General features: G+C 39.9%; 3 protein-coding genes across 6 annotated transcripts in view; 2 read left to right on the forward strand and 1 right to left on the reverse strand.

Moving 5' to 3' along the window:
- Positions 1–14,551: 14,551 nt before the first annotated feature.
- Positions 14,552–24,029, reverse strand: agr1 (anterior gradient 1). The gene is made up of 8 exons (XM_037789152.1): positions 23,900–24,029; positions 23,289–23,413; positions 23,061–23,124; positions 21,570–21,622; positions 20,184–20,260; positions 19,057–19,123; positions 17,290–17,370; positions 14,552–14,722 (listed from the first exon to the last, which is right to left on the reverse strand). Exons 2-8 carry the CDS (start codon positions 23,389–23,391, stop codon positions 14,673–14,675), a joined length of 495 nt encoding a protein of 164 aa, XP_037645080.1. The 5' UTR covers positions 23,392–23,413; positions 23,900–24,029; the 3' UTR covers positions 14,552–14,672.
- A 2,409-nt stretch (positions 24,030–26,438) lies between these two features.
- Positions 26,439–58,625, forward strand: traf3ip1 (TNF receptor-associated factor 3 interacting protein 1). 3 transcript variants are annotated; one of them, XM_037789138.1, is made up of 16 exons: positions 26,439–26,682; positions 29,737–29,805; positions 32,381–32,542; positions 34,727–34,855; positions 35,043–35,450; positions 36,322–36,393; positions 37,503–37,526; positions 37,773–37,848; positions 38,293–38,313; positions 40,248–40,335; positions 42,617–42,709; positions 43,796–43,931; positions 44,010–44,055; positions 44,150–44,226; positions 52,249–52,466; positions 54,377–58,625. In XM_037789138.1, the coding sequence occupies exons 1-16, from the start codon at positions 26,560–26,562 to the stop codon at positions 54,540–54,542; spliced, it is 1,908 nt and encodes a 635-aa protein (XP_037645066.1). In that variant the 5' UTR covers positions 26,439–26,559; the 3' UTR covers positions 54,543–58,625. The 3 variants fall into 3 exon arrangements, with proteins under 3 accessions (XP_037645066.1, XP_037645067.1, XP_037645068.1); XM_037789139.1 differs by having other exon boundaries at positions 26,441–26,682; positions 44,010–44,046; XM_037789140.1 differs by lacking the exon at positions 37,503–37,526 and having other exon boundaries at positions 26,442–26,682.
- Positions 58,626–62,161: 3,536 nt separating this feature from the next.
- The window catches only part of asb1 (ankyrin repeat and SOCS box containing 1), a 12,918-nt gene continuing 2,990 nt past the window's right edge, over positions 62,162–72,089 (forward strand). Inside the window, exons 1-5 of one of the 2 annotated variants that reach the window (XM_037790492.1) lie at positions 62,162–62,448; positions 63,896–64,034; positions 65,664–65,966; positions 68,404–68,786; positions 69,831–70,428. In XM_037790492.1, coding sequence (XP_037646420.1) covers positions 62,343–62,448; positions 63,896–64,034; positions 65,664–65,966; positions 68,404–68,786; positions 69,831–69,961 — 1,062 coding nt within the window. In that variant the 5' untranslated portion in view covers positions 62,162–62,342 and the 3' untranslated portion in view covers positions 69,962–70,428. Of the gene's footprint in view, positions 62,449–63,895; positions 64,035–65,663; positions 65,967–68,403; positions 68,787–69,830; positions 70,429–72,089 lie in introns of those variants that run through there. The other variant, XM_037790493.1, reaches the window with a different exon arrangement.

Raw genomic sequence — 72,089 nt, forward strand, 5'->3', positions numbered from 1 at the left:
AATCATGACGTCTCACCCCCTTTTTATAGCATCAAATAACTCATTAAAACCAAACTTATCAGAAAAATAAACACTTGAACATACATCAGCGTGATGAGAACTACCTAAAATGACAGAAACCATATTTGGGAAAACTTTAATTTGACGTGTACTTTGACTTTTTAGTTTGGCCTATGTCCCATCCGCTAACATGGAGGAGGCGGGATTTATGAGCTATACTGCAGCCAGCCACCAGGGGGCGATTGAGATGTTTTGGCTTCACTTTTGGGGAGCTATGTCGTCCATCTTTATGTACAGTCTATGGGAAAACACCGAGAGGAACATGAACAGACTCACTCGTTGTATGCTAATAACGTGTAGCCGTCGGTAGGTTACAACCAACTGTATCACAGTGTGATGTCATTTCCGTCGTCCTCTCTTCCACATCTTACAGGAACACATTATAGCTGCGTAGTTCAAGAAGACCTTTGTGATCTGACCTTCATGCCCTGAGTGCATACATGTCCAGATGTGTAAATGAGGACATTTTTTACCAAGTAACTGCGGTCAATTCCTATTCCCAGCTGTAGGAGACGTACGTATGTGTGTGCTATCTGCAGTGTGTGTGTGTGTGTGTGTGCTCACACGTCTTTAAGCAGTGGAGTCTTCACCAAAGATGATGTCCATGTGTGTTTCTGCCCCAATATTTTTTTTTATTTTTTTTTTAAATCAACCCTTTACTGTTTGGTTTTTGTATATCCACTGAATAATGTACTTTTGATTGCTACAAAAAAAACTGTGTATTCCATTCAATATGGGGGAAATTCAAATTGTCAGGCTTCTTTAGTGCATCTGTAGCTGTCAGTGGCCACGTGTATATTGTGACCTGCGATCATTATTGCTGCAGTATAGTACTTCTCTGTATATAAGGAACAACGAAAATGACAAAATTCTGTTCCCCGTACAATCATCCCATCCTTAAAAAAACAAAAAAAACTGTTTGGACTCTCTCCTCCCCGTCGCTGGGATTGTGAAGATGTTAATGTTCCTGAGTATTAGTGGTTCTGTGTGACTCACTGGACACTGTAAAGCATGGCACTAACACTGCCGGGGTTAACAGGCTTCATCCCCATTGTAGCCACCACCAATGTTAAAAAGGAAAAAAAAAATATGCACTGTAAGGTGCCTCAGCTGAAAGTGGCATCCACAAGCTGGCACGTGTGATGTCATATATGTACCTTTTTTATTTTGACTTCTATTTGGTTGTTTTATGTGTCAGTACTAGAAAAGCAGGAAAGGGGGATTCTACCAGAGTTGACTTGAAGGTAGAAACCTTGAAATTTGGATCCAGAGCCCCCGTCCCCGTCCCCACCCCCCCGACAAATAGACCCAGACCAAAGTCACAAGCAATACTCCTGATGTCTCCTTTAATGTCACCCCATCACAAACAGGAGTCTGAAGTTCCTCTGCCCCTCCAGTCTTTGTTCTATTCTCTCTCTGCAAAGTTTTTTTTGTCTTCTTTTTTTGTATATTTCCCCCCTAAAGACTGCCTGCTTCTAGAGTTTTTTCTTTTTTCTTTTGACTGCACTAAAGATGTCAACTGATGATGTCATGATAAAAAACCGTCCCCGTTTATGGATCGGATGGCGACTATCACAGCAAGAACTGAACTGCTTCCGCTTAACCCCCTTTGTGAATCCTCAATGATGGTCAGTGCCCCCCCATCCCCACCCACCCCCACCCCCTCCTCCACGCCCTGCAGCTGCGCCTGTATGGGATTTTCTTCTTTTTTATTTTAATTTCGTGGCGCCTCCAGAGTGATCGGTGCTCGTCCACCGGGGGGGTTTCAGAGCCACTTGTTCTCCCTCCCTCCAGTTGTCCGATGTGTGAAAACCTCCACCGACAAAATCCACAAACCTTGCATGTACTACCAACACTGAAGCTGCACCCAGCATGATGACAAACTTTTAAAAGGACTCGAGTAGAAAAAAAAAGAAGAAAAAAAAAGCGCTAAACATAGATATATAAAAATGAACAAAAAAGAATAAAAGAGTTCTTCGTTTACTTTTGCACATGGTTGGGACTCTTTCTTTTCACGTTCTGAGTGCGGTTGTCTCCGTGTGTCTGGAGTAAAAGATTTTAACAGTTTACACACTGAATGCTTCAAATGAGATGCTTTTGATGTCCACATATATTAACTGTGTTTTGTGTGTACTGATGAAGAAGACTGAAATGAACTGCATCATCATCTTGAGGATTTCGGGCTGCTTTACCACACTGACCTTCAGGTGAGGGATAATGTACAGCGAAAGAAACCTTGACAGGGCGCAGAGCGCTCTCTCACTGCCCTGAAGGGGATTCTTTCACAACAATGACCAGCTAGCTGAACATTATCCCGCTTATTACACAGCTACTTACTTTAGAAATCAATATTTTGACACAAAAACGGTCCGCCAGAGACCGACATCAGAACTGCGTCCATAGCAACGGTTTGTTACACATAGCAACGGTCTGCTATAAAGAAATAACAGACCGCTGTGATTAACCAATGAGAATCGAGTATTCAACAACGCCGTGTAATAATTTAAGGTAATTTATGAGAATCATCAGGACAGTTTAAAGCAGCAGTAGGTAGAATTGGAGCAAATTTGATTTAAAAAAAGTAATTTTTATAAAATGGTCACTATATTCTGACAGTAGTGCATGAGACAGGTAATCTGAAAAAAAAAATCATGTGCTTATTGGTCCTCCGGTGTCCTACGGTGCTCCTAATGGCATCTGCAAGATTTCACCGACGGAGGAAAATGGTGAAACTAGGCAGCCCTGATCAAATATGAATCAATATTCTGTTACTGTAATGACTGTTTCTCTCCTCAAATGTTTTCAGAAACATCTGGTAGTGTACTGTTTAGCTGTAAAATAATTCTAATTTTACAGCTAAACAGTACACTGCCAGATGTTTCTGAAGAGAAATAGGCATCACAGTAAGAGAATATTGATTCATATTTGATCAGCGTTGCCTAGTTTGACCGTTTGATCGGAGTTTGTGAGTGATTGACAGCTGCCTCCGTTGAATGTACAGCCGATAGGAACACTCTCTCTCTGGAATGACCTGTTGTAATTCATCTTTGACCTGTTTGACTGAAGTTATTCATCCAGCAACTACTGAACTATGGTGCAGGCGAGTCGATACAGAAAACTGCAGAATCTGCGTCATTATTTAAATGCAGCCCTGCATATTGTCATCGTCATTAGAATCACTTCAGGATCTCACATCTTTAGTTAAACATTGGTTTGTTAATCAATTACACAAGTGATCACCCTGAAATACTATTATGCATAATATATTTCCTGTGGTTGTCACATTCCATGTTCAGTAGAGGAGCTCGTTTTACTTTTACTGAGAGGAACAGTTTAGCAGACACAAATTGCAAACGTGTTTGGTGTCAATCAGACTCGAGGTGAGGCTGGATCAGTCAGACGGAAGCGTCTTGTGCATTTTACTGCTGGTTTTAATCTTCAACTCACGCAGGGAGTGAAGTCAGGTCATAAATTTTACTGTGTGTGGGTGTGTTTACAGCAGTGGGCAACTTCGGAGTCTAAAAAGTGAAGCTGATGTGCCATCAAGCTTGCATTCTTCCTAACAGCCAGCAGGGGGCGACTCCTCTGGTTGCTAAAAGAAGTCTGATTGTATAGAAGTCTATGAGAAAATGAGCGTACTTCTCTCTTGATTTATTACCTCAGTAAACATTGTAAACATGAGTTTATGGTCTCAATCACTAGTTTCAAGTCTTCTTCAATACAGCATGATGTTCATTTAGTGAATTATGGTCCCATTTAGAGTCAGATACACCATAAAGCAGGGCATGCTTTAGGGCGGGGCTACCTTGTGATTGACAGGTCGCTACCACGGCGTTGTCTGGCCTGGGAGTTGTCCGTGTTTTCATCTTAGAACTTTAACCCTTTCACAGTGTGTTTTCACTTCATGAAAGTTAATTATTATGACCTTTTCGGTTGCGTCGTAATGTCTTATTCAGAATTTGGTTGTGCTTAGCTCCACCCTCTTGTGTCACTTCTGGTTGCAAATAACCAAGATGGCGACGGACAAAAACCAAAACAGCGACAGTCTATGGTTTACAGTACTTTTTAATGTTAGGTTAAGGAGTGACGGTGATAGACGTGATCACCAACACAGCTTTTCAATTGTTTAATCTGAGAGAAAATGTGTACTTTTAAATATGACCTCATTTTTCAATAATGTTGACTCACTATAATGTTACTACTATCGTTGTATAGCATACTGAACACCAGCCTTCAAGCAATCCTCAAACTCAGTCAATAGTCTTGAATATTGAACAGGAAAAGGTAGAAATCATGGAGGGCGTCCAGTCAATAGAGAATATTTTCTGAAGTTTGTGTGTCTGTTGAGTATCCCAGCTGCCATCAGATCGCTTCATAAATCTTCACATCAAGCTTTGCTTTAAACACTAAGCCTGCATGCCCTTAACTGCATTGACATGATGAAAGCGCATGAAAATAGCAGATTCAAACAGACATACCAGGCGAACGCAGCCCGGACCAGAACATGATAGAAACTCTCCAGTCCTCAATAATTCAGCACCCATCTGCTGAGTCTCAACAGCCGCACAGCTATTTACATAAACATTAACATTATCACATCCATCAGTATACAAGTACTACATCTTACGCCACATCCCGTTTACAATAGCCAGCAGCCATGCACATCAAATATGCCTCGGGTAAAGTGTTTTAGTGTCAGATATTTTGTTTACTTATAATAGTGCGCTTAAAGCTAGGGTTGGTAATGTTCTTCAAAAACTCTTTTTTGTTATAAACTCGGAAAAAAAAGTTTGGAAATTTTTGTTTGGTCGATTATTTCTCTGTTGTTACAATGCTATCTGTCATTGTATTTTACGTCGTTGGAAAGCCTGTTTATTTACCCTCACAATGATGTCCAACTTGTTAGGATCATGCATTTGTGGGATGAGCAGCACAGCTGATTATATGGGTAGCGCTCAAGAAAGATTTGCTAAAATGCTCTGCCAATGGTAAACAGTGTATTCTCCTGTTGGTACCGACTCTTGTTTTGAGTTGTTTTGTGGATTGGATGATTGAACTCTTGCGTATGGATCTTCCACCCGCTACTGAGGCTCCTGACGGTGTATTAAATGAATAAAGTGTAAAATAGCCAATATGTCTCGTTTGTTCCTTGTTACTGATAGAGAGTTCAATCATCCAATCTACCAAACAACTCAAAACAAGAGTCAATACCAGCAGGAGAATACACTGTTTACCATTATTTATCAGCTGTGCTGCTCATCCCACAAATGCATGATCCTTACAAGTTGGACATCATTGTGAAGGTAAATAAACAGGCTTTCCAACGATGTAAAATACAATGCCAATTAGCATTGTAACAACAGAGAAATAATCCACCAAACACAAATTTTAAAACTTTTTTTTCATAGTTTATTTGTTGAAATTCTCATTACACCCCGACAGCAATCAATATATCAAATGCTATAGCTTGACAGCTGTGAACAACAGCCATGTTCGTTGTTTACGTTCAAAATAATAATTTTGGGGGAGTGGCTTTGGAGGGAGGTCTGAAGGGACGGACTGTCAGTGTCGCAGACTTGCCGACTTTCTTGCTACATTTAGTGACTTTTGGAGCTAGTGCTGTGAGCTACTTCCATTGGAAAAGAGTTGGCAACTCTGGGCTGGGTGCAGGAGCGTAAACAGAGTGTTTCAGACGGAGGGTGAAAAGAGGCACAGCCAGTATGAGAAAAATAAAGCGTTTTTTGAACATTAAAACATGTTCTAGTAGAAACCCAAAATACAAGTATGCACCTGAAAAAGACCAAAATAGGTCCTCTTTAATCTTATTATTAGTGCATCAATATGAGGTTTAAGGGTGAATTTGTAATCAATCCAGATGCCTAAATATTTATACTTTAGGACTCTTTCAATGATGTTTCAATGTTTTGCGGACACACGTTTTAATTAGCAAAAACTATTAAGTATGTATTCACACATTTTACCGGAAGCTTCAGACAGATTTCTATAATTCAACACCAAAGACACAAGCTTCACAAAATTGCAAAATCCCTTAAAAAACTAAATTGCCATGCTGTAATTTGAGTTAAACAGAAGCCACAAATCTAGAATTGAATCCATACAGTATGTGAATACATAGAGTACAGTAGAGTAGAGGATGGAGAGGCTGGCCAGCCCTCTGGTGAGTGTGAGAGCGAGGGCAGCAGCTCTTGCCCCTGAGAAAAATGACAAATCATTAGCTCTGGTCCAGGGGTAAATGAGAGCCACACTCTTTCAAGGCCCACATTTCCATTTCAATTTTCTGCTCAACAGAGTTGATATATGTGGCGAATCACACGGCAAGACCGCTCTCCACCTCGGCCGGCTCCAGCCTCCTTTACTCAGCTGACTGGAGTATCTCTGTGACCTTGTGTCTCTGGGGGATTATACACTGATAGCATCGAACCCCATTGCCACCGAGTCCACCGCAAAGACACAAGTGAAGAGAGTCTCTGAGTAGAAGCGTGTTAATAAACGTAAAAATAACATCCATGTTGCCATTGAGGGGTAACATGTTACATCACATAAACTGAAAATTAAGAATGAAGCCGTCTATTAGAAGTAAATACAGTAACACTTTCTATGATGTCTATAATGCATTATAAACACATGCTTATAATGTGCTATAATCTGCTTATAGTACTGTATAATTACGGTTATAAGCACAACACATTATAAAACATTTTATAATGACATATAAGGTCAAGTATCATAATACTTCATAATTGCCGGTCATTCACTGACTTTTTGTTTTGTAAGGATCATAGTGTATTTTAATTCCCATAGTTATAATACATTATAACAGTGATAATAATGCATTATGTTAGGATTATATATTACTCTAAGTGGGCATTGTTTGCTTTAAGTAAAGTAAAAAATATATCAATAAATCAATGCAAGAACAGCACACAAAAAGTTGTAAATATGCAAACAATGACAACTTAAAGTCATTTATAATCACATTATAAAAACAATTATAATATATTACAACTATGGGAATTATAATACACTATGATCCTTGCAAAAACAAAATGTGAGTGACCAGCAATTATGAAGTATTATGAGACCTGACCTTATAAGTCATTATAAAATGCTTTATAATGTGTGATTATTGTTATAAAGCATTATGAATATTCTTGAGTACATATAACAATAATTATACAGTGCTATAAGCTGATTATAATGTATTATAAGTATGTTTATAATGCATTATAGACATGAGCTTCATAGAAAGTGTTACCATAAATACATAAAGAGGCAGACAGTATACACAACAACACGATAATGCTGGTTCCCATGTACTGCACCGGCTGACCTGCTTTCAAAAATGTCATGATGGATACAGTGAATAACTTGTCGAAAGTTATAGCCCGGCCTGTTTTCACTTCTGTAAAATTCCAAAATGCTTAATAAAACAGGGAAATGCATGGCAAATGACAAATGACAAATAATGTAGTTTGAACCCAGATGGATGCTGCCTGGCACACAGTGAGACGGGGACATAATGAGCTGCAGTGGGACACTGCAGCAGATTCAGGCCTGAGGTCCCCACAATCACATCAACATAAAACAGCATTTTTTTTTACTTAAGTTCACAGGCAGTTACACTTTAATAAGTTGTGATTTTGAAACCTTTCATAATCACAAGAAATAGAAAAGTTTGACATGTTATAATTAATAACATTTCATGGGGGGAAGGGACACTAGCGAGTACAGTCCCGGTGGCTTCTATGCTTTATGCAGCATGTTTACACGAACATTGTGCCTGCAAAAATAAATGATTTAATTGAATGTCGCATTGCTTTCTTTTTTATTTCTATTTTAGTAAAATTTGTATGGATGTCTTAGAAAATGCTGTTAGTTTTTGATTATTGCCTCACAGAAAAGGGAATCTTAATTAGGAGTCTTAATCCTTATTGTGTTGCCTTTTTGCTCTAAGAAACTGTTTGTGCCATGGATTGACATTAAGTTCCAAAGAAGAAAGAAAAAATGTACATACATTTTTAACGTCTTAATACCTGCAAAACTAATGAGAATCAAATTGATTGAAAATGCCACAAAAGATGCTCTCCCTGTGTTAGCGTGGGTTTACTCCAGGTGCTCCGGTTTCCCCCACAGTCCAAAGACATGAAGGTGAGGTTAATTGTTGACTCTAAATGTCCCGTAGGTGTGAATGTGAGTGTGAATGGTTGTCTGGCTCTATGTGTCAGCCCTGTGATAGTCTCGCGACCTGTCCAGGGTGTACCCCACCTTCACCCAATGTCAGCTGGGATTGGCTCCAGCCCCTTGGCAAGCTGCTTAAAGCTAGTGTTAGAAAGTTAAACAGGTCATAAATCTCTCTCTAATATCTATTTTATATTGATGTGAAAACATCTCCAAACAACTGGATTTATTCAAGTTTCTCACTAAAAACTACATTTTACGAGATTACATTTGAACACATCATGATAACGTTGTAATTTACCTTCAACCAATAGTAATTTTTTCCTGAGCCGACTTTGAACGCACCATAATAATAACTCAATGGCACCTCCGTTAACGTTCGTATCTCCGGTATTTATCCAAACATATAACATTACTAACTCTCCTCCTGCTGATTTCAACACAGATTTGTTGTTCTCAGTGTAGCATTATCAGGTAAAAACAGGGTGCGTCTCCTCAGGTTTAGTAGCGCCATGCTGCTGAGCGCTTTTTTTTTCTCTCCGCCGTCGTTCCGGTCCAAAAAAAACTGAAACATGACACAGCGTGCATATGCTCATTGTGCATGCGCAACTGTGGGAAAGCATCAATAAGAGGAATCGATAGTCAGAGATTCCTCCGCGTACCACTAGAGAGAGCACGCGTACCACCAGTGGTACATGTACCATAGTTTGAGAACCACTGGGATAAGCGATTACAGATAATGGATGGATGGATGGCACAAAATATCTGTCTTGTAACAACAAGTTAATTGGTCTTAGTTTGTAGAATAACACAGGTGATCCTTCCTTTTATAGTTATCTGTGCAGAATAATGGAAAGCAGTTGGTTCTGGCTCTATTCTACATGATCTGAACCAACAATACTTTAATCTTGTATCGACTGAGTTTTCAAAATCAGCTAACAAGACGGCACCCCGGCCCACAGTGTAAATTAATTGACTCAACATCCACAGTCAGCCGGTATAATTGCTAAACCATCTCTTTGGCACGGCATTCACACTGATACATTGTAATTTACTTGGAGGTAATGCTAAGTGTCGCTGTGTGTGTGTGAGAGGAGTGTAGATAGGCTAAGTATAGAGAAGAAAGTGTCAAGAGGAGACGCAGATTGAGCTTATCTGTGAGCTCAGGCCTCCCTTTGTCAGAACAGCTCCTTTCTGATGAAGACTCTTTGAACCTGACAGAATAATTAAAAAGGAAAGGGGGGATGAAAAGCTGACATTTGCATTTTGACCTTTTTGATTTACGTGGCGAAAATTGCTCCCAGTTTCCCTCGGAACACATTATAATATCAATCTGCTCTTGTATATGTGCGTGAGGTGTGTGTGTAAAACCACGCGTTTAAGTTTGTGTTTAGGAGTGCATACGCGTACCTGTAGGTGTACATATGCGTACAGGCGGTGTGTATTTATGAGTGTGTGGGAAAGAATAAAAGAATAGATTCATGGCATATTACCCGGCCCATCTCTTCATTAAGGAGCTGTTTTCCAGTAAGCGGGCTCTATTTGAATAGCTAAATTGTCCAAGCAGTGTGCAAACGAGGACTAATAGCCCAGTGCCCTTGTCACAGACGGACCCAAAGTCAAACTGAAGAACCTTGTACCTGAGTGTGTGTGTGTGTTTGACAGCATGTAACAGTATTTCTGTACATTCAAGGGGTTCCTGCTTTGTTTTGACCTCACTTATTAAAGTAGTCAAAGGACAACTTTTGCAAGTTAGAGCTGTCCACGCTAATCCTAGCCCTGTGATGATGATGGTGATGATGATGATGATGGTGATGATGATGATGATGATGATGATGATGATCATGTGTGAATTATGGGCGCGTCGTCCCTTTTCTTTGAGCTTTTTTGGACATAAGTGATATGGGAACCCCTACCTGTCATATATGCAACGGGATACCACTTTTATGATTTTTGAAGAGTGAATGCTATCGCTAGAAGTAAAAAGCTATATTAGGCTATAGACGAACTACACCACGGTACACAACGAAGCTGTAATGGTGGACGAGTCGGCGCGATGATGTTTAGTAGTGTCATTTAGCCACTTGTTAGCAACGGTCTTTTTCTAAGACTTATAAAAGCTTCAAAACTCACATGTATTAAAAAAACGTATTTCACATCGTAGAACAAAACGTTAAATCTCTTCAGCTTGTGTTAGCCACAGACCTTATTTCAGGTATCTGAACTAAAGACCCACTCAGAACCCATTGACTTCCAGACGAGGGAACCGGAAGTGCTAAAATGCTAACTCATTTATGGTCCATGAGCCAGGGGGTTGGTCGTGCCACTTTGGAGCGACCAGGTATCATAGTGATTTTTTTAAAGGTCTATGACCCTAGTGTTGGAAATGCATGATAGCATGGCAGCAATGGTAGCTTTCTATGTGCTATCGCTCCTTTTTTCATCCCTCCATCATTAAAATGTTTCCATCTTTTTTCGCCATTTTACACATAGATCCAGTATAAAAGATGGTAACCAACACACAATATCATGAAGTCATATATCATTGTAAAGCTTAGATTATAATCTATCCATCGGTCACATTGTCATGACACTGAGGTCAAGATAATTTGACCTTTGACCTCTAATGCTGCAATGGTGCAAATTCTGAATACCACTGCAAATGCCCTTATAACTAACTTTATGTATATCTGATGTGCCCATGGATAGTTCCAACATAAAGAGCACAAATGAGCTTTAAAATGATATATTACATAACAACAATAACAACATTTCTTATCAGAATAAACGTAACTTTGTGCAGTTTGTATCTGATAAAATGTTCAGATGTTTGCATTGAATTCTGTTATAGGGGCAGTTTGTAAATGGCTTTCTAAGCAGCAGAAACATAAAATAATACAAAAACTCAAAACACTTTCCTAAGAAATTAATTCTAATTTAATATGTCCCCTTTAAAGTATTTGAGTTACATTCACAAAATGACGATGGGTACTTACCAATGCTGGGGTACAACAATATAGTTATGGTGTAGGAAGCTCAAATCTTGGAATAATGAGGAACTTGTCAGTCATTTATGACACAAGTCTCAAGTCTTTTCACTGTAGGTGGCTTTTACGATCCATAAGAAGCAACAACCTGGAAGACTGTGACTCAACATCCAGGATTACCATGATGACAGACAAGAGAAGATGACTAGTTTGGCACACCCTCAAACAAAGCTAGTTAGAGCGGAGCTGGAGCAGAGTCCGAAGAGTTTGGTTCGGTTGATCAATCACAACAGAGTGGGCCAGCTGACCAATCAGAGCAGACTGGGCTTTGTGGGTGTGTGTGGTGGAGCTCAAACAAAGCGTTTCAGGGGGTGAAAAGAGGTGCTGCAGCACAGCCAGTATGAGAAAAATAAAGCATTTTTTGAACATTAAAGGTCCCATGTCATGCTCATTTTCAGGTTCATACTAAAATTTTTGTGTTTCTACTAGAACATGTTTACATGCTGTAATGTTAAAAAAAACTTTATTTTCCTCATACTGTCGGCCGGAATATACCTGTATTTATCCTCTCTCTTAAACGCTCCGTTTTAGCGCATTTCGACGGAATTGCAACGGAATTGCAACAGAATTACATTGCTAGGCAACAGCTTGGGTCCATGTGTACTTCCTGTCAGTTGATGACATTCACATACACTGCAACAGGAAATAAACTGGGACACATTTAGAATGTTTATGTTTAAAACTGCGTAAAGGGTCTAAATATTGTAGATCACAAATGGACAGAAATCCTGACAGCTTGTTTCAAAAGCTCAGTTTCTGAATACGGGCTGTGTGTATTTATCTGTTGATTGAGTGTTTCGATACTTTCACAGTATTCATATAGAATTTAAGCCTGCTTTATAATAAAAAAACATGAAAATCTCACTTTCTTTATAATATGTCCCCTTTAAAGCATGTAAACATGTTCTATATAATCCCAAAATGCAGGTATGCACCTGGAAATAAGCATAGTAGGTCCTCTTTAATGATATTTATTACAGGAACCTTCTCGACTGTTCATCCATTGTCATCATATAGCTGCCAAGAACATAGAGGTTGTACATTTGGTGTTATATTAGTGTTTTTCTGTTTCATAGGGAGACTCCTGGAACAGCTGATGAGACCCCCGACACCATCACCATCTTTACCCACCAGCCAATGCGATGAGGAGCACCCCGGCCCGACCAGCACAGAGACCATTGTTTACATTTTCTTCTCCTTCTTCTTCTTCTTCTTCTTCTTCTTCTTCTTCTTCTTCTGTGCTGGTGGGTTTGGGACGCTCCTCACACACGCACACAGGATGCCGTCACCAGCTCAGAAATCACGATGGTCAAGAACAAGACAGAAAAAAACAGCTTGTCACATTGAATACAGTATATCTTAGTGTATACTGTATACAGTATATAGTGTAGCAGTACAATGCAATACATGTAAGATGTATGACATCTTAATTAAAACAAATATTGAGCAAATTATGATTTAGTGTGTTCTGACTTTCATTTGACTCAAAGGCATTGTACTGTTACACATATAACTTTGAACTGTGTGATTTTTGAATGATTTGACAACAAGTTTAATATATAATATCATATAACATGTTGATATTTAAAGAAAATGGATAACGCTTTAGTGGAACAACCTTGTGCTTGAGAGAGAACCTAGAGAAAGTTTGGTCATTGTAAAAATGTTGTTTTGTCCATATGAAATATATAATGTGGTCTCACACATGTGCTTTTTGTGTATTTATGTATTTTATATAGTAAAACATTTCCTATTTAAGAAGGTTGTCTTGGTAATTGGTAATAACTTGTCAATAAGTGAGTTTTTTTTTCTTTTTAAATGATATGTATTTTTGTCAAGTAATGCTAGACTGATTTTATATTCTCAAAGCACAATATGACAGTTTTTTGGAGGCCTGGAGTGTTGGAAAGGATTCTGGAAGCAGAATTTCTTTCACTTTACACTGAAACAGCACTGCAATGAGCCAGACAGGGAATTACCAGGACGGGGATATAGGAAAGTCTGAGTAGAAAACACATTTGTTATGAACCCAGGAGTGTGAGCCCGTGAGACCTATTTCTCGAGAAAAGTAGTGGGGGGGGGGAACAGTTGGAAAATCTCAGGAGTTCCTGACGAATCATCTTGGGTCCAACTGAAAGACAGAAATCTGAAAAACATGAGAGGAAAGCAGGCACACAAGGAGAAAGAGGGGAAAAAAATGCAACGAAAGTGTGAATAATTTAATCATTCCTCAGTGATCAGCTCCTTCAGTAGATGTTAAGGAAAATAATATTAAGGAATGAAACTTACTGACCCATTTTAAACGCTCTGTGTTTTCTTGTTTTTCTGGGTTTTCAGGATGCATCTTATTAGTTGAAATGAGGATTTGAGTCGCTCCTTCTGATGTATGTCTGTACCACTCGGCTTACTTTTCTTTCCAGAGGTGAAGGCACAGGAATGCTCAACACAGTAGCAGCCGTAACAATTAAAAACAGCTCATTAATCCTAGCTGTGACAGCAGAAAAACTGCATCTGGGCTATTTGTGGCGTTGCAGCACGGTCCCATTCTGTCGAGGCCGGGCTTGTTTAGAAATGGTATTTTTGCAGTTGTCAGGGAGGAGCATTTAACAAGAGAAACACAGATTCAGCCCAGATGCACGTCTTCAGAGAATTGTCCAGAAACCAATAACATATGGTATATTACCTGTGCTTATGCTCTAAATGTAAGTCGTATATAATACATATAATCAGACCTAATTAATATGCTAATTAGCATTTACAATAATTAGTACAAATATGATTTCACTGGAAAAAGTCAGAAGACCATGGACATCTATATTATACTGCCACCTAGTGATTAAAACATGACACTGTCTGTGAGATGTTTTCTGGTTAGTATCTACTGAGATTGTGTTCACTATTTCCTTGTTGTTTACTTTGATAAAACATTCACTTCAAGATGTAATTTTTGAAGTGAAGTCCACAGTCCTTCTGAAAACCTACACCCAGACTCTCTGTAGTAACACTCACTTGCACTAAATATATTTATTGTGTTCCTGATGTTTTCATCTTCATAAAATGCAAATACAAAAGGGAAATATTCCCTTAAAAGCTCTAAGCACGATACTACCATGCTTTTGAATTATAAAATTGATTTGAATTTAGTTGAACTTAACAACTATAAGTTATTAAGTCATCCTGCATGCAAGCTTTAATACCCCCAGGATTATATAAGCACAATTATGATGTAAAAAAAAATCAGACACTTTACTTTCTACTCATTTATTTTTGTTTTATGGAGCTCTGAAGAGCTCGGTTCTGACCACTGAGTAGGTTTCCCAGCATGACTGGGGGATGGAGAGAAGTCCGATGTCAGATTGAACCGTGTTAGAGTTCAGAATGCTTCGGGGTTTTGGCCAGCTGCATGTTTACGGACACTGTTGAAAAAGAGAAGGCAAATTAGAATAAAGACTATAACTCGTTTCCTTGCTGATAAAAGATGCATTGCAAAAATGCCCCATCAAATGTAAGTAAAAACATTTTAGATATGAGCTTTCTTTAGCTTGAAACAAGCAAATTTGGCTGCCAATGCACTGAGTGATTTTCACTTGATAAGATTTCTTGTATCAAGTCAGGATGTCCAGAAATCTTAAAATAAGGTAAAAAAAGGTTATTTCAAGGACTGCTTGTTTAGTGTAGTTAATTAAATTACAAGCCGACTAGTACACACTTTTACACACAGATTAAATTACCGGCCCAGTCGCACAGCAGTTTATGAAATAGTCACGAAATTGAATGTATTGATTTGTGTACATAGACACGAATTTCAAATTTTTTACATACGAAATCCATTCGTATGTAATCCATGTAATTGTGAACCGGGAAGTATAAAGAGGGATGTAGGGAGGAGATCGGGGTGGATGTGTGGGTCAAAAAACACAGGACTTTCACCTATAGGAGACTGGTGCTCGTGTCCTGTTTGAAACCAGAAGTCAAAGTTAATTTATTCGTCACGTAACTTCCGTACTTAAGTTCTTAAGCACTTCTGGGGTTATTTTAACCCCAACTGCGATCTTTTCCTATATCTAACTAAGTAGTGTTGTTGCCTAACCCTAACCAAGTCGATATATTCCTAAACCTAACTAAGTAGTTTTTTTCGAAAAGACTGGAGCGGAAATTGACACGTACGTCATGAGTTGCTGGATATTCGTAGGAAAAAGCATGAAAAATCCGTTGTTGAAAGTAAAAAAAAAAAAGGGGACAGATCTGCTAGCATGGCTGGAGAGCAGCACAGCTGCAATCACTGCTGTAGTACAATATGTGCTTTTCTGGTTGATAATATTTCATCATCAGAGAAGGGTTTTAGGTTTAATAATTACTCTTAGACTGTAGTTTTATTATCTACATAACTGAATGAGATGTAAACCATCTCAAGCACTATTGTTATCAGTGGAATATGACAGGTTGAAAGGATGAACTTATGATGAACTTATATGCAACAAAAGACTAAAACTTGAAATAAGATGTTTTTGTCTTGAAACTTCAAAGCTTAGAATAAGTTTCTAAGCACAATGACGGATCTGTAACACAACATGTCCCTTCTACCCAGCTAAACATAACCCCAAATAAGATAGAATTGCCAATTAAGACAAAGAGGTACTTGAATGAAGTTAAATAGCCCTGTATAGTCAGCACTATCATATAAAATGATTTCAGTTACTTAGAAATATAGGTTTTGCATTGCTAAATAAGATGCAGGTGCTGTTTGTTTCCACCTCAGGGTGCTGAGCTACGATTAGTATTTGGCATGCATACATTTACTGTATTTTGTGTGAATACGTGTTTTCTATTATTCAGAATGTTGTTTTTTTTCAAAGCGCCGATCTGTGTTGCCAGGGCATTGTTGAGTTTGTCTCTTTTTCCTCGGTAAAATCACATTTATTGCACCATGTAAAATAGCTCTTAAGTGATTTTGTCACTGTTGTTAAAGCTGCAGTAGGCAGAATGTTTTTGCCATCATTGGGCAAAAATCCCATAATAACCTTTCAGCATATTGTAATTATTCTGAGAGATAACTAGACTTCTGCTCCTCCTCATGGCTCTGTTTTCAGGCTTTAAAAAAATCTAGCCCGTGACGGGAGACTTTGGCCAATCACAGGTCATTTCAGAGAGAGAGCGTTCCTATTGGCTGTTCATTCAACGGAGGCAGCTGTCAATCACCCGCGAACTACGACCAAATGGTCAAACTAGGCAGCGCTGGTCAAATATGAATCAATATTCTGTTACTGTAATGCCTATTTCTCATGTAAAATGTTTTCATAGACATCTTGTTACTGTTTAGCTATAAAATGAGAAAGTTTGCTCCGGCTGGTGGGCAGTGCTTGGTATTTCCTCAACTGATCTCAAGATGGCTGCCGGGTCACAAACTTTCTCATTTTACAGCTAAACAGTACACTACAAGATGTTTCTGAAAACATTTTACGCGAGAAATAACAGAAGAAGATGTAACATAATATTGATTCATATTTGATCAGTGCTGCCTAGTTTGACCGTTTGATTGGCGTTTGTGAGTGATTGACAGCTGCTCAGAGATGGCAAGGCTCTGAGTGCTTGTTTTCCTCCTGTCTGTGAAATCTTGCAGACGCCGTTAGGAGCACCGGAGGACACGTGATTTTTTTGTAGTTGTGAGCGTTTTATAAAAATAACTTTTTTTTAAATCGTATTTGCTCCAATTCTACCTACTGCAGCTTTAATTAATCATTACCTTAAAAGCACCCTGCCTTCTGTTTTTTGTAAAAAAACTTCATTCAGCAAATTGGACACAAAGAGAGAATGACACAGTATCTCTAAAAAGCAGTTCGAACACAGCAGCTGCAAAACTTCTTCCCGCCTCGCTGTCAAAAAATTGAGTGAGGAAGATGAGGGTTAAAAACATTAGGGGCTCAGTCTGTCTTCACGTTGCTGACAGGTGAATCCCCATTAGAGAGAGTGGACAGTTACTCACAGTGTACCATGTCACTAGGGTCGTAGGTGTATTCGCGAGTACTGTACTTTCCTCCGATTTTGAGCAGAGTCTTAGATGGACCTGCAGAATGACACATAGACAGGTGAGGATCAACATGATGCGATTGTAATAACTCTCGGGCTGTTGTTACCACATGTGTAAGAAAGACAGGTGGCAGGTGGCAGTTTCAGTGAGAAGCCGTGTGGTGACAACTCAGCCAAATAAATGCTTATTTGGGACTGAGTGGAAAAGCAGGAGCTCCAGTTTCCCCAACACTTCCCACACCATCATTAAGAATACACAACTACCGAGTATGTTAGCCTGTATTCCTTTCCTTCTCATCTGTGCCATATCTATGCCATCTGTTCTGCCCGAATCCTTATTATGCTAAAGAGACACACTACTGGAAGATTTTTGAGTGGCTCTAAAGAATGCAAAAATCTGTATTTTAACACATTTGTGCCCAAGGACTATTTAGTATGGTAAGGAAAAATGCCACAACATTTGTTTTGATTGGTCAAAAGTCTTGCACACTTTGGGCAAATATCTAACAGTACAACTTTGAGATTTTTAGATCACATGAAAAATCACACTTTGATCTTGAAAAATTAGGAAAAATGCTATAATTGTGTTTATTAAATGTTTTCCATATGAAACATTTTCTTTGCATATCTTTAATATCCAACTTGTTCATAGATACCAAATACTTGATTGTGCTCCTTGTAGTTTCTGAGATACAGTCATTTTCTATATACCGGTAGACTATATCCAGTCTTTGGGAACATGCGATTACTGCTTTTATAATCGAATCAATAGGGTGCTGCAGGAATGAGTCCTAAAACCTGGAAATGAGTTAGCATTTTAGCACTTCCTGTTCACTCATCTCGAAGTCAATGGGTTTTTTGAATGGGTTTGTAGTTAGATGCCTTAAATGAGGTCTGTGGTTAAAACAAGCTGAAGAGATTTTAACGTTTTGTTCTTCGACATAAAATACATAAAATAATACCTCACTCGTGAATTTTGAAGCCTTTGTGTCTTAAAAAAGGCGGTTGTTAACAAGTGGCTAAGTGCAACTACTAAACGTCATCACGCCGACACGTCCTCCTTCACAGCCTCGTTGTGAATACTCACGTTCATGCGACCGTAGTGTAGTTTGTTTATAGCCTAACGTTAGCTTTTTACCACTGCCGATTGCATTTACGCTTCAAAAATCATAAAAGTGGTGTTCATTTGTGAAGATTACCTGGCTGAACAAAATGTGTAAGTATCATCAACATTTGTTTGCCACAGAGCTTATTTTCTGCAATAATCCAAAACTCGATGGAAAAATCCTGTCCTTTTTGTCAAGGGAACCAGGGCGATGCTAATTCCTGGTTGGCCTACAAAAGTATGTCATCCCTGCAGCACTTTATTGTAAAAGCAGTAGTCCCATGTGTCCAAATACTAGATATAGTATGATAAGAAACTCACTTTAAAGCTTCACATTTGTGCTAAGTCAAGCCCATACAACACTTCTACAAAAGGAAATAAAAAATTTCAGTTGCGGGCACAAATGGTTAATACTCTTGTTGAGCTCATTAGATGGGAGAAGGATCCCAGAGAGTTAAGAAAGAGAGAGGATTGTAAATATGTTCTGCTATTTGACCAAGTCTGTTTGAATCTCATAGGACCATGATAGGGGAAATTCACATTTTCAGCTGACTGTCCTATTAGACTTAATACTGATTACATGAATTCTAAATTATGACAAATGGTGTAGGTACTTACCAAAAAAGAGAATTCTGGGAACATAGTCGCCATCAGGGGCCAGATTCTTGTCCGTAGTCTCTATAGTCTGTGTGTATAAAGTATTAAGCAGATGGTCATTTCTTGATGCTATTCTTCTTTGCACATCACTTTTAATCATGCTTGATATTGTTACAGTGTCCACGATTCACCTGAAGACATTTGAGTAATTTATATTGCACATCAATTAACATAGTGATTATGATAATGCATACAAACTGATAAAATCCCATGCTTAACTGTTTGAAAATACTTCTCCTTGTACTACAGGAACTCCACATCCAGTACAATCCTATATCATTAGGGCTGTCAAAGTTAATGCGATAATAACGTGTTAACGCACATTTGTTTTAACGCCACTAATTTTTTTAACACATTAACACAACTTGTGATTTTTAGGTTATAGCAGGCTCAATTTTAAAGCTAGAGTGAAGATACTGGTATCAGATGAAACGATGATGTCACACTAAATGATGTGACTAATTAAATGACTTAATAACACGCCAAAGGAAAAACTGGAATGTCCATTTTCAAAGGGGTCCCCTTGACCTCTGACCTCAAGATATGTGAATGAAAATGGGTTCTATGGGTACCCACGAGTCTCCCCATTACAGACATGCCCACTTTATGATAATCACATGCAGCTTTGGGGCAAGTCATAGTCATGTCAGCACACTGACAGCTGTTGTTGCCTGTTGGGCTGCAGTTTGCCATGTTATGATTTGAGCTTATTTTTATGCTAAATGCAGTACCTGTGAGGGTTTCTGGACAATATTTGTCATTGTTTTGTGTTGTTAATTGATTGCCAATAATAAATATATACATACATTTGCATAAGGCAGCATATTTGCCCCACTTCCATGTTGATAAGAATATTAAATACTTGACAAGTCTCCCTTTAAGGTACATTTTGAACAGATAAAAAATGTGCGATTAATTTGCAATTAATCATGATTAAATATTTTAATCAATTGACAGCCCTAATCATTACATTACTTCTTTATATCAATGCACTCAGTCAGTATTTTTCACTACTTGCTGCAATTTCTACACACTGTTTTACACTGAAAAAAAAAAAAGATTTCTTCATTTATGCTCAATATACCTACCAACAGGTTGACCATGATGAAATCCTCTTTGGCCATTTTCTGGATGGGATGACTCGCAACAAATGCCTTCTTCAAAGCTGTTGAAATAATTCAGTTTAGCATTTAGAGTTAAGATCAGAAGAAAAGAACTGGCTTTAAAATAATCATTATAGTAATACTTTACTCCCAAAAAAAACACGCTGTTGCAAACAATTATAAAAAGTAAAAAAAGAGTACATATGCATGAAAGTGTAAACATAGTCAATCATTTTCAGTTATTACAGAGTGTGCTCATAAACTTCTGGCCCATGTGCTTAACTTTTTGACTTTTTGATAGATGGGCAAGTTAGAAACAAGTTTTGCAGTTTGGACCCACAGTACAGAATATCAATGTCTACTTTTCTTGCCAGAGATTACACAATTTGCCAAATTGAAATTTTATGAAACCCAACTTAGTTAAAGCACCCGATTCGACTGTTATCAGGCAAATAAATAGGTGTTATCAGTCGCCGTATCACCATAGATATGGGTCAATAGGGGCCTTATATAATGTAAAAGTTAAAGGGAAACTTCAAGGGAAGCAACACGTTGTGAAACTGAATGAAACGTAACGTGTTTAACACAAACAAAAAGACTTCTATAGGTTTAGGCAACATAACTACAACTTCTTTAGGTTTAGGCAATAAAACTACAACTTCTTTAGGTTTAGGCAAAAAAAACAGTTAGGTTTAGGCAATAAAACTACAACTGCTTTAGGTTTAGGCAAAAAAAACTACAACTTCTTTAGGTTTAGGCAACAAACTACAACTTCTTTAGGTTTAGGCAAAAAAAACTGTTTGGTTTAGTCAATAAAACTACATATTATTTAGGTTTAGGCAACAAAGCTACAACTTCTTTAGGTTTAGACAAAAAAACAGTTAGATTTAGGCAATAAAACCACGACTTTATTAGGTTTAGACAACAAAACTACAACTTCCTTAGGTTTAGGCAAAAAAACAACAGTTCAGTTTAGGCAATAAAACTACAATTTTATTAGGTTTAGGCAACAAAACTACAACTTCTTTAGGTTTAGGGGAAAAAAAACTACAACTTCGATAGGTTTAAGCAAAAAAAAAAACAGTTCGGTTTAGGCAATAAAACTACATCTTATTTAGGTTTAGGCAACAAAAAATGTTTTTTGCCCAGTACAGTAGGTGGTCTTTGTTGTTTATGTGTTAGTGGATACTTCCATTGAGCTTTAATTCCTGGGAACCATTTGTAATGAATGAATATGATTCTAATGCATTTTCATTTCCTGTTTGGCAGGTATGAAGGAATGCACCCATAGTGTTCCCCATAGTGTTCCCCATGAAGGACAGTGCAGGGTGTGCATATATTTTTATGTTCAATATTTTTCAGCTACAGTACCTTCACAGTCCGTGCAGTTTTCTTTATGAATGATGACCATCAGAGGCTTCTTACTGTAAAAAAACACAGAGAAACAACTCAACACATTCCTCAACACAACAAGCACAATGATGGGTGTGAACACAGTATTACACAACATAATCCCTGAGAAATCAAATGCCAGATTTTAAAAGAATAATGACTTGTTATGCTTTTATTTTGCTATTTTGCCATTAGTAATAGATCAGATGTAGTTCTGCATGATACAATATTTTAACCCAATTTGAACCAGTAAGTCACCTCATAATCCTTATGGACGCATTAAAATGAAAACATATCCTGTTCACATTTAGCATATAAATAGACCTAATGGTATGGTATTCACACGTGAATAAAACAATATGAACATAATGGACATATATATATTAGGGCTGTCAATTGATTAAAATATTTAATCACGATTTATCGCAGGATTGTCCATAGATAATCGAGATTGATCGCACTTTTTTTTCTGTTCAAAATGTACCTTAAAGGGAGATTTGTCAAGTATTTAATACTCTTATCAACATGGGAGTGGGCAAATATGCTGCTTTATGCAAACGTATGTATATATTTATTATTGTAAATGAATTAGAACACAAAATAATGACAAATAATGTCCAGAAACCCTCACAGGTACTGCATTTAGCATAAAACATATGCTCAAATCTTAACATGGCAAACTGCAGCCCAACAGGCAACAACAGCTGTCAGTGTGTCAGTGTACTGACTTGACTATGACTTGCCCAAAACTGCATGTGATTATCATAAAGTGGGCATTTCTGTGAAGGGGAGACTCGTGGGTACCCATAGAACCCATTTTCATTCACATATCTGGAGGTCAGAGGTCAAGGGACCCCTTTGAAAATGTCCATGTCAGTTTTTCCTCGCTAAAATTTAGTGTAAGTTTGTAGCGTTATTTAGCCTCCTTCGTGACAAGTTAGTATGACATGGTTGGTACCAATGGATTCCTTAGGTTTTCTAGTTTCATATGATACCAGTATTTTCTCTCCTCTAGCTTTAAAACCTGAGCCCGCTACAGACTAAAAATCGCAAATTGTGTTAATGCGTTAAAGAAATTAGTGGCGTTAAAAAAATGTGCACGTTATTATCGCGTTAACTTTGACCGCCCTAATATATATATATATATATATATATATATATAAGAAGAATATCACAATGTGTTTTTCTATTCAAACTTTTGAAATATCATCAAAGAACCTTCAAAGGTATCCATAACTACAAATCTGTATTTCTAGGAGCTGTAGCTGATAAGGTTCTGCTTTCTGTGTAATCAGGCAATAGCAATTCATATGCATGCCATCTGTAAGGCTTCAACCTTTAGGATGCAGATCAAGGAAACAAAATGCACACAATGCACTTTCACATTTACATTCTGTTCTCACACCTAAAACTCATATCCAAACAGAATCAACAAATATTCAAGGTTGTTATCGAGGTGTAGAGACTCACCTGTTCTCCAGCATTTCCAGGCCCTTTTCATAACTTTCGACCCAATCAAGAGAATCCCCCCATCCTGCAGGACAAAAACAGCACTGAAGTCAATGAATATTAATTCAATTTCAGGACTTTATCTTTGTGTCTTGTGACACAAATCCAAGCTATATTACATTCAGTGAGTCAGTGATTCTTTAGATGGAAGGTACGCAGTTGTGCATGCTTAAAAAAAAGGATGCTCACCTCTTGACAAGGGCGAAGGCTCCGCTACTTTTATTGCCTCTTTTCTGGCACTGGCACTGGCACAGATACCGAGGCACAAAGCGAACAAGACCCAACGAAGCATCACTTCCTGTCCTTTGAGAGAACTGCGATGACATTTGCCAATTAGATTAGATTGAAATTCAGTGAGGTGTTCATTTGAAAGACATTTTTTTTACCCACTGCAATCACAGGGTTTGCTAACAGCCCAGATATCTGCAGTTCTTGTTTTCCTCGGCAATGACAACTCACCAAACAAGTTTGACAAAGCTGATGTTCACAGCTAAGGAAGAACTATACAATCATTAAAACCTCCACCAAGTTATAATATTCCCTGTGACTGATTCTTTCTTTCTCTAAATAAAAACTGATACAATACATCACTGTACCATTACTATAAGTAAAGAAAATAATCTGTGTCAAAAAGTAGGATTAAAACAATCTCTAATTCTACACAACGTTTTCAGTGACACGCTTTCAGCTCAGTAGGAGGCCTTTAACTATTATACAAACACTTCGGTAATTATTATAGAAAAGGAAATTCATAATTCAAGTATTTCTGCCCTTGAAGTCGCATGTAGTAGATGTCTTACCTTGACAGCGGGAAGCAACAAGCGTCTGTGCTTCAACTTCGATATACTCTCTCTTTTGTCAGATGTGTTCCATTTAACTGCACTCACCAAACAGGTTTATCAAAGTGTGCTATAAATCAAGAGGACAAATCTGTCATTGACTCACATTGTTTTAATTGCTAGAACTGAGATCATAGACTCTGCAACCGTGTCACACATCTATAGGCCTACATGAGACATCTTTTTAACCCTTTACCTGGTCCATTCTGATTGCTGACTTTAACACCTCATAGCAGTCCTCTAAGGTGTTCGAAAATATATAATTTATATATATACTGGTAGGCCTATACCACTCATGCATTCATGAGCTTTTAACCCTCATCCTACCAAGTGGGGTCCGCGGGTAGACTGGGGTAAATGTAAAATCTTATAAAGCAGCATCTTCCCCCATGACCCGGGGGGAGATGCAAGCTAATATTGCTAGCTATAGGGCAGGGGTCTGCAACCTGCGGCTCAGGAGCCACATGCGGCTCTTTAGCTCCTCTCCAGTGGCTCCCTGTGGATTTTTTAAAAGATTAGTGGAAATAAATAACTATTATGAAATTTTCAATTTTATTCCTCATTGTTGTAGGTCTATGGTACGACAGCACGACGTATTATTAGGGCCACATTGAGGGAAAAAAAGAAAAATCTGAGATTTCGAGAATAAAGTCATAATATTTTGAGAATAAAGTCATAATATTATAAAGTAGTAGTTTTACTACCTCATTCAATGCCAAACACACACCCATTATCCACAACACACACACACACACACACACACACACATTCTTCAACCTGCTTTTTTTATTTTTTAAAGTTATTTTTTTGGGGGCATTTTCCATTTTTATGACAGGACAGTGGATAGAGTCTTGAAAGGGGGGAGAGAGAGAGTGGATGCGGACAGGGCCACAGGCCGGATTCGAACCCTGGCCGCCGCGGTCAGGACCAAGCCTTAATACATGGACGCCCGCTCTACCAACTGAGCTAACCCAGGCGCCCTCAACCTGCTTTTATCCCCTTGTGTTGTTTTAGTTTAGTTTTGTTTTGTTTTTGTATTTTGTTATTTGTCTTTCTCTGTATAATATATTTTGGTCTTTTTTATATATGTCCCTGCACATGTCTTCACTTGTTTTGTAATCACTTTATAACACAATAATTTTTTTTTTTAAAAGTAGTAGTTTTATGTGTTACTTTCTTTTTTTCTCGTAAAATTATGACTTTACCCTCGTAATATTATAACTTTTTTTCTGGTAAAGTCATGACTTTATTCTCGTTATATTAAGACTTTTTTCTCGTAAAGTTATGACTTTATACTCGTAACATTAGGACTTTTTTCTCATAATATTACAAGCATTTTATCCTGGAAATCTCAGTTTTTTTCCCCTCAATGTGACCCTAATACTCCGTAGTACATTTACACTTTGTCCCTCACTGCATTAGACTTATATACTATATACTTAGACTATAAACTGTGTTAACTTCATCACAATGCTCAAATGTTTTGTGGCCCAAGACAGATTTTTGTTTGTTTGTTTTGCCTAAAATGGCTCTTTTGATAGTAAAGGTTGCTGACCCCTGCTATAGGCTAACATTATTATCTCAAAAAAAGTCAGCTAATTAGATAATAATATAATAGCATATATTTTTTTTACTGTTGGTTAGCTATGTTATTTTGTTAGATGAAGGTGTTCTCAGAAATCTAACATTAGCAGTGATTCACATGGGGTGCTTCTTACCCCAAATTAGGGGGGTGTCTTGCCTCAAAAATCCTACTCTTACACTTTCACATGTTACAAAAAAAATATTTGTTATTTTTTTCTTCAAACTAATGGACCACCCTTCATGTGATTCTCATATTAACAGTAAAAAACGTTTGTATATGTAAATCCTTGTAAAAAAACAAAACCAAAAAAAACCCACTGAAAGCTTATGTCGTACTGTCAAAATATCAAATGACCTCAAAACCTCTTCTTTTGATTTCCTCCTTCCAGTAAAATGATGTTGCCACTATTCAAAGATTAGCAAGGCCACTGCCAACCAAGTAAAAAGCTGAAATGAAACTTAGCTCTGTCTAGTAGTCAGAAGGGGGGGTGTCATACCTGTCTTATCTCACAGGTGCTTTATTCTATCATTCCAATTTGTCATTACTTTGTCAATCAATTTGTATAATGACTTCATATCATTCTTTTCTATTTCTGTTTTAATGGGTGCTTTTTGAATACAAATGTATTGGGGTCCTGGTTGACCTCCATGCACCTTAGGTGATGGATGTTGTGGAAGGGAAGCCCATCTATCTATCTATCTATCTATCTATCTATCTATCTATCTATCTATCTATCCATCCATCCATCCATCCATCTATCTATCTATCTATCTATCTCTCATTGGATGCTCTACTTCAGCTCAGCTTTGTTGTAGCTTCTTGGCTGTTGCTATCCGGTTGCTATGGTCACAAGCAGCGCTTAGCAACCGTAACCCTCGGCGCAGGCGCAGTCTGCATCAGTGTTGCATTGTGGGATTGCAGAATATTGACATAGCAACCAGGCGACAGATCCACCAGTTTGTTTCACTCCATATTAGTTTTTGCTGTCTCTTCTGCTGCTTGTTGAAGCTTCTTAGCTTTACTTTGGACTGCAGCCATGAACGGAACAGTGGTGAAGAAGACCCAGGACACGCTGGGCAGAGTGATCAAAAAACCACATCTCACGGAGAAGCTGCTCAGCAAGCCGCCGTTCAGATACCTGCACGACATCTTCAGTGAGGTGAGACTGAGATGCTAACGTTACCATAACGTTAGCAAGCTGACGGTGGTTTAAATAGCAACACAAGGCACCTTTGCCAATACATGTGAAAAGGCCAACCGGTCCCACGTCATTTAAAAACAGGAACAAACGAGCCGGGGATCTGGCTCATATAGCAACATTAGCATGAGCTACTTTATGTGAGCTAACCACTAAGTTAGCTAGCTAACATCAACTCCTCAGTCACTAACGTTCCTGCCTCTGCAGCTCTCCTCTAGCCATCAATCTGTCTGCCGCTGTACCAAGCAGTTCAGCCATTAAGGTCTACCACGAACCAAAGAACTAGTTGCTAGCATTCACCAGCCATTAACTGTTAGGTTGCCTGGTGAGTTAATACAGTGGGTTAGCTAGTTAGCTAACGGTAGCTAGCTGTGGCGTGTCTACAGCGTCTTCTAGTTGCTAGGCACGACCTGAGCACACACACACACAGGGATCAAACCACTTCTGTCCACTAGATTCAAGATTCAAGAGTTTTATTTGCAATTGTATTTGCCACCTCGAAGTACGTTGGAATTCTGAGCAGTTTAAACCGAGTCAGCTTTAAGAAAAGAAAAAAGGTAGAAAAGGCACAAGGTAATTACAGTACAAAAGAAGTAGCACATTCAACTCAACACAATAAATAAATCAATTATTAAAATATAAAACGCCCTCAGTGTAGTCAATAAATAAACTAAACTACCCTCTGCATAGGAACGATACCCCAACAATACTAGTATACAGTATATCTGCTCCATGACCATGTTAAATGAACTTATAGCTCTCAACAGTGTGACAGTGGAAGGCAGCATATTGCACAGCATTTCAGTCCATTCAGTTCAGGTGTACTGTGTCTCAATAATGGTATGGAGGTGAGGTGTGGGGTATTTGTGTCCCTCTTGAATGTCTTTATGGAGGTGAGGTGTGGGGTATCTGCGTCCTTCTTTAATGTCTTTATGGAGGTGGGGTATTTGTGTCCCTCTTTAATGTCCTTTGCCACCAGTCTGGTTGTAGCTTTGAAGAAGCTGTTGTGAAAGCAGAGGTGCTCTGTGAGTGGAGATGCTCTCTGGCCTGTGGTGCCTCAGGTTGTGTCCTGATTCCCTCCACCTGAACAGAGAGTGAGCTGGGTGCTGTCTCTGTGCCCTCCTCCTGCAGCGCTCTATTTGTTGTTACTATAAGCTAACAAGAGTGAGACGATTGTGTGTACTAAGTTGGCTAAATTGGTCTGGTTCTTCGAATACGTCACATTGAGATCACGGATGCTGAGCAGCTTAATGCAGCTGGGCTGTTTGATAAGACGTTGTGCTATAACGTTCAGTAATCGCTGTGTATTCTTTCTGTGTTGTTCAAAGCTGCTTGCAAAGTGGAGGTACACATATGTGAGCAAGTTACGGGTATATGCCCTCTCTGTGTGCTTTTTTGAAGGGCTGAGAAGCTCAGTGATGGACTCCACAGTCAGATTCTTTGGCAGTTGGTAACACTTTAGCCAGCCACAGCAGCTGTTACTGTCGGGTCAGGTCAGCTTCTAGGTAGCTACCTTCTAATCTCAAACGTTGGTTTTCATCTACTTGGTGTACAACATAAAGGTGATGGAGTGGATGAGTTAGATGGTATAAGAAAGTTGTTATTCACAGATAGAGATAGGTAGAATAACGTACCCTTAGTTAAAATTGTCCTACATTTTCTGATACATATTGTATAGTTATGTGGGCATTAGGACGCCGCAGTCAAGTGGTTCCCGAAGAAAGTTAAAACCAAAGTTGTGTTGGTATTTTATTTGATAATGCCAACACATCATCATCCTGTCAGCTTTGGAAACGCCCAGTAATAGTGACTGCGAACTGTGTCCTAAACTGTCATCTAGTTTATTGCTATTACTGAGATGGATCAGTGTGAAATTGAAACAAATAACAATTTATCAACACAAACACTGAGAGAAAAAATATGTGTGTAGTAGTAGGCTCGGTAACATGGATGAAATAGATGTGGTACCAAAACTGTGCTACGTAAAATAACACGGAAAACACTGCATCAGCTCTATGGCTCATTCTGTTGTTGTCATTCAAACAAACACTTATGATACTTTTGTTCAGCAAGATAATCTTCACATTTGAACACCACTTCTATGATTTTTGAAGGGTGAATCCAAGTAAGGAAAAGTAAAAAGCTTAAAAATGTTAGGCTATAAACAAACTACACCACGGTTGCATGAGCGCGAGTATACACAACAAGGATGTAAAGGAGGACTAGTCGGCGTGATAACGTTTGTAGTCTCATTTTGCCACTGGTTACATTGTAGAACAAAACGTTATAATCTCTTCAGCTTGTGTTAACCACAGACCTTATTTCAGGTGTCTAACTAAAACCCATCGACTTCCAGAGGAGAGAACTGGAAGTGCTTAAATGCCAACTCATTTCTGTGTTTTAGGACTAATTCCTGTAGCACTCTGTTACTTACTTATTACCATTCATCAATGGAAATATTTCATGCGAGAAATGTAATCCAATCTATATTATGAAACAGCTTTATCTCAACTATGCCTACATTTTCTTTCTTTTTCATTATTATCTTTTTTTTTACATACAACAGAATCCTTTGACACAAGGTGTCAAGCACAGTAAAATCTGTTTAACCTTTTTTCCGCCTGTTGAGTAGTGTAATATTACTGTAGGCTCATGAATATTTGATAAAGGGAAGCTTGTCGGCATGTGTCACTTTGTTCCTCTGATTAGCAATGTGTTTGACTGCAGGAATGGGCTATCAAACAACTGTATTTTCACCGTGGATATTAAAGCATATACCCCTTGGCTTGAACTGGACTATTAAGGCCAGAATGTTAATTTCAAGCATTCATGAATCAACTACATACTGGGAAACCATTGAAATAGATTTCAGAAATGAGGACTTGTTTAAAGCTGATGATGTGGTATAGATGCCTAATAGTGGTATGTATTTTTAAGTTTTAGGTATATGTAACGGTTGATATTGCAAATTATCTGACAACTGAGTGTGAAACCTTTATTTCTCACCACTTTCAGGTCATCAGGACCACTGGTTTTATGAAAGGCCTGTATGGAGAAAATGAAATGAAGCCAGATAATGTAAAGGTAAGTTGACCACACTCTGTCCACCTGGTTAAACGTCTGTAACCTCTGGCCTCCTGCTACACAACACTGATATCACTATTCTTTGGTTAACAGTGCTCCCCTCATATTCATTTGTCTCTGTTAATGTGCTTGCTTGTATACAGAATGGGCATTTATGTCCTAAGCAGCAGCCATTTTTTGTGTATGAAGTCCCTTGTGCGTTACATGGGACAGTCTGAGGGCGTCTGTGTGGGAGTAACTCTACACGCTGTCTGTGTGACTCACTGAGTGAGAGGATCTGGCAGGACATGACTGAGATGGCCTGCCAAGGTGTCAGAACTCAAGTGTGCTGTTTGAGAGATGACCCCGAATCCACTCTGGATAGAAAGATGATGGGGAAGTGTCTGGGATCATTCTTTTATGTGTGAGGCAACATCAGGCTTGACTTAAACATCGCTTTCCTAACTTTGTAAAACAAAATGTAACAAATAAATACATAGATAACATAACATAAATTTAATGAATTGTTATTTATTATTAAAATAATAAATAAATATTAGATCGTACACCAACAACTTGGCAAAAACATATTCAAACTCAGATGCAGCAGGCTGATAGAGTAGGAACACTGCTTAGCCGGGTCATTTGTCTGGAATATGGTCTTTTTTATTTACATGCATACAAGCATTAAATCAAAGGAGGGGTGGGTATTTGTTCTTAATTTTGTGGAGGCAGTCCTTGTTATAAATCCAGGTTTTGCATGTCATCCTTCCTGCTCCCTTACAAAAGCCTACATTTCACTCATTGGCCCTTGGAGATTCAGGATATGCCCCTGCTGTGCAGTCAAAAAGTCTTTTTTGCTAGGGAAGGTTCCTAACAGAGTGAAATGACCCGGAAGTACCTCAGTAGCAGCCATGATAAGAGCTGTTTGAATTCTCTAGATGCTAAGGAAAGGTGCTTCAATGCTTCCTTTCTCATCTCCTTTAGCAGAGGATACACTGGACCATCGTTTACCAAAGGAAAGGAGATAATAAAATCTCACAATTCCTTGCGGTCACAACATTTAAATCAACGCACCCTTCTGCCGTTCATGAAAACAAACAATATGCTTATCTTGCATATCATTCTCATACAGTCATATACTAATGGTATTCATGGTGATAAATATGAGTGGACAGTGACAACCACTTCATTTCACTTTATTTTTAATTATTTATTTCGAACATGTAACAAATACCTAAGTAAAAAATGAAACAAGAATAACAAATAAATGAACAGTAAACGTATAGCAAACTGTCAATTAGCAAATAATCAACAAAAAAAGGAGTAGGAAGAAGAACAGCCTACACATGTGGTCCTACCCCTTCTCTATAACTCGAACAATTAACTCAATATTTATCATACACTGATCAGCCATAACATTATGACAGCACTGGCATCCTGACCAGTCTGCGGCTACGCAACCCCATACGCAACAAACTGTGATGCCCTGTGTGTTCTGACACCTTTCTACCAGAACCAGCATGAACTTTTTCAGCACTTTGAACTCCAGTATCTCTTCTATTGGATCGGACAACACGGGCCAGCCTTCACTCCCGATGTGCATCAATGAGCCTCAGGTCTGACGCTGTCGCCGGTTTTACTACCTTGGACCACTTTCGGTTGGTCCTGACCACTGCAGACCGGGAACATCCCAAAAGAGCTGCAGTTCTGGAGATGCTCTGACCCAGTCGTCTAGCCAGCACTATTTGGCCCTTGTCAAAGTCGCTCACATCCTTACGCTGGCCCATTTTTTCTGCTTCCAACACAAAGTTCAAAGTTCAAAATGTTCATTTGCTGTCTAATCCCCCCCACTGCCAGGTGCCTTTGTAACGAGATGATCAATGTTATTCACTTCACCTGTCAGTGGTCTTAATGTTATGGCTGATCGGTGTATATTCCTTTTTTTAATTTCAATTCCAACCTTGGTGATGAAGTGATATTTTTCACCGGTTGTCCACGTTAGGTCAGATAATCCTTTATTATATGTTGATGTATAGTGTCCCAGCAGCAGAAGAAACTGCTGTATCTCTAGTTCACACTTCGAGGGTCGCATCATAATTACAGAGCCTATAGTGAAAGTGCAGTCGGATTCTCTCAACACCGCAGTTGTCTTTTCCTAAGTCCTTCTGAATTCTTCTTCTCATCTTTCCTTGACCTCATGACGTTTTCCATCGAGGTCAAGGAAATGTGGTTAGGAAAGACACTAGGACGTCATTTTTTTACTTTTCGACCGCAGCCCTGGATTTCATGTTCAGAAAGCTAACCATAACCCCCGGTAATGTGTTTTTTTTAAATAGCCTGGTCAAGAAGAGGAGAGGAATCAGAGTCAACTACGCATGACTATCCACACTATGTAGAATTGTAGCATGCCCAGAGTATTGAGTACAGAGTGTTAAACTCTGCAAGCATATGTACATCTCAAGGGTGTAACCATTCTAAACCGTATTGGAAAATAACTCCCACTGGAGGTCCTTAACTTTCACAACCACATCCTGTCTCTTATCTGTCCTGTGCACTCTCCTGTTCATCACAGCATCTTTTTTTTTCTTTCTAGGATAAGGACTCTAAGATAGTGTTCCTCCAGAAAGCGATAGATGTCGTCATGCTGGTGAGTGGCGAGCCCCTGGCGGCAAAGCCAGCACGCATTGTGGCCGGCCATGAGCCTGAGAAAACCAATGAGCTGCTGCAGGCCATGGCCAAGTGCTGCATCAACAAGGTCTGTGTTCTTGGGAGATTACACACACACACACACACACACACACACACACACACACACACACACACACAAAAAGGAATTGGAAATTGAAAACGCTCACTCTCCACTTCTCCAATGTCTCCAGTCTCCATTCTGGAGAAATAATATCGTTATGACCCTACATAAAGAGAAGATTCAGTGTGTGTTATTTTTCACATCAAAATATTGTACTCTTGGGAAAATTGTCTCGTCACCACAGGGAGTACTTTGAAATATTTTAATTGAACCCTGGAGATGGAGTGTAAACAGATGAGCTGGTGCCAGGGGGATAGTTGTTCTTTAAACAGTATTTTGATTTCATATCATGTAGAATGTATGATCTTATTAATTAGATCTTATGCAACTGTTTTGCAATAGCTGTTACGAAGACATCTGGTTACATTTGTAATAGAGATAGTATTTCAGGATTTTCAACTATGAAATCAAAGTAATGAAAAACTCACAAAAACATGAGAATGACACCATTTAGCTCTGAAAGTAAGAAACATAGTAATGGGTACGCTGAGTCTGTCAGACAAAGCAGCTGGTCAGATATGTGCTACATGTGCTGCCAATCACTGGGGTAACGGGCGAACTCCGATCAAATTGTCAAACTAGGCAGCGCTGATCAATTATGAATCAATATTATGTTACTGTAATGCCTATTTCTCTCCTCAAATGTTTTCAGAAACATATTTATTGTATTGTTTAGCTGTAAAATTAGAAAGTTTGCTCCAGCCGGTGGGTGGCTATTTCAACATGAAATTATTTCAACCGAGTCACAAACGTTCTCATTTTAAAGCTAAACAGTGCACTAAAATATGTTTCTGAAAACATTCGAGGCAAGAAATAGGCATTACAGTAACAGAATATTGATTCATATTTGACCAGCGCTGCCTAGTTTGACCGTTTGATCGGAGGGCCTGGGGTTTCGTGAGCAGTGATTGACAGCTGCGTTGGAGACTCCTCGTCTCTCATTGCTTGTTTTCTTATGTGCATTTTGAAATCTTGCAAATGCCATTAGGAGCACTAGGAGGACACAGATTATTTCTCTCATGCAGGATATAAGGACCGTTTTATAAAAATAACTTTTTTTAATCATATTTGCTCAAAGTTACCGACTGCAGCTTTAACATTCTCTAAACTGTAAATGCAATTGTCACAACTCTATTGCATGTCTGCAAAAGATAGTAACTCACCCAAAACATTTCATTCATGCTTCAAAACCTAGTTATTGTTTAACCGGATTAACGATTAACGATTAACGATAGCGACTGCCCAATAAACAGTGTGTGTATTTGTGCTACATTAGCAGCTCTAGCATTGTCGGAGGCTTCTTGTTTGCCGCCGCCGCCACACACATACAGTCTGTCAGCGGGTGTGTGTGTTGGCGGTGAGTGTGAGGTTGTTAGTGGCGTTCTAGCTGTGAACGTAGGTGTAGCAGTGTGTGTACAGTTTATTTGTCGGTGAATAAATGCTACGAAACTACAACTCCTCCGCTCCGCTTAAGCGAGCCGGAGAGACCGGAGCCAACTTCCTGTATCCTGCAACTCCGGCTTCGCCTCTTAAGGTGGGTTGTTAAGGTGGACCAGTTTTTTCTCCTTAAAGTGACGAGCCGCTCAGCTTTTTAATGAATTATAAATATTTCTTTTAACCGGTTTAACCGATAGCGTTAATCGGTTAAAGCGCTTAATGTCGGTTAACAGTTAAACGGTTAATTATGAACATCCCTAATTTGTGCAACGTGTTGCATGTACTGTAAACAGAAAATTCAGCATTCTTTCATGTAAAGCCATATACATGTATGTCTGACAGATATTGATAATTAAATGGATAATTTTGCATGTGATGGCTCAAATGATGAAAGAATGTTTAGAAGAGGATGACGATTTCACTGAGAATCAGCTCATCGGTTTTGATCAGCAAGCCATGCGCAAGTGGTTATCGTGCAAATTGTAGACAATTGCACTTACTCTTTTGCACCCATGTGCCAAAACATGCAGTTTGCTTGAATGAATGAGAAATTCAAATCTGTTGTGAAAAATAAACTAATTGTTCAGAGATTTGAACTTGTTGTTTTGAAAAAACAAATCAAATTCAAAAATTGAGCCAAAGCAAATGATGGAAAACTGTAAACTGAATGATTCTCTTGCACTTGATTTACAGATGTCTAGTGACGATGCAGTGAAGCGAGTGCTTGCAGGGGAAAAGGTGGACATAAAGACCAAGGCCAGCACCTCCAGGTCCCAGGACAAGGAAAATAGGGAGGGACGTGAACGTCAACTGGATAGAGAGGTGAGACTTTTCAGCCCTCTCCAATCATGGAGTTACACACTGCTTAAGCCTACATTTGGTGTGAAATGTACTGTCTGTGTTAGCATTCAACTGCAGGCGTGGTTTAAAAAAATCAATGACATGACCAAATGATGAGTTTCCGAGTATTAAATCGTACCACCCTATGTGTTGGCTTGAACTATTCCAGGAGAAGAAAAAGATTACGGAGCGCAGCGGGAGCCGGGACCAGAAGGACCCAGACCAGCCCAAAGAACAGGAGAGCCAACGCAGAGATGAGGAGAAAGAACACCACCGTGGTGACAGGGAGCGATCTGACAAGCACCAGCGCAGTGAACAGGACCACCATGCCAAAGACAAGAGCCGCGACCGGGAGCGAGACAAGGATAAAGACAAAGGACGAGTCAAAGACAGGGACAAGGAGAAGGACCGAGAGAGGGACCGAGAAAGGGAAAAAGACAAGGAGAGAGACAAAGGCCGAGAAAAAAGAAGAGATAGGGATTCTCGCGGAGACCGGGAAAAAGACAAGGACAAACGAAGAGACAGAGACAAAGAGTGGGAGGAGAGACACAAAAGTGCAGAGAGTGGTGATAGCAAGGTATGTCCCTTAAAGCAGCGGTAGGCAGAATGTTTTTGGCATCATTGGGAAAAAAATCCATAACAACCTTTCAGCATATTGTAATTCAAGTGTTCTGAGAGAAAACTAGACTTCTGCTCCTCCTCATGGCTCTGTTTTCAGACTTTAAAAAATCTAACTCTAAATCTAAACTTTGACCAATCACAGGTCACTTTAGAGAGAGAGAGCGTTCCTATTGGCTGTTCATTCAATGGAGGCAGCTGTCAATCACTCGCAAATTCCAATCAAATGATCAAACTAAGGAGCGCTGATCAAATATGAATTAATATTCTGTTATTGTAATGACTATTTCTCGCCTCAAATGTTGTCAGAAACATCTTGTAGTGTACTGTTTAGCTGCACAATGAGAAAGTTTGCTTCAGCTGGTGGGCGGTGCTTGGTATTTCCTGAGCTGATCTCAGCATGGCGGCTGGGTCACAAACTTTTTCTACAAGATGTTTCTGAGAACATTTTATGTGAGAAATAGGCATTACAGTAACAGAATATTGATTCATATTTGATCAGCGTTGCCCTCAGCGCTTGATCGGAGTTTGCAAGTGATTGACAGCTGCTCAGAGACGGCAAGACTCCAGCTCGGCTATGATTGGTTGTTTTACTCCATTCTGTGAAATCTTACAGATGCCTATTAGAGCACCGGAGGACACAGAGGCGATGTTTTTGCAGATTACCTGTCTCATGCACTACTGTCAGGATATAGTGACCGTTTTATAAAAATATGTTTTTTTAAATCATATTTGCTCCGTAATGCCTACTCCAGCTTTAACCCCACTCACATCTTAAATGTTAGCAAGATATTCTATTATTTACATTCTGTGTGTATGTTTGTGCTTAGGCCAGAGTATCAGAGGAACCACAGCAAAAACCCAGCCCTGAGCCCAGCAAAACAGCCAAACCTGTGCCAGCGGTAAGTCCTATCTTTTGGCAGAAATTTCACACATGATGTAACGTCTATCATTGGGACCGTTTGATTTTCTCATCTACAATCATGGTGTGTGGAGTTTCCTGTATGTGAGGTCTGCCAATTCAAGAAACATAGAGTTGGTCACTGATTTTACATGTTAAAGTAAACATGACATTTTTTGCAAAAAAACCTTCAAATTCTATTTGTTGTTATGTTGTGCCTCTTATTCTTGCAAGGAACCAAAGCCAGATTCTGAGGTATTCAACCCTGCTCAAACAATCAGTAGAAAATTAGAGCTTTACAGTGTATTGCATTTTAGTGTTAGAATGTAGTGACTAGTATTGCAATGACCTTGGTGTGGCTGGGTACATGGTTTATAGTGTATAGCAGACATGAGGTCTTGTGTCCTCCTATTATCTGCATAATTGATAAATGTGACTATAGGGCTGCACAAGTAATCAAATACTAATTGCGATCACGATTTTAGCTTTCCACAATTAAATGAACGAGATCGACTGTGATATTGACGTTTAAAATGCTCCGCTCATAGAAAACTCTCATGACGCAATCAAATGTAGTCTTATGTAGGCGATAAACTTGAATAAATCCAGTTGTTTGAAGGAGTTGTTTTCACAGCAATATAAAATATATATTAGAGAGGAAATTATGACCTGCTTAACTTTCTCAAACTAGCTCTAAGCAGCTTATAGTATATAATTATATATTATATAAAATAAGAACTACTACTAATGCCAATATTTCTTTAATCAAAGCAAATATTTAAATAAAAATAATCTTTTATTTCCTAATCATTTGAATTGTGTTTTTATTCAAATAACCACTATAGATGACAATAACAAAGTAAAAAGACAACATTTGTAATTGCTGACGGTTGGAATGTCGCACAATATGGAAGTGAAAGCAGGGCTCTGTTTATTTAAATGTGAAATGGCAATAAAAATATTTTGGCCCTAATCTATAAATAATCCTGATAAATAATCATGATCTCAACATTGATCAAAAATAATCGTGATTATCATTTTGGTCATACTTGTGCAGCCCTGTGTGACTATTTAGTGCATGGTGTAATGCTGTGCTCTTTGCCTGTGCAGCCTGCAGAAGCAGTTGAGAACCAGGTATGAACTTATGCTACGATTCACAGTTTTCTACATTACCAGCTTTGCTTTGTTGCTTTAGGGGGGTTCATTAAATTCAATGTTTTTGTATTTTTACTATGATACCTCCTATATTTGACTATTTGTCAGTAGTTTAAAGGACATAGGACAATACATCCCAACAGGTAGTGAGTGATGTGTTGCCTTTCAGTGCTAACTGTCCTGAAGTTATTTCCTTCTCTCTGCTTGTGTTTGCTCCTCTCACAGTCTGACAGTCCAGCTAGAATACCTCGGCCTTCATCTGCTAAAGGGCAGAGGCGGAGACCCAAAATTGGAGGTCAAGGTAACCCCCTTCCAATATTTTCTCCCCCCAAGCACCCGATTTGAATCACCTACACCAATGAGGCATATCTCACATAGTTAATATAATAGCTGCACTTAAATCATTTACAGGAGGGCTCTTTAGTACGTCCAAATTGATTTTACAGTTGACGGCTTTCTATTTGCACTCCACTTGTCTAATAAAATCGTTGACTGGTTTCCCTTAGTGGGAGGTAGGAGTGACTCATAAGGATTACTGTTGGCAGAAGAAATACATAAAACCGACATTAAGAAAAACTTTTTTTTTACAAAAAACATTTTCCTAAATATATCACAAGTACACACAGCCTATTGGTTCATCTGTTTTTTATACTCCATACTTGCATGTCACATTGCTCCATAATGATTTTCATAGTTGTATTAGAAAGGAAACTAGCAACGCCTTGTTTTTTCTACTCTCCCACAGATGAATCTGACAGTGAGGGAGGTAATTATTTTCATCTTTATCATCTATAAAGGTTTTAAACATTCACACAAGAATTGTCCATGTGGGAATGGTATGAACATGACAGGAGAGTTGGTGCGCTTGATCTAAAATGCGTTTTGATGATTGCGGTGGTAAATTTCAATAATGGAAAGAGAGAGTATTGAAAGTGATCTCCCCCATAAATAACCCATATTTGGTTATGACTTTTAACTTGGCGCCCTACTACGTCAGTTCTGAAAGCACAAGGCATGAAATTAATAATCTAATCTGACTCAGGGACGGCAAAGGAGTGTCTTCACCAAAATGTCAGTGCTCTTTTGGGTTCAGGCTGAGTCACAGAGTGAGCGCAATCACTCACTGAGTAACACACTTATTGATTTAGGGCAACGACATTCTTTGTTAAAGTAGATGAGCAAGTCAGTCAAGTTTATTTGTAAAGATACAATGTGTCATGGTCTTTATAGGCGTACAATAGCAACGGTTCCCGACCCAGCCCAAACTCTCCTAGAAGACAAGGACAAAACTCCTTAAAGAAGGCCTTAGCACAACAGAAAAACAAGGAAGAAATCTCAGGAGATGCGAAACAAATAGACGTCCCCTGGTCCTAACACAGTCATGTGTGCAATTAACTACATACAGGAGCCGTAGGTGGGAAAAGGGCATTAGCAGAAATAAACCAAAAGTTTAAAATTCCAAAAAGGTTAAGAGGTTAAGTCCTGAAGGATACATTCCATTTATGGGCCCAAACTTAAAGACTAGTTTTAAGGCCTTTACACTCCGGGGCCGTTTTTTTCATGCAATTAATTCACACATCAGTATATTTTTTCGTACTGTTGTTTTTGGCTTAAATACTTTCATACAGAACGCAAATATTTGGCAACGTAAAAGCGACGTAATTTCTTTTTCAGAAGGAGGTAGATTTTTCTGAGCTTTCGCATCGCGTATAAAGGCATTAACCCATCAAGTTGTGCCAATAGAGTGCTACAGGAATGAGTCCCAAAACCCGGAAATCAGTTAGCATTTTAGCACTTCCGGTTCCCTCCTCTGGAAGTCAATGGGTTTTTTGAATGGAATTTTAGTTAGATGCCTGAAATAAGGTCTGTGGTTTTGTTCTACGACATAAAATACATCAATAAATACCCCCCTAGTGAATTATGAAGCCTTTATGTGTCTTAAAAAAAGCGGTTGCTAACAAGTGAGACTACTAAACGGCATCACGCCAACTCGTCCTCCTTTACAGCCTCGCTCATGCAACCATGGTTTAGTTAGTTTATAGCCTAACGTTAGCTTTTTACTTCTGCCGATTGCATTTACCCTTTAAAAATCATAGAAGTGGTGTTCATTTGTGAAGAATATCTGGCTGAACAAAACATGTAAGCATCATTAACGTTTGTTTGCCACAGAGCTTATTTTCTGCAATAATCCAAAACCCAATGGAAGAATCCCATTGGGTTTTTGTCGAGGGAACCCAGGGCGATGCTAACTTCCTGGTTGGCCTACAAAAATACGTCATCCCTGGAGCACTCTATAACAACAACAAGGAGGCTGCGTAGTCTGAACCAAGATGGAAAACTTTATTACTCCTTTCAACCTTGACAAAGGCAGCGCAGACCAGATCCACTCCTTCCGTTCTTACCTTTCACAATAAAAGCCATAGACATATAATATTCGCAGGCAAGTATTTTGCATTTTCATGTTGCTCCCGCTGTGTAAATGGGTTGGAAGTCGATGCAAGGAGGCTACGGCTGAGGATACATGGCTGAATTTAGAGTGGCTTCCTCAGAGTGGTAGCATTTAAGCCAGAGAAAAGGACATTGGTATGTATTTTTTATGAAGGTGTGTACCTAAGTGTCAGTGTCCACTATGCTAAGGACAGGTCTAATCCTTGCTATATTATACTGAGCTAACTACAAGTCATTGTTGTCCTTTCACAGACGGAGATGTTATGTTAGCCCAGAGACTTGCCCTTCAAGAAAACGGAGACACTGCAGGCTCCTCAGTGCCATCCGACATGACCTCCAGGTCAGTACAGTCAACACTGAACCACTATACTGTACAGGGTATTCAAACATTACTCTTCACTTACAAAAAGCACAGCTCCCATTAACTGTTTGTCACGCAAAAATATCTCCCTGCCACTACTTAAGTGTAATTTTGGTATTTTTCAACCTGGACTCTATTTTCCCATGTTTTTGTGACTAAGTGACTAATGGGGACAACAATTTTTGAGGCTGGTCCAGGTTTCCCTTTTAAGCTGCTCTCCCATTTATCTGTCAAGCATGTACATATTCCAGGCTTGGCACAAAATGATCAAAACCTGAGGGAAATATTATGCAATATTGTACAAATAACATTTAAGCCCCCGAGACCTGCAATCCAGACCGACTTTACTGTCTTTTAGAGGCTGTAGCATGTTCAGTTTTAGAGCTATAGTGAAAGTCCTGACATCATATGAAACTAAAAAACCTAATCCACTGGTACCAACCCCATCATACTAGCTCGTCGGGAAGGAGGCTAAATAACACTCCAAAGTTAGGCTAAATTTTGGTGAGGAAAAACTGGCATAGGCATTTTCAAAGGGGTCCCTTGACCTCTGACCTCCAGATATGTGAATGAAAATGGGTTCTATGGGTACCCACGAGTCTCACCTTTACAGACATGCCCACTTTATGATAATCACATGCAGTTTGGGGCAAAAATCATTTTAATGCCGTACAAATGTGTTATTTCCGCCTATTCTAAAAATGGTGTGTTTGAATATTTCTGCATACTGGGGTCTCTAAACAGTAATAACATACATTGGGTATGACTGGAGATCTGAGACTCCATTGAGCCCAACTGTATTCATGTGTGATGGTGTTAGTCCCCATAGTAGCCATTTCAATGACACCATTTTTTGAAACTTACCCCTCACTGTATAAAATGACCTTTGGTGACCTCTAGGATAATCACAGCCTCATGAAACTTTACAGCCACAAACTAGAGACCTAGAGCATTCAGAGGATGGATGGATGGATCAGACTAGAGACCTAGAGCATTCAGAGGATGGATGGATCAAACTAGAGACCTAGAGCATTCAGAGGATGGATGGATCAAACTAGAGACCTAGAGCATTCAGAGGATGGATGGATCAGACTAGAGACCTAGAGCATTCAGAGGATGGATGGATCAGACTAGAGACCTAGAGCATTTAGAGAATGGATGGATCAAACTAGAGACTTTCCTAGCTAGATTGACAATAAAGGGCTTTCTGAGCAGTTTACACAACAGAAGTGTTCGCCGTCCAATTGCAGAAAAATGCAGTTCTTGCAGAAAGTTTTTGATACCAAATCACAGCATGGCTTTTTCTATGGTGTTCTTCAAGGGCTTGGACACTTAATGTGGTATTTTGGAGGGATCGGAGAGATTTTTGATCATTGAGTGGTTAAAAAATGGTTAAATTTGACACCAAATCTGTTTAACAAATGGTATCAACCCAGAAATTGCCGCAATAACTTATGAGACATAATAGAGCATGGGGATGGCCATCATATACTTCCATCATAAAACCCTCATACACTTTTACAACACATACAACTTGACTCTCAGTGCAAATTAATCTTCAGGTTCCCAGCTTTCCGATGATGTGCACCACTTCTATGTGACATCTACTGTTGACCTGCTATCTCCCCCTACAGACACCCTGTCCCCCCCTGAAAGAGATTAAAACGAGTCTGTTACGGGTCTCAGAGGGTTAATAAATAATACATTTATAAAGCTTATGAAGTTTTTGTTGAGAATGTTGACAAGTTGATTAAGTTATGTGATCATTTCTGAGGCTGTAGTACAAATGTTCTTGCATTGCATTGTATCAAATTGCTTTATTTATTTCAAATGTAATCGTTTTGCTTTTAGAAATGCAGGTTTGTTCCTGGGCCTGATCCAGGATCAGTTCCAGAAGATTACACAGTTTAATAATTGCCTTTTCATTTGGATAATTATGAATGTTCTGTTCTTTAACTGACTAATCAGCGACAACTGCGGTTTTACTGTTATTAATACGGTGAATGTTGATTGTTCCAAGCAACAGTAATCATCCTGCAATGTGAATGACTCAGCATGGCTGTCACTAATCAGACATTTGGCAAATCACAGAGAGCTGTTTACAGAGGATTTGGCTTGTAAAGGAAGTCAAGAAAACAAAAAAATATCATAGCTTGTGAAACAAAATAAGATTACTTGTTTAAATGGAAACATATTTAGTGTAAAAATGGTTAGTTTAACATGTTATTTCAGTAATGTGTATAATCCTTTCAATCTACAGCAACAGACGAATACCACGGCCCAGCAGTGCTCGTCCAGCACCTCCCCGAGTCAAGAAACAGGAAAGTTACTCTGATGTGACCCCAGCTGAGAGGTGATTCCACCACACATGTTCACTAAAGTCTCATTTATAGTGGCAACGACGAAATCCTCCTCTTTTTGTGTGAATACTAAGGCTGTCAACCGATTCAATTATTTAATTGCATGATTGTCCATCGTTAATCGCAATTATGCACAAATTAATCACACATTTTTTGTCTGTTCAAAATGTACCTTAAAGGGAGATTTGTCAAGTATTTAATCCTCTTATCAACATGGGAGTGGGCAAATATGCTGCTTTATGCAAATGTATGTACATATTTATTATTGGAAATCAATTAACAACACAAAACAATAACAGATATTGTCCAGAAACCCTCACAGGTACTGCATTTAGCATAAAACAATATGCTCAAATCACAACATGGCAAACTGCAGCCCAACAGACAACAACAGCTGTCAGTGTGTCAGTGTGCTGACTTGACTATGACTTGCCCCAAACTGCATGTGATTATCATAAAGTGGGCATGTCTGTAAAGGGGAGATTCGTGGGTACCCATAGAACCCATTTACATTCACATATCTGGAGGTCAGAGGTCAAGGGACACCTTTTGAAATGGCTATGACAGTTTTTCCTCACCAAAATTTAGGAGTTTAGTTTGGAGTGTTATTTAACCTTCTTCGTGACAAGCTACTATGACATGGTTGGTACCGATGGATTCCTTTGTTTTTAGTTTCATATGATGCCAGTATCTTCACTCTAGCCTAAAAAAACAGCTCGCTACAACCTAAAAAACGCAAGTTACGTTAATGTGTAAAAGAAATTAGTGGCGTTAAAACCAATTTGTGTTAACTTTGACAGCCTTAGTGAATACAGTCCTGGTGTGAACACAAGTCTCGTCCCTGCCAGCAGGAGAGATGGATCACTGCTTACATTATTAAACAAAAATGCAGTGAACCCACTGGTTCAGACGGATACTGTTAGTAATTGTGTTATAATTGAGCAAGTGGAGCAGGTCTAACCACTCAACAGTGACGTTGCATAAAGGTGACTACAAGATGGCACATGTCTCTCCCTACAGCGTGTACCATCTACGTTTTCAGTTAGAAATGAGTCAAGCTCCCTGTCTTGCTCTTCCAGGCTGTCCAGTGCCAAGCCCTCTGCACCTGTCATCATGGATGGCAAGAGGCTGTCTGAGGACGAGGACGATGCAGATGAGCAATTTCTCGTGGAGGAGGCGGTCCTTCCGCCTTCAGACGCTCCTGAGATGGAGGTGGTAAGTGACTTGAACAGCGGGTTGTTCAAATACCATGGGAAAACATTGTATAGTTATCTACTATTTTTTCCATTTCAGGGGCCTGCACAAGAACTCGACAGTGGAGACAAACACGGTACACATGATTTGTCTCTTTTTAGTTTCCCCTTATTTCTTATTTTGGAAGGACTGAATGGACATTTTCTCCACTATTCTTCTCACTGTTTCTCTCACTATAGGTGGCCTTGTGAAAAAGATCCTTGAGACCAAGAAAGACTATGAATTGTCCCCATCCTCCTCCAAATCTAAAGAACAGGTATGTACAGTTACAGTAGTAGTTCTTTTGCTCCTCCACTAGAGGGCAGTATCAGCCTAGTTCTCCACCTTGTCAGTGACTCGGAGCTTAAACCTCGCCATCAGTTCTATCAGCCATTCTTTCTGGAGGGGTTTGCTCTCCAGGGCAAATGTTTTTAACCGCAGTGAACGGCCCAGTGAAACACTGGTTATTATCAGAAGAAAAGATGTAAACAAATGGAGTGGAGAGGTGTAATTGTGCCGCCTTGTAACCACAAAAATGTTCCCCTTCAGTGGGGCTGAAGGGCTAATGACCAGACAAGCAAGTATGGCCTCCAACAGACCACACACACAATTGAGATACACACACACACACACTGAGATGTCTGGAGCAAAATGAGCTTGTTTTCTGGGGTTGCTCAATAGCTTAGGTATGCCTAATTTGATTACAGACTTCTCTGTTCTGTGTGCAGTTTGAGGGTATCTGCCATCTCGGGGACTAGCTTTTAGAGCAATCCTGTTCTGGCTGTTCACATTCCTTCCCCTGGTGTGGATTTATAGGTTATTCCAGAAAACAGACAATGCACAACCAGTTTGAGGTTTTCAGTCCTGCCGTGTTTTGTCTCTAAACATCGTCCATTAAAAGTCCGTTACACAGTTATCAGGTTTTCTTGTGAAGTTTCTTCTCATCTTCTCTTAGACTTTATATTAAATACGCTTTTTTTTTTTTTTAAGGTGACGCATGACTGCTGCTCATGCATTCCTGTCTGTCAGCTTATTTATCAGCCAGAGAGAGAGAGAGAGAGAGAGAGAGAGAGACGTCTTTCATCATTATTTGGGGTGTGAATCAGTGTGAAGCTTACAGTTTGGTCTGTTGTCCATGGCGTGAGGTGGCGTACGCTGTCTGCTTTGGGGTGGTCCTCTTCACTGAAGCGTACTCTCCCGGCATCCCTTCCTAGCTGACCACCCTGACTCTGATGGATGCACTGTTTTGGACTGTCACTCATGCAAATAAAGGCCCCCCGATCCATCCCCTCCGAACTGCGGCCTCAGACACCGTCCCTCGTAACTCACACCTGAAGTTGTCACAGCTTAGCCACCAGTAAACTGAAATAGCCTGAGCAGCATTTAACTACATGTGTGTGTGTTACTGGTAGTTTTACACATCTCTACCCACCTCAACACTTCTCTTAAAAATTATTTATTAGGGCTGTCGATCAATTAAAGTATTTAATCGCGATTAATCACATGATTGTCCACAGTTAATCACAATTAATCTCAAATTAATCACACATTTTTTTATCTGTTCAAAATTTACCTTAAAAAGGGAGATTTGTCAAGTATTTAATCCTCTTATCAACATGGGAGTGGACAAATATGCTGCTTTATGCAAATGTAGGTACATATTTATTATTGTAAATCAATTAACAACACAAAATAATGACAAATATTGTCCAGAAACCCTCACAGGTACTGCATTTAGCATAAAGAAATATGCTCCAATCATAACATGTCAAACTGCAGCCCAACAGGCAACAAAAGCTGTCAGTGTGCTGACTTGACTATGACTTGCCCCAAAATGCATGTGATTATCATAAAGTGGGCATGTCTGTAAAGGGGAGACTCGTGGGTACCCATAGAATCCATTTTCATTCACATATCTGGAGGTCAGAGGTCAAGGGACCCCTTTGAAAATGGCCATGACAGTTTTTCCTCACCAAAATTGAGCGTAAATTTGGAGCGTTATTTAACCTCCTTTCTGACAAGCTAGACATGGTTGGCACCAATGGATTCCTTAGGTTTTCTAGTTTCAGATACCAGTATCTTCACTTTATAGCTTTAAAAATAAACCCGCTACAACCTTAGAAATTGCAAGTGGTATTAATGTGTTAAAGACATCAGTGGCGTTAAAATGAATTTGCGTTATTGTGTTATTATGGTGTTAACTTTGTTAGCCCTAGAATTTATCTAAAAATGATGCAAAGCAAACATACATACACACACGTGCAAAACATCAAAAAATAGCAGAGCTCTTTGTGTAACATGAGCATAGCATTTCTAGAGGTTATCCTAATTTTCTTAATGGAGCCTCCTTAGTTTTCAGGGGATCCAAACCTTCATGTCAGAGTATCCTGTACGGTCAGCAAAGGCAGCTTGAAACAGGTATGTCTGCACATAGGAGCTGTTCAGTCCGCCCCTCTATCATTATTGGCCTTGCTTCATCAGCTGTATAAAGAACTATAATGACTTCCTTCCTGACATGAAAGGGTGGAGAGGTCAGCTTAATGGAGTCGTTTTTTTTTTTTTCTTCTTCTTCTTGTAATCACGGTAAAACACGCAGGGTCAAAAATGTAAATATTGAGCTTCCACATTCTATGTGGTGTGACCGACGGGTTTGAAATTTCAGCTGCCGCTATTCATTTTCTTAAACGCCGTTGTTTATCAAAACACTACATCTGAATGAATCACAAACCGCCTTGATTTAAAATCCAACACCATGTTCAGTCGCCTTTTGACCATTTTGTATATTTTCTGAGAAACTAGTAATATGTTATTACCCGTTCTGTAATTTATGTTCTTTGTCATTTCTGAATTAATTTAGCTATTGTTAATGCCTAGCTGCCCCGTTGCTGTTCTGGTGTAAATAAAGGGAATTCTTAAACAGTCAAATGATTGTGTTTCACCATGTCCCACCACAGTGTGTGTGACTGAAGAATTTGCTGTATATTTATGGGGATGCCCTTCCTCATGACCCCTCGGCGGTATTGTATATTATTCCAAGATAGTTCCCTTTTTATTTAGACAGAATCTGCCCCTTGCAGCAGCTGCGTTTTCATAAGAATTTTTTTGTGTACTCTTTCCCCCCTTTTCTCTACTCCCATCAAATTAGCCTTGATGAAGGTTTGTAATGTATAAATAAACCCTGTGGCATACAAATGGATGGCTGCTGAGTGAGAGTCACGGAGGAGAAGGGCCAGAATACTCTCTGCAGAATTGTCAAGAAAATAAATACTCCTCTCTGCAGACCTCTGTGTCTTTATAAACATCCAGCGCTTTTTTGTTTTTTTTGTGGAAACATAAGGAAATGGCCCTGTGGCATTCCATTAGTCATATTACTTTTGTAGAGGTCATATTGACTTGTCAGAGTAGCTTGATCAGGTTTATGAGGAGTACCTACTAGGGCTGGGACGAGACACCTATCCTGATTCGATACTATCACCATACTTGGTTGCGGATTGCGATTCTACAAGTATTAGGATTTGATATTACCAGTTATTGTGATTTTTGTTGACTGTTTTTAACACTAGACCATGGGGAAAATGTTGAATCATACACTTCTAGGGACTTTTACTTTGGAAAATCTCTAAATGAATCCAGTAAAAATGTTTGATTTTCAGCATGTATGTAGTCAGAGATGTCCTGAAGTCAAATATATCAGTCATTGTCAGGAATTATTTATTAAATCTTTTTCCAGCAACCCAAAAATCAAAGAATAAACAAATTAGTGGTATTTTCTTTTTAATTTATAAGGGACATGTAATGTTTTATACTTCTGGTGAATATAATCCAATCAATCTTATTTCTCTATATGTATTTTGTATATACAGTTCCCTTTGTTAACACCTTATTTTGAAAACCGGACGTAGTCACACGTGTATACTTCCGTTAACTTCGCCAAGTCCATCGCTAGCTCCCCCCGCTAGCTCTGTTCTCTTTATACATCCATGGTCAGCTCCATCGCGGCCGTTTGAATGCATGTAACATAAATATCAGTATATGGGTGCTCTACAGTTGTAGCGTCGGCCCATTTGACCACGGAGATGAGAGCGACGGAAACGTTACCGCGATGCGATAACGTTTCATGTCCGTGACAGAGTTAGCATACAGCTTTAGCCAAAGTGTTTCCATCCTTTACTGGATGTGTAGTGTTTACCACGCTGGATTTAACATGTGAGGGTGCTGCTCGTATCCACGCAGACCCTCCAACGTTTTCTGCTCTTTCGTCGTATTTGCCGGTTTCTGCTCGCTGCGGCCGACTACTGTTTGTTTTGAGTGACGGATACAGAACGAATCTGACGTCACATTACTCAGACTACAACAATAAAAGGTGGTAACTTCCTTCTACTGCCGTGTAGATTCAAATATATCGATTCTGGCATTACAAAATCTATTTCAAAATCGTACAAAAAAAAAAAATCGCGACACATAGGTGAAGCAGCCACAATCTGTTACCAGACCAGACCTTGACAACACATTTATGAACAGAAGTCGTATCTTCCAGTCCTTAAAAATTTCTTTTTCTCTCCATGAGAATGTTTAAATGATGAGCCACCTTTTTAAAAAAAAATAAAATATATATATATATATATACAGTTTCCATTTTCAGTTATTGCAGTGGTCCCTCTGGAAGTGTCCTTTCAGTTCACCCCGTAGCCCAGGGTGGTGATCTCAGTTGTCTCCCCAAGGGGCTACAGTGACCTTGCAACAACATCCTGTAACCTCAGTGGCCGTAAGCTTTTCTCCTCACCTCACTGACTCCAAGCTATTTTTATGATCTAGCTAGACTTTTGAATGGCCCTCTCTGAAAAATGGCGAGTAAGCTCATAAACAGCGCCCAGAGCCAGTTCTCATTTTACTGTATGCTTCGCTCCCTGGCTCACCTCTCAGATCTTCTACACATTATAAGAACCATTGGGATGCGCATCAGTGTCTTCAAATGCTCACCAGTAGCCAGCAGAACAGTTCCCAGAACCTCTGAAGTTGTTGCATGTGGGCTTCAATCATTTATACGTCCTTTGACAAATCCTTTATTTTTCTCATTTGTGTTTGTGATGATGAAAGAGCAGTTCATAAAGAGTGACATTTGAGCTTGCTGTGCCACAACTTACTGTCACCACAATAACTTGAACTTAAATTGATTCAGCTTGGTTGTGGGCAAAGCAGCTCTAATGAGAGGTTTGTACATTTCATCCTCCAAAGGAAGCTGATTAATGAACAGTAACGAATGAATGAAGCCTCTCTCCTTATGATGGAAGCTAATCTCTCGCTGTCAGCTAGCTTCTAAATTATTGTTTTCCCAGCTAATGATACCCTAGAGGTTGCTCCGCCGCTGACAGGTTCTATGCATGCACGCCATTTCTCTTGTTGAAGGAGACTGACGAATGTCTTCCTCCTGCCTCAGAAAATCCCTATAAGCAGTCCATAAATCACATTTTTGCACGCTTTTCCTAATTAAGCTGATTCGACGTGTGATGACTGGGTGAAGTTCACATTGTAGTGCACCTTGCAGTTTTACAACAAGCAGAGTTAAAGTTAAAGGGGAGCCAAATCTGAATTTTCTGATTTAGGCAGCCCACAAAAAGCTCATAGGATTCACATGTCGCCATTAAAGTATTTATTTTAGGGCTGTCAAAGTTAACGTCATAATAACACGTGAAGCAAATTTGTTTTAACGTCACTAATTTCTTTAACGCATTAATGCAACTTGTGAGTTTTGGGTTGTAGCGGACTGAGTTTTAAAGCTAGAGTGAAGATACTGGTATCATATGAAACTAGAAAACCTATGTCATGCTAGTTGTCACAAAGGAGGTTAAATAACGCTCCAAACTGATGCTAAGTTTTGGCGAGGAAATTCTGGCATGGCCATTTTTAATAGGGTCCCTTGACCTGAAAATGGGTTCTATGGGTACCCACGAGTCTCCCCTTTAGAGACATGCCCACTTTATGATAATCACATGCAGTTTTGGTGCAAGTCATAGTCAAGTCAGCACACTGACACACTGACAGCTGTTGTTGTCTGTTGGACTGCAGTTTGCCATGTTATGATTTGAGCATATTTTTTATGTTAAATGCAGTACCTGTGAGGGTTTCTGGACAATAATTGTCATTGTTCTGTGTTGTTAATTGATTTCCAATAATAAATATATACATACATTTGCATAAAGCAGCATATTGGCCCACTCCCATCTTGATCAGAGTATTAAATACTTAAAACATGTCCCTTTAAGGTACATTTTGAACAGATAAAAAATGTGCGATTAATTTGCGAATAATTGAGATTAGATATTTTAATTCTCCAATTTATTTGTGCAGTTTCAGAAGATAGAGACATCTCACGCTACAGGACGATACTGTAGGTATAAAACACCTCAAACCGAGCTACCTCCACTTGTCATTAGTCCACCTGCCCTTTCTAGCGCCAGCCAGAGGCTGTGTCTTCCCCATTGCCTGAGGCTCTCATCACTGTCTGAGATAATGGGAAAACCTGCCCCGTCTCCACCCCTTTTCCTCCTCTCTCTCACCTCCTACTCCTCTGCGGTCGCCACGTCTAAATATTGTTCTGTGATCTGGGTGAGAAAAAGGAAAACTAGGAGCACACAGGTCTCGTAGACCCCGACAGAGACCTCCATAAAGCTGTGATTGATATCCACCTGGACGGAGTGCACACGAACTAGGGGTCATGTTTTCACGCCAAGTTTTTTATTTTCCAACAGAGAAGGAGAGAGGGAGGGGGGGGCGGCGGGGTAGCAAGGGGACGGCAAATAGACTGAAGCCATGGGTACTGTCTGGGCCGTGCAGACCAAACTGCAGCCAGGCAGGCCGAATGAGCCGTAGAGTGTTTGTTTAGCTGCAGGGTTCAGAGCGCCCAGTGGAAAGCCACCCACCTTGTCAGGGGACCGCTGGGCCGAGGCGTTTCAACCCTCACACTCTTTTTTAACCACCACAAATAGGTAACAAAGAGCGAGGTTGTCAGAAAGTTGTACTTGCTTCCTGTAAAAGACATGATGGCAGCGATGTTTGATGTCATTTCTGCAGTGTGGTCTTGTCTGGTCAAGCTGCCGCTTCAAATTCTAATTACTGAGCTGTTTGGTTTGTGTTAAGAGAGAGATGACTTGATAAGGCTGTACGTGCCAGCTACGCCGAGCACATACATACATACGACAGTTTGTGTGTTTTTGAAGAGGAAGCTGTCATTTAGTTTACACGCTGTCGTGAATATGACTCCTGCTGCCTCCTGAAGGCAGGTGCTCCCATCTGTGGGGCCAAATGGTATAAATTGGGCCAAGAGCTGAACTTGAAAGGAGACATAAGTGTAGTAGTTGTTACTCAATACTGTAGTAAAATAAGCCCACTGCCACAGCCTGTTACTAAAATAAACAAGACTTAAAGACCAAGAGTGCTGAGGGGCTGTGTGTGTCCACTGTATGCTTCACCTGAACCTCTGCTTGGTGTATGTGTGTATGTGTGTATGTGTGTATGTGTGTATGTGTGTATGTGTGTGTGAGCGTGTGAGCGTGTGAGCGTGTGAGCGTGTGCGCGTGTGCGCGTGTGTGTGCGTGCGTGCGTGCGTGCGTGGCTTTAGGGTTGCAATACTGAGTGCTTTCGCAGTACACACACACACACACACTCGGAGGCCTTCCGAAGCCCAGCTGAGCAAACATCCTTGGATTTGCTCCCTTTTTTGCCATCGAGGGACTGAGTGTAATTTGGATATGGTGAACCCCCCCATCCACCCACCCCCCAACCACACACCATACACTGGAGGCCTTCATCAACCAGTCCCCCCAACTTTTGGCCAACACAATTCAGACGCACGTTTGATCTTTATATATACAGCTAGGTTGGTAGAATTCCTGCCTAACATTTTTAGCCTTGAAATCCTAAACCACTAAATGTAGCCTTGCTCTGGTTCTGGGCATTTGAGACTTAAGCTGGCAAAGGTAGAATTCCTAAAGAGGGTTTATTATGTTTTGGTCTAGGGACACACAAGTGATTTTTGTGTGTGTTCATACAGCTGTTTGATACAGCGTTTAGTTGAAATCATGCAGATGAAATGAAAACATCTCAGTTTCTCTCTACGCCTGTTAAGGCTTGGGTCTAGATGAACCTGCTTATGAAATAGAATTAATCATTCCTCAAATACTAACATGTACAGGACACTCCTCAAACTTTATTTAATGTTCCTATTCTTTTGTAAGTTGACAGCACCAAAGATTCCATTACCCAAAACCTCATCCATTGTATTCACCACCTCCACTTCCAGAACGTGGTGTCTGAAGCGGCACGGAAGAAAGAGCAGGACATGGTGACGCGGGAGATCGAGCGGCTCCGCTCATCCATCCAGACGGTGTGCCGCAGCACCCTGCCTTTGGGTAAGATCATGGACTACATACAGGAAGACATGGACGCCATGCAAGCTGAACTACAAACCTGGCGGCGGGAGAACAAAGAGCACGCACAGGCCTTGCTGCAGGAGCAGAGGTGAGGTTTGCACACACAACACGCTTAACATTTTATCCCCATCTCATGCGAGGTGCTATCTTCATATATCATTTACTGATTCCAGTACTTCATATTCAATGCTGCTTCCAAAATAATACTTTTTCTTGTTATGGTGAAAGAAAGGAATATCAACACTATGTATCACAGGAAAGTCCTAACAATTTCTGTTTATCTCTTCTAGGGATGCTAATTTTGAAAAATGTTCTTAACCGATAACCGTCCCTCGTTAACTGATTATTAACCGTTAACTGACAGGAATTGTGCCTCGCATGCAGCGGTGCGCCAGCTGCTGGAGCACAACAGACAACTGAGTCGCCAGTTCACCCGTACGGGACTGATGCTGCGTTCACTGTCTCCATTTCACCGTCCGGGAGCATTAACTTAGCAGATAGATAACTTAGATGCTGCGTTTAGTGTCGCAGACATGCAGCCACTTTCCCAGTAAAAGTCTCCACCGCACATTTAGTTTAGTTTATCAGGTTGTCAGCTGTGTGTCTGCCCGGCGTAGCGACACTCTGTCTGCCCGGATTAACGATAGCGATTATCCAACAAACAGTGTGTGTGTTTGTGCTACGTTAGCATCTGTAGCTCTGCTGGTAGCTTCGTGCTCCCCGTAGTCACACACATACGCTCTGTCAGCTCGGCAAAACTTCAGCGAGTTTCCGACCTACTGTGTGCGTGTGGCGTTATAGCTGTGATCGTAGGTGTAGCAGACAGTGTGTGTACACTTTGTCGGTGAATAAATGCTACGAGGCTACAACTCCTCCGCTCAAGCGAGATATAGACGGGAGCCAATTTCCTGTATCTGTAACGCCGGCTCAGACTGTCTTAAGGTGGGCTCTTAAGGTGGACCAGCTTTTCTCCTTAAAGTGACGAGTTTTTCTCAGCTTTTTAATTAATTATTAGCGTTAATCCGTTAAAATGCTTAATGTCGGTTAACGATTGAATGGTTAATTATCAACATCCCTAAGCTCTTCTTTTTCTCTTAAAAACACAGGTCACATGTGGATGTAATCACACTGTCATTTTATATATTGTGTGAGGCATGTGTTGTCATAGTTTATTATCTTAAATTGAAAGTGATAAGCAACATTTTTGAGGAACGAGGTAAATTTTCTGAGCTGTCGCGAATAAAAGCATCAACCAATCACACTGTGCAGAACGGGTTGCCAACTCGAGGCACTGTAGTCCGAACCAAGACGGCAAAATGCATTACTCCCTTGACAAAGGCAGTGCAGACCACTTATTTCGTTCTTACCTTTCACAATAAAAGCCCTACACTTATAATATCCGCAGGCGAGTATTTTGCGTTTTTGTGTTGTTTACTCGTCGCGCTGTGTAAAGGCCCTTATTCCTCATTTTTCGTGCGTTTTCCTACAAAGCAACACAAAAATTTCCGTTCATTATATGCCTACAGTCTTTTCTAAATAAACTTGTGTCTTCTCAGGAAACAACTTTGTTAGTTTTAGGCAACAAACCTATTTAGTTTGGTTTAGAAAAAGATTGTGGTTTGGGTTAAAAATAACTACGGATGTAGTGTTACTTAAGTACGGAAGTTGGTGACAAATCAACGTTGACTTCTGGTTTCACACATGGTACGAACACCTGGGCAAAGGTTTTGTGCTTTTTTACCCACCCATCCACCCCGACCGCTTCCCCTACACGGCGTTTGTCGCTCTTTATACTTCCTAGTACACGATTACGTGGATTACGTACAAATTGATTTTGTGGGATATACACAAATTACTTTTATGTTATTGCATGTAAGCAAATAATCATCCCTTCTGTGTTTTTGTGTGTGTGTGTGTGTGTGTGTGTGTGTGTGTGTGTGTGTGTGTGCGTGTGTGTGTGTGTGTGTGTGTGTGTGTGTGCATGCTTGTATGCTACAGAGCGACAGACAGGGCGGTGGAACCTCTAAAGTCAGAACTAGTTGAACTAGAACAGCTGATCAAGGACCAGCAGGACAAGATTTGTGCTGTAAGGTCCAACATACTGAAGAATGAAGAGAAGATCCAGAAGATGGTGACTGGAATCAACTTCTCCTCCCGAACCTGAAGTCAAGAAACAAGGTCTGCAAAGAAAAACGTTCCTAAAAAAATGCACTGAAGATTTAAAGATGTACAGTGTCTCGTCCAGGATAATGCTAAGACAATTATCTTGGAGAACACTGCACTTTTAGGGGTTTTGTCGGAAAAGGAGATGGACCCAAACATATTGGACACCATCAGTCACACGTTGGTTAATAATAGGGATGCACCGATCCGACTTTTTCAGTCCCGATACCTAGGCTTTGGGTATATAATGTATATAGTATATAAACATAAAATTGAGTTATATAGATTGGCCCCATTGTTACCGATTGGCCCAATATCCGAACCGGTATTGGTGCATCCCTAGTAAATAAAAGCTCCACGTGATGGCTCGAAAGTCTGACTCTATTCTAACATATGCTGTGACTGATAAATACATTAATGAATAAAAAAATATCTTCCTGCTCTGCACACTAACCTTGCCCCAACGTTTACCACTTTTCTATAATGGTGCCTTTGTGGAATGAGCCTGTGCACAGTTAATGACTCGGAAGTTAGACTAAATAGTTGTATTTAATGCTGGGTGAGTTCATCAAAAGCCCTATATATTCAAAAATATACAATAAGTAACGTAAAAGTTTGATTTGCTGTATACTCAGCAATCACTGGACCAAATTGTAAAGCCTATATTCTTGTTTTTTAGAGTGTGGCACATTTTGGTTAGGATTGTTTCATTGCCTCACTTCTTATTTTTCCTGGCTGTGAGGACTTTTTGCTTAGCCACTGCGGTACACTTGGATTGAAGTAGTAAGCAAGCTTGTGATCTGGTTCATTTGCTGTTTTCACAATGGTTGTTACATCTGCTATAGTGCTAGTGTCTAATCGATAGAGTGCTCCAGGGATGATGTATTTCTGTAGGCCATCTAGGAAGCTAGCATCGCCCTGGTTCCCTCGACAAAAAGCCAATGGGACTTGTCCATTGGGTTTTGGATTATTACAGAAAATCAGCTCTGTGGCAAACATACGTTGATGATACTTACACGTTTTGTTCAGCAAGATAATCTTCACAAATGAACACCACTTTTATGATTTTTAAAGCGTAAATGCAATCGCCAGAAGTAAAAAGCTAACGTTAGGCTATAAATGAACTACACCGCGGTCGTATGAGTGTGAGTATATACAACAAGTTGGCGTGATGACGTTCAGTAGTCTCATTTAGCCACATGTTAGCAACTGCCTTTTTAAGACACACAAAGGCTTCAAAATTCATGAGTGGGGTATTTATTGATGTATTTTATCGCGTAGAACTAACGTTAAAATCTCTTAAACGTGTGTTAACCCCAGACTTTATTTCAGGCATCTAACTAAAAACCCATTCAAAAAAAACCATTGACTTCCAGATGAGGGAACCGGAAGTGCTAAAATGCTAACTCATTTCCGGGTATTAGGACTCATTTCTTTAGCACTTTATTGAAATGTGTGTTATATAATTGTGGTGTCCTAGTTTGAATTTGTCCTGGGACCTTTCACAGATCACACTGGTCTTCTTTCTTTCCCACTTTGAAGTCTCCTCTCTCAAGCTACCCTTCCTAAAAAAGAAAGAAAAGATGCTTTTGAGCAACCATTTCCTGTGCTTACAACAACCTTATCCTCTCTTGTAAAAAAAAAACAATACTCACAGTTTATCTATATGTTATTTCACTGTTCCACAGCACCGCTGCACTTTTATAGAGTGACTAGTAGAGGTGTAACTTCAAGTTGCTTTCGCAGCAAAGCAGTGTTACAATTCTTTCTTCTATCTCTTTTACTGATCTTATAAAACACAACATAGACACACTCATTTAACGTGCTGTCAGGGAAAAGTAAGCGTATATCCCTTCACCCCGCCATCGTAAGAGGTCCCTCCACTCTATTTCTACTGTAGGATTTGCCAAACTGTTTCTTTTTTGGGATGGAGACAATGTTTGGTCAGATGGCAACTTTTAGTGGGAACTTTCAATTCTTTATAAATTAAAAAAAATAATAATACGACAATATTTGACTAGCTCCTTTTGTGACTTTAAGAAATGTGCTTCACAGATGTAGCTTATATTAAAATATGAAGCAATAATTGCAGTAGGAGATTGAATAGTAAAGACATGTGACTGAAAGACACCACTGTCCCAGTTTTCCTTAAAATTACAACAATGCCATCTCGCTGTAGTCCATGTGTTAGTGAAATACAAAATAACAAAACTGAAACCAGACTAGTCAGCCACCATTCCTTGCATAGTGGCCCATCTCACCATGAATGAAAATGCAGATACCATATTAAAGTAATGTCATTTTAGATGCTGTTATTACTTGCACAAGTGCAGTTGCTACCTCTGTTAGTTCTACTGCAGATATAGACTGCCAGTGTTTACACAAAATTATTAAAAAAACAATTGGTTGTATTGATGAATGTAATCTACGGAGACCCCCTAGGAGAACATTTTTATTAAGTCGTGCCCTCAAGTTAGTAACTAGTTCCCTCGAGTTAGTATCTTGTTCCCTCGAGTTAGGTAACTTGAGGGAACGAGTTACTTTATAGAGTACTTCTTCCAATCATTCCTGACAGTCCACGCATTGCTAATGTACGGAGCGCCCCTAGATGATGTACTTCGGTAAAGTTGGGAACGAGTTACTCACTTGAAGGAACGAGTGACTTAACTCGAGGGAACGAGTTACTAACTTGAGGGAACGAGTTACTAACTTGCGGGAATAAGATACCTCGCTTGACGGAACGAGTTACTAACTTGAGGGAACGAGATACCTAACTTGAGGGAACGAGTTACTAACTTGAGGGAACGAGATACCTAACTTGAGGGAACGAGTTACTAACTTGAGGGAACGAGATACTTAACTGGAGGGAACGAGTTACTAACTGGAGGGAACAAGTTACTAACTCAAGGGCACGACTTAATACACATTTTCTCCTAGGGTCTATGGGGGCTCTGTAGTAATCCATTATTTAAATAATGTTTTGTTTTTTTATATAATTCCCAGTTGTATCAAAACTAGTTTTTCCAAATGTGAATGTGATAACCATACGTACTGTAGCTAGATTTTCTGCGCAGACTTCCAAAACGTCTGCCCAAACACGGGATTCCACTTCCACTGCCTCATCAGACCAATGGGTAACCAATAGGATAGGTGGCACAACATCTCAGTACAGCTAGAAACGGTTAAAGCTAGGGTTGGTAATCTTCTTCAAAAACATTGTTTGTTATATTTGTTGAAATTCTCATTACATCCCGACAGCAATTTTTAAATCAAATGCTCTGACAAAAAAAGGGAAAATCTGTTATCTTGTCCCATCCCGTCCAATCATTTACTAACAAGTAAAGTACTAACAATAGCCATGTTTGTTGTTTATGTTCATAATGATGATTTACTGGGAGTGGCTTTGGAGGGAAGCCTGAAGGGACTCGCTGTCAGTGTCGCCGACTTGACGACTTTCTCGTTAGATTTAGCCACTTTTGGAGCTAGTGATGCTAGCTACTTCCATTGGAAAAGAGTTGGCAACACTGGGCTGGGTTTTTCGGTTGGATCATTTTGAAAATCTAGCGTTGTCTTGCTGGTTTCTTAAGATTACCTACCCTAGCGTTAATCTAGTAGAACAGACGGCAAGAAATCGTGAGTGGGAAGAAATGTTCATGGGCATCAACAGCTACAGGGGAAAAAAATTACACTTTTAAAAAGTGCATTGCTTAAGTGGGAAATATCAATATTAATGCTATTCATTTGACTGAGAGCTCTTCACTCTGAGGATTCAACAGTTAACATGTACTCTCATTTAGTCTGATTTTACTCCATTTGCATATCAGTATTATATTTAGTCCATCAAATATACTGTAACCTATTGAAAAGTCAAATTTAAAACTCGTACAAACAAAACTCGTGGAAAAGAGGGAACCTGCATGTTCATATGTCTTATATGAAAGGACAATGCACATTGTAAACTACTTGTATCATATCCTGTGTCTCTCTTTAAACTGTACATTATGTATATGTGGAGATTGTATCATAGTTCAAATAATTATATAATTTTGTAGTGGAGTGAAATAAATGGTTACATTGTAATAAATATTTGTTTCCTCTTCTGTTTTTTTTTTGAGTAAGTGGAGAGTAGTGACTGTTGCTGAGAGAAAGTTACAGACCCAAAGTCAAGTTGGCCTTTTTAATGGAAACTTAATGAGAGGTCTGTATCGCTCCAGTTACATTATGAGCGAAATGATAAATGGCCCTGGTTTGTGATTTCGACGAGTCCATGTGAAGTCCTTGTGGCGTCTGGCACGGCCTAGTCACACTGTCAACGAGACTCTTTTGAAGCCCAGTCCAACATGACAGAAGTAAAACATTTAACTTTTCTTTTTAAGACCCTCAAGTAACATTAGCATTATTAACTTTTCTCTGGCAAGCCAAGAAACAGCTGCAACACACACAAAGCATATTAGGAAGCCCCTTTAACAACTATTAGGCAAGATTTGGACAGAGCATTTGTGATGCGAGTCGGAGATTTAGCTGAAGGCCCCTACAGCAGAAGGCATGGACAAAGACGCTGGCCCCAGTCTCAACAGGTGGATTAAGATAAGACTACAGCATAGTCCAAGGAAAGGACATTGTCCATCTGCGTTTCCCTTTTAACTGTGGGCTTCCACAAAGAAGAAGGGACTTAAGACATGACTGCCTCTTCACTATTAATAAAAACCTCAGTTGATTTTTCCCTTTGAATTTCACAATGGATCATGCTGCTAATGAGTGACCACACCTTTCGTTTTTGTTGTCTACAGTTACCCACTAATCCAGGGGTGTCAAACATATGGCCCAAGGGCCAGAACAGGCCCACCAAAATGTCCAATAAGGCCCATTGGATGACTTTGCAAAGTGTGAAAATTGCAGAGAAATCATTAATTCTAATTTTTCAATAAAATGCATTGCTATTCCTATTATAGATACCTAGTACCTACGTACAGGTTATGTGACACAACACTGTCCGGCGTAGGCTACTCTTCATGCAGGAGCCGTCGGTGGAAAATGACACAGAGTGTCGGGTTCTCCAAGAGAAACGGACCAGGTCCTATTCTTCACAGAGAATGAGAAACCAGTGTGCTTAGTGTGTTGCTGCACCCGATTAGATTGTTATCAGGCCATTACATGGGTGTTATCAGTCGCTATAAGCACCATAGATGTTGGTCATTAGAAAACTTAAAAGCAACACGTTCTAACATGTTGTAAAACTGAATGAAACGTCACATTTTGAACACAAACAAAAAGCCTTCTTTAGGATTAGGCAACAAAACTACAACTTCTTTATGTGTAGTCAAAAAAAAAGAGGTTTAGGTAATACAACTACAACTTCTTTAGGTTCAAGCAACAAAAATCAGCTAAGTTTAGGCAATGAAAAAAAACAACTTCTTTACATTTAGGCAACAAAAAAACAACAGGTTTAGGTTAAAAAACTACAACTTCTTTAGGTTCAGGCAGAACAACTACAACTTCTTTAGGTTTAGGCAAAAAAGCCCCACTTAGTTAAGTTTAGGGAAAAACATTATGTTGACTTCTGCTCCTGTTCCTGTCATAATTACTACGGTTGCTGTCGTGATATTTTATGCCTTCTTTCGGTGATCTATCATGTGAATAGATGATAAAACCTACTAGCAGGTGTAGTAGGCTCCTATTGACCCACATCTAAGGGGCTTATAGCAACTGATATATTTCTTATATCTTTCAGTACTCAAAGAATATAATATTCGGCACCACTTTCAGACTCATCATGGCAAAAAATACAAGAAGTTGCCAGGCCAACGGAGAACAGAGGAGATAAATTAATTGTTGGCTAGATTTTAGAAAATAACAGTCCGTCTTTTTTTGTCATATCCGAGAGATCAGCGAGATCTCAGGTCGTTAATCATCTGTTTTGTAAATGGATTGTTCATTAATTGTGAACAATTAAAAAAAGAAAGAAAAAAGGAACAATTTGGAGGTGTTATTGTATATAGGCTATCATGCAATGGTTTTACTGGTCCGGCCCACTTGAGATCAAATTGCGCTTGTATGTGGCCCATGAACTAAAATGTAGTTTGACACCCCTGCCTGCATTAATCCTTATGTTAATCCAAATTACTTTTTTAAATGCAATTCTGAAAATAAACTGCACTTTGTGTGGATAAAACACAGGGCCGGGTTTGGAGTGGTTAGATAACCTCTCCAATCTGACTTTGTTCATAATTAAATTATTATTAAATGGTTATTGTTCTTAGTGTTGTAATCAGATGGGATGAACTGCACACCATGTTCCCAGGTCTTGTTATATGGGTTTGAATTGGGCTGCATACTTTCAATAAGTAATAGCCTACTGTATGTCTCAAAATTATAACTGCAAATCACAGCTCACTGACCTGAAATCTGCTCATCAAAACAACTGAATTTCAGAATCGTCTTTATTTTTCCTCCCTGAAACTACCTTGTCCTTACAAAGCTGGAAGTCTGTAAGCGACCTGTCCACTTATGGGGAAACTTGGCACTGTTGACCTTTCCGTGTATTTTTAGAGCACCACCAAGGCCTCGACGTCAAAGGTTTGATGCAATCAATTCTTAGATAGAGCCGTGGCTGCATGCCTCCGTGGTGTGCCCACTCAAAAATGACTCATCAAAGATTAACTGTCAGAAAGACGGTTGACACAACATTTTAGGCGCAGCTAAACAGAATGTCTAACCCTTTTGTACACAGAGACATGGATATGCTGTGCATCATAAACAGTATGTAGGAGATTTTACTTGTTTCAGGTCAACTAAATTTTAAAAAATAGATAAATAAAAGATTGAGTATTTCCCCGAAATTTGGGCTTTAAAACAACATTTAGACCTTCAAGTTGGGGAATAAAAAAAAAATCAGTATGTTTTTGAATTGTCTATGTCTGCCAATGTAAAGCTGTAAAATATGAAAGTTTGCTCCGGCCGGCGGGCGGTGCTTGGTTTTGGCTTGACTGTTTTCAACAAGGTGGCCGGGTTAAAAAATTTTGTTGCGTCCGAAATTCCACACTAACATGCTATTTAGTACGCTAAAACAGTATGTGAAATATTTTTGTACGTCCGAAACCATAGTATGACACCAATAGTAGGTGAACTACATACTTTATCCGGTGAAATATTACTGTATGCAACGCTGACACTACGGCGGCATACATATCCCACAATGCAATGGGGTAGTGACGATAACGTTCATGACACGTTGACGGACAGCTCTGTAACATCAATAACGCTTCAATTTAACTGTATAAGTATAATATTTCACTTTGCTGGGCGTAAAATATTTTAAATTAATTCAGACTTTGATTCTCACAAAACCGTCGTTTTGAAAATTTAAATAAAATAACTTCTGAAATTATTCTCATAATATTACGACTTTTTTCTCTCGTAAGCCTATGACTTTTTTCTCGTAATATTATGACTTTATTCTCGAAATCTCAGATTTATTTTCTTCCCTCAATGTGTCCCTAATGCTCCGTCGTAGGATATAGTGACAGTTTTATACAAATAACTTTATTTATCATATTTGCTCAAAGAAACCTACTGCAGCTTTAATAAAGCGACGCGTCCCCTTTAAATCGTCCAGCTGAGCGCAGTCAGGAAGTTGCGCAGTGAACTCACAGACTCTGTCAGTCACAATCACACTGGTGTATTATTGTGAAGACTCTGGTCTGATTCGGTAGAGTTTCCCGTGGTTCGGGGGGTAACCGGTGTAGATCTCCTGCTGCGGCTCCAGGTCCAGGTCCAGGTGACGGTGTAACGGATCAGCAGCATGGCGGACGGTCCAGACGGTCCAGAGGCTGCTGCTGACGAGCCGCCCAGTATCACCTTCCCTCCTCTCATCACTGTGTCTGATCTGCCCAGTGCCACCGCTGCAGGTAACCATGTCTGCATGATTCATCAGTCCTCTCCAGGGTGCATGTACCTCCATGTGTGTGAGAGGACGGCAGATACATTAACAGGAAGAGCTCAATGAGCAGGACAACAACAAGTGATGTTGTGAGGTGACTCCTCCTGAGGACTGTAATGAGGTGTGGCCCCAGCAGTCAGTAAACATCTACAGCATGATTAATGTTCTCATATCCCTACAAATGATGGAGTTATAGTGGATGGATTTGGACAAGAGGTTGACCATTTGAGCTCTTATGTAGCTTATATAAGTGGTTGACACCTGCACAATAAAATGCAATTTAAAGCTGCAGTAGGCAGAATGTTTTTGGCATCATTGGGCAAAAGATTCCAAAATAACCTTTCAGCATATTGTAATTCAAGTGTTCTGAGAGAAAACTAAACTTCTGCTCCTCCTCATGGCTCTGTTTTCAGGGTTTAAAGGTCCCATATTGTAAAAAGTGAGATTTCCATGTCTTTTATATTATAAAGCAGGTTTAAGTTCTATATAAATACTGTTAAACTATCAAAACGCTCAATCCACAGGAAAATACACACAGCCCATATTCAGAAATTGTGCGTTTGAAACAAGCCGTTAGGATTTCTGTCCATTTGTGATGTCACAAATATACAATATATATAGATCATCACACGGTTTTAAACGTTAACATTCTAAATGTGTTCCAGTTTATTTCCTGTTGCAGTGTATGTAAATAACATCAGCTGACAAGAAGCAAACATGGACCCCACCTGTTGCCTAGCAACGCAATTCCGTTGCTATTCCGTTGACATGCACTAAAACGAGTGTTTCAGACAGAGGGTAAATACAGGTATATTTAGGCAGATAGTATGAGGAAAATAAAGTTTTTTTTTAACATTACAGCATGTAAACATGTTCTAGTAGAAACACAAAATACAAGTATGAACCTGAAGATGAGCATGATATAGGACCTTTAAAAATGACGGGAGACTTTGGCCAATCACAGGTCATTTCAGAGAGAGAGCGTTCCTATTAGCTTTGCATTCAACGAAGGCAGCTGTCAATCACTCGCGGGGTCTGCGGACGATCATACAGTTAAACTAGGCAGAGCTGATCAAATATGAATCAATATTCTGTTACTGTAATGCCTATTTCTCTCCTCAAATGTGTTCAGAAACATCTTGTAGTGTACTGTTTAGCTGTAAAATGAGAAAGTTTGCTCCGGCTGGTGGGCAGTGCTTGGTATTTCCTCCACTGATCTCAACATGGCTGCTTTTTTACAGCTAAACAGTACACTACAAGATGATTCTGAAAACATTTGAAAATATTTGTTATCATTTTTATCATATTTCATCCCTGCAGAAAGGCTTTGGGAACCACTGAACTCATGTATAGCACACATCAGTTTTATTTGAAGATATGATAGTTTGACAGTTTGTCATCTGTGTCGTCACCAGGCCGTAACCTGAAGGAATGGCTCCAGGAGCAGTTCTGCGACAAACCTCTGGAGCAGGATGACATGAGGCTGCACAACGCAGCCTACGTCGGAGATCTGGACACCCTGAGGAACCTGCTGCAGGAAGACAGCTTCAGACGGTAGGAGGGAGTAATAATAACAATTTGAATATAATACGATTTTATTTTAGGGCTTAATCGCATGATTGTCCGTGATTAATTGTGATTATTTGCAAATTAATCGCACAATTTTCATCTGTTCAAAATGTACCTTAAAGGGAGATTTGTCAAGTATTTAATACTCTTATCAACATGGGAGTGGGCAAATATGCTACTTTATGCAAATATATGTATATATTTATTATTGGAAATCAATTAACAACACAAAACAATGACAGATATTGTCCAGAAACCCTCACAGGTACTGTATTTAGCATTAAACAATATGCTCCAATCATAACATGGCAAACTGCAGCCCAACAGGCAACAACAGCTGTCAGTGTGTCAGTGTGCTGACTTGACTATGACTTGCCTCAAACTGCATGTGATTATCATAAAGTGGGCATGTCTGTAAAGGGGAGACTCGTGGGTACCCTTAGAAACCAATTAACCTTCACTGATCTGGAGGTCAGAGGTCAAGGGGATACCTTTTCAAAGTTTGGAGCGTCATCTAGCCTCCTTTCCGACAAGCTAGTATGACATGATTGATACCAAAGGATTCATCAGTTTTTTTAGTTTCATAGTTAGTTTCATATGATGCCAGTTTATTCACTCCAGCTTTAAAACTGAGCCCGCTACAACCTCAGATCGATTGCGTTAAAGAAATTAGCGCCGTTAAAACGAATGTGCATTAACGCGCTATTATCGCATTAACTTTGACACCCCTATTTTATATGTAAAGCACTTTTGTTAACAGAGTACTTTTTGTTGCTGTTGTAGACGTGCAGAATAGACCTCGTCCCTCAACGGTCACACTGCACGCTCCGTCTTACTGCAGAACTGGCAGCTTTTGTTCAGAATGTTCATGTGTGGCAGTAACGTGGTTTGTGGTCTCTGTGCTGTGTGGGTTTGTTCAGCAGGTCTGCTGAGTGACAGACACGCTGTACAGAATATGCCCTTACACATCTCTACCACAGAACAGTCTTGTGCTGCATAACACACACCATATGCTGGGTACTTTTATCCTCGTTGCCACAGTGCTTTAACCAAACACTTCCTTTTTCTCAATGTGTGCATTATGGTTTATAGTCGGTGGCCACGGTGGGACTCAAACACCTCATTGGCACACTGTCTGTACAGGTACTGGAACATGTAATGCTCACAATGTCAGAGCCAGGCGGGACCATCGCAGAGTGGTCAGCGCTCATTTAACCCCAATCCCACAGTGGTTGTATGCAGCACTCATACTCCACACCCAGCCAACCCGTTATTACTGGCTTAGGGCAGTTCATCTCCATTCCACATGGTTTGCAACATGCTGTTATTTCAATAAAACACTTTTTATTTCATTGGGATCTCCCTGCCCCGCCTATCCCAACTTGCCTGAGGCAGTAGTGTTGAAAGCAGTACATTTTAGCAGGTAGCTGTCGTAAAGATTTCATTTGTGATGACCACACAGCAATGATATTTTTAAGACTTTGGTACGTTTATTGTTTTTTAATGTGGTTTTATGGTCATTGGCCTGCTTTTATTCAACAAAAAATCATCAAGTGCAAACATAACTCAATATGTTGGATACAACTGATAACTACTCCCTCTTCTCCCCGCCAGGCGCATCAATGAGAAGTCTGTCTGGTGTTGCGGCTGTCTGCCCTGCACCCCTCTGCGGATCGCAGCCACAGCAGGACACGCCGCCTGCGTGGCCTATCTGATCGCACAGGGAGCCGTGGTGGACCTGGTCGACGTGAAAGGTCAAACGGCCCTCTACGTGGCCGTGGTGAACGGTCACCTGGACTGCGTCCGCATCCTCCTCGAAGCCGGAGCCAATCCCAACGGAAGTCGCCACCACCGCAGCACGCCGCTGTACCACGCTGCACGGGTGGGAAGGCTGGACGTACTGCAGGAGCTCATCAGGTGAGGTTAGGAGAGGATCAGTCTAAAAACCTGGAGCCATGGAGCGGCGATCTGTGGCTGTGTTAAACAAGCAGAAAAAAAAAAAAAAATTTTCTCACTTGTCATATACTGTATGTGTTGAATGTGTATCTTCACACAGTATACTGGCAATAAGATTTGTTTTTCTCCCCTCTCCCACTTCTGAAAACTGGTGACGGGTGATACTAGGGAGGCACCGATCCGACATTTTTAGTCCCGATACCGATAGCGATACCTGGGCTTTGTGGTACTGAGTACCGATCTGATACCAGTGTTTAATTAATACGCTGTATAACTCACTGTGTGGAAGTGACCTGGGATCATTCTCTTATGTGTAAGGCAACATCAGGCTTGACTTGAACATTGCTTTCCAATAAATACATAGATATACATATACTGAGTTGTATTAAAACAATAAATCGTACACCAGCGACTTGGTAAAAAAAAATCTTCAAAATGAACAGGAAATGCAATTCAAGTGTAAACCTTTTTAATGCAGCAACAAATTGGTCAAAACTTCAATAGGAATTAAAACTCCAGTATATAATGTATATGGTATATAAAAATAGAATTGAATTGAATAGATCGGCCCCGTTGTCATTGATTCGAAATCCAGCTGTTTGAGTCAGAATCGACCCAATATTTGATCCATTCTTGGTATCGGTGCATCCCTAGGGGATACTCTCCATGCCGAGCCAGTCCATCTTTGAGCCTTCCCTTTTTTATATCTCCACGCCGTGATAGCCGTTGACGGAGGCATTACTGTATGTTTTCAGGGTGTCTTTCCATCTATCCGTCCATCTGTCCGTTCATACCATTCTCATGAATATCTCAGGAACGCCTGAAGGGAATTTTAAATTTGTCACAAGCATTCACTTGGACTCAACGATGAACTGCTTAGAATTTGGTGGTCAAAGGTCAAAGGTCACTGTGACCTCACGTCCGTCCCATTCTTGGCAATGCGATATCTCAAGAACGCCTTGAGCGAATTTCTTCAAATTTAGCACAAACAGCCACTTGGACTGGAAGATGAATTAATTCGATTTTGGTGGTCAGAGGTCGCTGTGACCAAGAATTCAAGAATTCATATGCAAGTTATGACTAATACAAATGTCGAACACAGGGCTCTCCAACCTTTTTTCCTCTGAGAGCTAGAGCTACACATAGCACCAAGTTGTACACTGCCAACAGCAGACATCATTTCTGTCTTACTTTTATGGTCCTTTAATAACGTTTCAGCCGAAATTTAAACAGGTTTACAAAGTGACTTTGTGTTATCACATTTATATCCATATTCTTTGAACCTTTGGCGAGCCACTCAGAAACGGGCTACTTGTTAGAGACCCCTGGTCTAACAGGATAAAATGGTGAAGTGATGACATTTTGGACAGACAGACAAACTGCAACTTGACTGGTTGGCGGAGGCTACGACTGCGAGGCAGTAATTCTAGTCTGTTTATGCAGTGGATTGTCTAGAGGTCAGCATTATGATCTACTGCTAGCCGTGTGATGCAATGTGTTCCACTGCTTCAGGCAGTAGTTTGGTTATTTCCTGACTTACAAAAAAACATGTCTCATCTTTCCCAGAATGCACAAAAACAAATCATAGGGTCTCACCGGCAGCCCATATGGGACAGTAGTCCTATGTGTTGCAATGAATCTTTGACAAGAAAAAAATATTCTGAACAGACAAAAGGCAAAAATGTTTAATTTTACCCACAATGTTTTGATCTAGACCAGGGGTCAGCAACCTTTACTATCAAAAGAACCATTTTAGGCAACAAAAAAAAAATCTGTCTGGAGCCACAAAACATTTGAGCATTGTGATGAAGGTAACACAGTTTACAGTCTAAGTATATAGTATATAAGTCTAATGCAGTGAGGGCCAAAGTGCAAATGTACTACAGAGTATTAGGGTCGCATTGAGGGAAAAAAAATATGAGATTTCCAGAGTAAAGTCATAACTTTACGAGAAAAAAAGTCGTAATATTAAGAGAATAAAGTCATAACTTTACAAGAAACAAAGAAAATAACACGTAAAATTACTGCTTTATAATATTATGACTTTATTCTCGAAATCTCAGATTTTATTTCCTCAATGTGGCCCTAATACTCCGTCCTATCGTCATATCATAGACCTACAACAATGATAAATAAAAATGAAAATGTAAACAAAAAACAGTTATTCATTTCCATTTTTAAAAATCCACAGGGAGCCACTGGAGAGGGGCTAGAGAGCCGCATGTGGCTCCGGAGCCGCAGGTTGCAGACCCCTGATCTAGACACACACCTAGTTGCACAGTATATTGGCTAAATGTGGCCCATCTGAAATATTAGAATTTCAAGTAGTTGTATTATCTTCAGAGGGCATCAAGATAAAAAAAAAGGTTAAACTGTATCCATGGTTCCCTCTGTCCAGGTTCAATGCTGATGTAAACATGGACCACCAGCTGGGTCCCCGGCTCCTCTTGAGTGCTCGCACCCTCAACACTCTGGTGGTGTGTCCTCTCTACATCAGCGCCGCCTACCACCACCTCCACTGTTTCCGGCTGCTGCTCCAGGCCGGCGCTCAGCCTGATTTCAACTACACGGGGCCCGTCTGCCAAGAGGCTCTGAGCCGCGGCCTGGCCTCCTGCCTGCTGGATGCTGTGCTGCGACACGGCTGCGAGGTAGCCTTCATCCACCTGCTGCTGGACCACGGGGCCAACCCGGACCTCGCGCCCTGGGACGGCTTAGAGCTGGAGGCTCCTAATCGGAGGAAGGTGGATCCGGAGGCGCTCAGGGTCTTCCTGGAGGCGAGGAGTGAGTAAAATCTGTGAATGTGCAGGCATCAGTGAGGACAGATATTACTAACACATACAGTATATGTTCAAGGACGGGTTTCATACAGAGTTCCAGGTAGTTCAGGACTTTTAGTTGTCAAATGAATGTGTTTTGAGTAGGGCTGTCAATCAATACAAATATTTAATCGGGATTAATAGCATGATTGTCCATGATTAATAACTGCAATTATTCGCAAATTAATCACACAATTTTCATCTCTTCAAAATGTACCTTAAAGGGAGATTTGTCAAGTATTTAATACTCTTATCAACATAGGAGTGGACAAATCTGCTGCTTTATGCAAATGTATGTATATATTTATTATTGTAAATCAGTTAACAAAACAATGACAGATTTTGTCCAGAAACCCTCACAGGTACTGCATTTAGCATAAAACAATATGCTCCAATCATAACATGGCAAAACTGCAGCCCAACAGGCAACAACAGCTGTCAGTGTAGCGGGCTCACTTTTAAAGCTAGAGTAAAGTGACTTGCATTATGATGTCACTTTACTCTAGCTTTAAAAGTGAGCCCGCTACAACCTCCCAAATATTGATTGTGTTAATGCGTTAAAGAAATCAGTGGCGTTAATACAAATTTGCATTAAGGTTGTTGTTAGCTAAGTTTGTTGTTAGTTGTCAGTGGTTGCCTCTAAACCACCCAATCATTTATCCTTTGTTACAAAATATGATATCATATAATATCATATAATGTAATAAAAGCCATGACTGGCAAAGAAAAATGTGAAAAGGTTCAGATTTAGTGGAGCGCCTTGTTAGCCGAGTGCATGCCATATAACCGCAATGTCCCGTGTTTGATTCTGGCCTTGAGACCTTTGTTGCATGTCACACCGCTCTCTCTCTCTCTCCCCCATTTCTACATTGACAAGCAGTCCACTTGTGATCCGATCACTGAGGACGCATGTTAATACCAGGTCTGAACAGGGCCTTAATCATGTACCCATAGTGTCGTTCTGCTGCAGCTGTTAAGGAGATCCACCTTTGATTTGTCTCTTTCTCAGGATGCCCTCGCAGGCTGACACACCTGTGTCGCATCAGGATCCGCAGAGCCATGGGCAAGAATCGCCTAAAGCACATACCCTCGTTACCGCTACCACAACCCATCAAGAACTTCCTGCTTCACCAAAACTGACAACCTCCTCTCCTTCTACAGAGCTCTTCCAACCCAAACCTTAAAAAAAAAAAAAACTCAGACAATTACAACACTAACCCCAAATAGAGCTTGTTGTGAGCCCAATTTGCGAATTGCTTATTATTTAATAGTAATACAGTTAATATCATTTTTCAAACATTTTGAAGTCCTATCTTCCTATAATTATAATTATTTATTGAAATGCTTCTGAACTGAAATGCTTCTGAACATACCTTAGTATGTCCTGACTTGTGGAAACTGTATGTGTATCCAAAGTGTTTGCCTTGTGACCTCCTGAATCACCGGGATGTGTTCCGGTCCTGCTTCGAGTAGCACTTTTCAGCTTAAGAGCCATAGTGAGAATGTTATTTGGAGTGAAACAATGATGTTAACATGCCATGTATTAAATATCCCGTTCAGAAGCAGAGGATCATTACCCAGATCCAGCTCCTTGAATTGCTCATTTATGTGTTGTATGCATACTTATTTTAGGCCTTTTACCAACTCTCATCCAGAGTGAATGGCAAAATGTGCAGCAACCCTGTATTCTTAAAGGTTCTCTGTACGATATCCAGAGCATTAATATAGCAGCAAGCAACTGTTTGCTATGTAAAGATATATAAGAGTAATGTCTACCTGAGCAGAGAATGAAGTCTCCCTCCCTCTGTGTGTGTTATAATCAGAGGTTCTCTGTGCTTTGTTGACATAGCCGGGCTACCCCGCTGGCTAGCTCACGGCTGCCGCTCTGCACTGCTCTCATACGGCGGTTACAGCTGATAATGCCGCCCCAACCGACAGCGTTGTCGCGGAAGCGTAGCGCCCACCCTCTGGCATACTTGCCAACCCTCCCGATTTTCCCAGGAGACTCCCGTGTTTCATTGCCCTCTCCCAAATTCCTCCCAGGGTCACACCTTTTTTTCCTTTTCGTTATCTCAACCTGTTTCTGGCACTGCACAGTGTCTGTAAGCCCCACTGTTTCCTCTCGGACAACAATACAGCTACACCTAATGCCATTTCCAGACGAAAGAGAGCTGTGGTTTTAAGCTGCGCTTGCTGCACATCACATCACAGTGCTGCGTGAGTGAGAGAAGGACGGGGAAATGGAGAGTACTAAGAGAAAGAAATACTCAGCAGGGGCAAAAAAAATGAATGAATGAATAAAGACTGATGAATATTAGTTTATGCCAGAGATTCACACAAGTTCACACCAGAGAATTAAATTAAAAGTAGGCCTATTTAACTTAAAAAATCTGTTGCAGTGTTCTCATTATTTTGTTATTTTCATTCTTTAAAAGTCACCAGAATGCAGGAAACATAGTCGCTGAAACTCACATTTTTCTGGGAGGACCCCCGTCTTTGGGTAAGAAATCTTCCTTATTTTTGAGGTTTCAAGGTTGGCAGGTATGCCCTCCGGTCCAGAGAGATTTGGAAAATGGCCTGAAAGATTGATCAGACCAAAGACTAAAGATCAAGTTGTAGATTTTTAAGGAGGAAAAATTAACGAAAGCTTAAAATGAGCAATTCAAGGTCCCGGATCTTAACTGAAAACACTGCTATAGCCGGAGAAAAGTTAACATTTTGGGTCTAATTACTAATGTACATGTTAGCATCATGTAGAACACCTGCACTGTTTAAGCATATTCAAACAAACTCCCTGTGAAGGGAATTTATTCATGATGAATAGAACAACTTTGTATTTATTGCCCAGAAAGCTGCCTTCTCTGTGAGTCTGTTGCACCTATTGGCTTCTGTGCATGTTTGTTGCACAGCTCTGTGTCGTTTCTCACACACCGGTCAACATGAAGTGCATTTTACTTTGTATGTCTCATCTTTGTTTGCATACAGTAAATATACAATAATTCTATATTCTCTCCTGTATGTTTTTTATCATCTAAAACTACATGGGAGGGCTTCCACACCGCCAGGAAGCAGAGCGATTCCTCAAAAGTAGGATCACTTTCAACGCCTCCTGTTCCTTTAGCCATCTCCTTCAGTGAACATGAGAGAATGATTCCTTCTCCTTTCCTCCCAACTCTGTCCACAAGATCTGCTCTAATCCAGAATATCTGAGTTAGTGTCATGGACACAATCTCTGGAGTATAGGCTCGGTTAAGTCTGGTGCTCTATA

Source organism: Sebastes umbrosus, chromosome 13 (assembly GCF_015220745.1).
Source record: "Sebastes umbrosus isolate fSebUmb1 chromosome 13, fSebUmb1.pri, whole genome shotgun sequence".
NCBI classification, from domain to species: domain Eukaryota; kingdom Metazoa; phylum Chordata; class Actinopteri; order Perciformes; family Sebastidae; genus Sebastes; species Sebastes umbrosus.

What these genes read in the sequence shown, in the direction of transcription:
- agr1 (XM_037789152.1), bottom strand. Translation starts at nt 23,391, where the DNA reads ATGCTTCGTTGGGTCTTGTTCGCTTTGTGCCTCGGTATCTGTGCCAGT. An exon ending in GCCTTCGCCCTTGTCAAGAG is followed by an intron (nt 23,125 to 23,288) that starts GTGAGCATCCTT and finishes TTTGTCCTGCAG; the next exon opens with GATGGGGGGATTCTCTTGAT. An exon ending in TCATCATGGTCAACCTGTTG is followed by an intron (nt 19,124 to 20,183) that starts GTAGGTATATTG and finishes TTATACACACAG; the next exon opens with ACTATAGAGACTACGGACAA.
- traf3ip1 (XM_037789138.1), top strand. Translation starts at nt 26,560, where the DNA reads ATGAACGGAACAGTGGTGAAGAAGACCCAGGACACGCTGGGCAGAGTG. An exon ending in TGAAGCCAGATAATGTAAAG is followed by an intron (nt 29,806 to 32,380) that starts GTAAGTTGACCA and finishes TTTTCTTTCTAG; the next exon opens with GATAAGGACTCTAAGATAGT. An exon ending in CCATCCGACATGACCTCCAG is followed by an intron (nt 40,336 to 42,616) that starts GTCAGTACAGTC and finishes TTCAATCTACAG; the next exon opens with CAACAGACGAATACCACGGC.